The 72,089-nt window shown below is 44.2% G+C and overlaps 1 long non-coding RNA gene across 1 annotated transcript; it reads left to right on the forward strand.

Moving 5' to 3' along the window:
• The first annotated feature begins 22,893 nt into the window (after positions 1 to 22,893).
• On the forward strand, positions 22,894 to 51,566 carry LOC142786708 (uncharacterized). The gene is made up of 3 exons (XR_012889139.1): positions 22,894 to 23,088; positions 42,139 to 42,209; positions 50,961 to 51,566. It is a non-coding gene; the product is annotated as an uncharacterized LOC142786708 (long non-coding RNA).
• Positions 51,567 to 72,089: the final 20,523 nt, after the last annotated feature.

A 72,089-nucleotide genomic window follows, 5' to 3' on the forward strand; every position in this document is an offset into this window, starting at 1 on the left:
AACGCAATAACTCTACGCATTGCATTCGAACTTTTTCCGAATTGCCTTCGGTGAGGTGGGAGCATTTTAGGGGTGAAGCTCCTAATAGCGGCACTCGTTCATCCCTCGTAGTCGTAGTAGTAGTCGTAGTGTAACCTGTCTTACATTTTTACCTCAAAGGTGGTGCTGGTGAGAGATTTCTTCTGTGCATTGTTGAACAATAAAAAAAAATTCACAGCGTGCGCGTTAACTAAAAGCCGAATTATCCTGTCTCTCATTCCCCCTCAGTAGCCATGGGCATGTACATTAGGTACTATCTGACAAGAAAGGTTTGCTAAGTTATACTCGGTGGGCATAACCTCCTTGGTTTTAGAAAGGTTTAGCGAGCGTTAGACCGCAGTGCCATGAATACAGTGAACAAGTCTATACCATGAACTCGAGGTTGGTAAAGGTGGGAAGTAGACAAGAAGCGCAAGCCGCAAGAAAGTGTGCGTGTGCCACCTCTCGTTTAGTCCTTGAAATGTCCGCGGGATGGTGGTGCATATGCTAAATATATGTTGAAAAGATGCCAGATGGTGGTACTTGGAGTGTTGAATAGATGGACGAACGGACACACAGACAGATGCATGAACGGACTCACGAATGGCTGCACCGACGGATGGACGCATGGACGGACGCAGGGGTGGATGCATGGACGAACGCAGGGACGGACGCACAGATGGACGGGCGGTCGCACAAAGAGATGCACGCACGGACGGACGAATTGGACGCACGGACGGTCACACAGATGGACGCATGGACGGGCGGAAGCAAAAACGAATGAGTGTACGGATGCTTCGTCCCACTTTCCATCATTCACTCCGTGAATATGCTGCCATTCTTTTGAATGCGAAGCATTTTAACGAACTTCGGCGACTTTGGGCGTATGTGATGATTAGTGGTGTTTATTGGCGCAAGGGCCAGATGTGGCCAAAGAGCGCCAGAACGATGATCACGAACTGTGCGATATGCAGCATGGATAAAACAGATGTGACGTGTCTGTAAATGGGCTGAAAAACAGTTGCTGTAGGTGCATAATATATATTTATATATATATATATATATATATGAGATATAACAGACAGTAATGCCAAGGAATATACAGGGGAAGTTATTAAAACCAATGGAATGTAAATAAGAAGAAAGAAAAGTGGATGAAAAAAAGGTCGTAGGTTCGATTCCTGCTCACAGTTGGTAATTTTTTCATCCACTTTTCTGTCTTCTTATTTACATTCCATTGGTTTTAATAACTTCCCCTGTACATTCCTTGGCATTACTGTCTGTTATATCTCATTAATATTGTGTTAAGACACGGAAAAAACGAGCCCTTAGGTATACACTTCTTTCCCTTATATATATATATATATATATATATATATATATATATATATATATATATATATCGTAAAATTATGGCAATGTCAGATGATGTGTGCTGAGGAGACATAAAATGCTTTAAAAATGATACGTATATGAATGAAAACTTGGCGTAGAGCACCAGTGCCTCTGCAGAGCCCTTAAACAAGAGCATGGAGGCCTGGGCCTAATAAAAGGTGCTATCACCGTGGCATCCTCTGAACAGAGGATGCGCTATGAACTTGTTGGGCTAAAAACATTCAATACTACATATTTTATTAAGCCAAAGACTGATTTTGCGTCGAAACGTGGCTCTTCGCCGAGAAACATATTAGGATGTAGAGGAAGATGATAGCTGTATGCTAAAGCAAAATATTTATTTCTATCTCTTTCAGCTTCTAGACACTCCAGGAGGACGTGGAGGACTGTTAGCCTGTCACCACATCTGCCACAAGTTCGAGGTTCATCACGAGTCAGAAGAAATCTATGGGTACCATATGTGTGTCCTATTCTGAGGCGACAGAATAGGACATCAGTTCGCCGTGTTCTTAAAGCAGAGGGCCAGTAACCAAACAGCGGCTTAATCAAGTGAAGCTTATTATTTATTTCTGTGTCCCACAAGCATTTCCAGTGGTTTCGCAGTTTCTTACGTAGGAAAAGTTCTAGATCTGTTGCAGGGACAGTAGCGGTGGGGTTAATAGCGCGCAACATATTTACGTGGCCATTTGATCAGCTAACACATTGCCCTCAATGCTTATATAGCCAGGTACCCAGCAAATAGTATTATGCTGGTTGGACATATACGCTGTACACAGAACGGAATACAGCTCAATTATTACCGGATTTCTGAATCTGAAAAGGTATCCTTATGCATTTACGACGCTTAACGAGTCTGTGAATATAATTGATTTTTGTATGTTTGATTTTCGTATATGCTTCACAGCGGACAATAGTGCATAGCCCTCAGCCGTAAATATACCTGTTTCCGGGTGCAGCACACCGGATTCCGAGAAGGATGGTCCGACGGCTGCATAAGCCACCCCTTCTTGCGACTTAGAAGCATCAGTATAAAACTCTACGCATGAGTAGTTGGACTGGACTTGGCGGAAATGCATTTTAAGATGTGCTTCTGGTGCATGTTTAGTGATCTCGGCAAAGGAAGTGTCACAATGTATGAGCTGCCACTGCCACGGCGGTAAATGTTTTGTTGTGGGCATTGGACAAAGTTCTAGCAGCGGAACACCCATTTCCTCACTTAAGCTTCTCACATGCAAAGAGAACGGCTTTCTCGCTGCGGGTCGATTATGGTAGAGGGTGGCAGTGGTCATATCGTTTATAGCTGAATAAGCAAGATGCTTTATGTCTGCGCGTACTTTTATAAAATAAGTGAAACTGCTATAGGATCGCTGCAGATGAAGTGACCACTGATTCGACTCTACATAGAGACTCTGGATCGGACTTGTCCTGAAGGCACCGGTTGCCAGTCGGATACCCAGATGGTGAACGGGGTTTAGGAATTTCGAAGCACTTGGCGTTACGGAATGATAAATTATAGAGGCTTAATCAAGGCACGACCAGACAAGGCTTTTGTACAAGTTCAAGAGACACTTCCGATCACTGCCCCATGTTGTACGTGATAGGAGCTTTAGGAGGTTCATTGCTTTCAGACATTTCATTTTTTCATGTTTCATATGGGGAATAAACATGAGTTTATGATCTAAAGTGGCTCCCAGGAACTTATGCTCGCTGCTCACAGAGAGTTGGTCTCCCTTCCCTACTGAAACGTTCCGTATGAAATCTTACAGAAAATATATGGACTCCGTAACATTTCTTTATGCTACATACGGAAAAGTTTGGAGTTTTATGGAAATATACGGAAGTTGTATGGCATATACGGAAGGCTCCTTATGGAGTATATGGAAAGATAAGGAAATTGTATGGCGTATACGGAAAGGTTTTTATGGAGTATACGGAAAGATCAGGAAAATGTATGGCAGGTATGGAAGGCTTTTTATGGAGTATATGGAAGGATAAGGAACTTTTATGGCGTGGATGGAGTTAATTTTTTTGGAAAATATGGAAAAATAAGGAAATTTATGGAGCATACGGAGAGTTCATTATAAAAGATGTGGAAGGATAAGGAAAGTGTATGGAGTGTACAGAAGCTTTCATAGGGAAAATGCGGAACGTAAGGTCTTACGCAGTATACAGATTTTGTAAGGTGCTTACGAGAATGTGCAATAGTGTATGAAAGGCATGTGGATTGTTGCGAAATTGTGGAAAATCCACATTTGTTGTCACATTTTCAGCAGGAAATCTGAGCTCTATATAGTTATAAATGAATGCACAGTGACATATAGTAAAAAAGAATAACGCAGGATAGTCTGTGTTGTCAGTCACCACTGTTCGCCCCTTTCTAGAATGAATACAACTTCTGCAGATGACCAGGTGCTAAAGTCTGTCACACGGAAAATGTGTCATTCACAAGGAATGACAATAACTGTCATTTTACTTGCATGCTGTCACACGAAAACAAATTAAGCAAGCAAAGCATAACTTCAAGGGCTCGTTTTTGGTAGAAACAATAATAATGAGAACTAAATTCAATGTGAATGAACTTGTCAATATTAATGAAACTGTTCTCATTAACTTTGGCAAAGAGAAATGTCATTTTACAATATCGACCATGAGCTTAGCTCTCCTGAGCACCGACAAAAGAAATGAAAATCTATGAAAACTAATTGCATGTAGCCTAAAAATAATTTTTTATTGATAGTATATGTGCTCCTACAGTATAGATACAGCTATACACAACTTGCCACAGCTTCACGACAGAAACGAGGTAGGGGCAGAGGGAGTGGTCAGAAAAATAATTAAGTATGAGAGCACAACTGATATGTACAAACACATAATGGTGCTTATCATTGATGCTCGGATGGTCGTGTATAGAGCTGGGTCGTTTGAAGATTTTCAAAAGCATTGTTTCCCCTACTGAAACGTTCCGTAAGATGCGGAGACCTCAAGTACGGAATTATTGGAATGTGGAAGACGTATGATGCGGACTCCGCATAAGACATATGATGCGGACTCCGCATCATATGGAAAGCCGTATCATGCGGAAATTACTGAAATGTGTGCATGCTACGTCTGAATCTAGTGCAAAGCAATATAATGTGTAAATTGAATAGACGTCCACATCTTGAGTACATGCAATACTGTGTACAAATCACAATATTTCTTAAATGTGCATGATGAGGGATTGAATCATCAGCATCTTTCTAATTGTCGTGATTCGGAAGCAAAGTTACCTTTTAAATAAAATACATTACAAAACTACTAAATTAACATGTTAGCGATCATAAATGGTGGTTACATTGCAACACTTTATTGAAGTGTTCTATCAAGACCTAAAGAACCTATAAAGTTATTATTCACATAGAGAAGCATTAATATACACATCAGCCCTGCTACAATCAAAATATTTTTTTATTTGTCTGTATGCTCCAGCTGTGAATAGTGACATTGCAGTGTTGATCGTACACAAATGAGGTGACTGCACCGTAATTTCACGAGCTCCACCTAAGCCACAGGATGGTGGCACAATGTAACAGCAATTTTAGAACAAAATGTTTAAACATAAATAATAATCATAGCACTGTGAAAGTGTGGCGCTGTGTTTATCTCATGAATGCCTTGTGGAGATCGGTGAAATGCTGCTTGAGGCTCTGGCACCACTGTAAATTTCGAAGGTCACTGCCATAGAGCTTATGTGTCCTTCATAGGCACCTGGAAATGAAAATAATTGGCACAAATAATGTCAGAGACACATGTTAGCACAATAGTTTACATGCACAAGAAATATAACACACAGAATGAAACTGAAAATGTAAGGCACACAATCCTTCAAGTTATGCATATGTGAATAATAGAAGGAATGAGTGTATAAATTAGTTCTGCCACATCAAAAAAAACAGCATGCTTAACACAGTGAAAATAACTAGGTTGTCACGATTTTCAATGGTAGAGATAATCGATTAATATGTCCTTATAAAATTATGATTTAAATGCTTCCTGCACAGTAAAACTTTAGGAACTGCAAGTGAATGCTCTCAATGTACATTTAATAGTGTGTACATGTACATCTGCTGCCTTTATGCTATACAGTTTGTGCACAAAATAGGCATCTTGAACAATTTTGAGAGTTAAAGCTATGCAACTTATGAAGGTTAAAATCACCATGAAAGCAAGCAGGACCAGGCAGGTGTCATTAAAAATTTGTGCGAGCCATATAACTATAACCGAACTGCACACATATAGGGCAGCAAGAGTAACAGGAATTCGGCTGCTGACCCGCATGTCGCGGTATCAAACCCCGGCTCCATTTCCGATGGAGGCAGAAATGCTGTAGGCACGTGTGCTCAGATTTGGGTGTACGTTAAAGAACCCCAAGTGATCGAAGTTTCCAGTGCCCTTTACTATGGCGTCTCTCATAATCATATAGTGGTTTTTGGACGTGAAACCCTACATATAAATCACGAATAACAGAAAGATACTGCCAACAGAAAAGTTGGGTGCATGTGCTATCTGTAAGTGCTTACACCTTACTACATACAGCATCCTCATTCCATTTTAAATACCGATATTGAAAATAACTGCTCTATTCGTAATGTAAAAGGTAAGGTAGAACTGTACGACAATACAAAAAGTGACCCTATTATGACATCACGTTTTCTTATAACAAAATTGTCTAAGACTCTCAAATATCATTATGCAAGGAAAAAATATTCAAAAGTACAATCAAGTTTGAAGTAATAATTTTTAGTATGGCTACTATGACTATAACCAAGAAATCGACCTCAACATGGCTAATTTTTGTTTTTAAGGCCTATGTTCACTAGACAATGAACTATACCACAAAAAGCACAGCGTTCAGGCAAAGCACCACACAAAAAAGAAAGCTGTCCTTTTTGTTATTACCTACAATGCCTTTAAAGCGGTATTTTTACCTCTACTTTCTGCTTTTTATCTAAGTAACTGGTGTGAAACAAGTTAGCTGAAAATGCACTGTGCCACCAAAACCTGTTGGTTGAATCTGAATTTTTAAAAAATGGTGAAACTTGCACTAAATTAGGCTCCACAAGCCTTGGAACAGCGAGACTGCATGACTCTTAGGACTACTTTGAATCCTTGTGTTTTGTTTCTGGGCCTAAGCATAAAGACAAGGGCTTAACTGAATTGCTGCTAACAAACAAATGCTTTCGAAATTGCCCGAGCGTCAAAGGATGCTCAGACATTTGTTGTTTTTCGCACTGGGCTATTCTACACCAAACATACAAACCATACTGCCTGGCGACCATCACAGGGTAATTTTTCAAACAATGAACAATATTCATTTTCTGTCTCATGACTTCGTGCCCGCAATTCTTGGTTTGGTTCGATCATAATTGTGCAGCCCTTATTTTGGAGGAATCAAAAACATCAACCAAAATATATTCTGAAACTGCTTCTCGGTAATATTGCCTTCCCTACACTGCCACAACTTGAGATGAGTCATATAGCAAGTCTCGCGCATACCTAGAGCCTACCCTTGATGAAGCTGGTCCGGCTGTGAAATGCTCAGTTTTTTTGTCAAATAAATTTTTTGGTTTGAGTTTTCTCACTTCTCGAGTCCCTTCACAATCAAGCAGGCCCAATGTTCCCCTTAGTCCTTAATTTTGTTATATTATGAAATAAATAATAAAATGTAATAATGAAAATAAAAATACTAATAATTGTTGCGCAAAAAACACAGTCCCACATGCGTACTTGAACGCAATATTGCTTTCATTTTATTTTAGCACCTAACGCATTAGAAAAGATAGCAGTACATAAAAAACATTGAAAAAGAAACTAAAAAAAATTTAGACTTGACGGGATTTGTACCTGCACCACTTCGTTGTGCTCGAGTACGCCAACTGAGTGCGTTAACCTGCTAAGCTATTCGCGCTACACAGTGCGTGCGCGTTTAGGTTGTATATATAAATTTGCTGTTTACACGCTGTGTTGGCATATTTATGTACGATATGCGATTGTATCTATTGTTGTGTGCATATTTTTGTGATTGTATATACGTCACATGCTTTTCGCATGTCTTTCAACTATAGATTGCCGCCCCGTCGCGGATGGATACAAGTATTTTTACACCCACACACAAGCTTGAGCAGTTGAAGGTTGTTTCCCGGGGCTCTCTTGCGATTGAGTCGGCCACCACAGGAAATTAGAGTGATACGCCATTAATCCCTGCATCTAGCTGTATTCCACTTAGTAGCTCTATCGCTTGATGACAAATCGAGCGCGGGGCGCAAAGCTATTGCGCCCGACCATGCCTCGCGTTGCGGCGACATCAGCTGATTGCGCCGGCCGGCTTGCTTCAATTTGCTACAGAGCAAAGAAATGTCATACCTTGAAAGATTGCGTACTGCACTATGTCAAAATGTTACTGCTTTGTAGTCATCCTATGATTCATTGAGAATTGATAACTCTGATATGACTACTATAGAGCTTTGCGTCGGCGACACGCACCGAACGTAAAACCGCACTACGTCTGTCGTAGAAGCAGTAGGAGGCTGTCGTCTGCTAAAACAAAAACAAAACAAAGACCTGCGAAATATATTCATAAGTTGTAACTTGTTTTTTGAATAACCGTTTATCACTTTTAAAGTTATTTTGCCAGGTAGCATACATGTTTTTTTCAGTCTATAGCAGCAACAGATGTTTTTTTTATTTTCCTGACACAGAAATCCAAGTCAAATCCATTCACAGCTAAAGCCACATGTTGTTTGTCTCCTTAGTTTCTGTGAGCATGCCATGTGGGTGCGTCTCTCATGTGTTCGCGCTGCTACACACTAAAGCACGAAATGTTAAATTTACGCAAGGAAGCGCCGTTTCTCGTTCGTGTGATGTGCTAAGATTGCGCCCTTATTCCCGCGGTTGATCGAGTGTGGATCAAGTGCGAGCCGTCCAAGGAATCGGCGGGTTGTGCGGGTGCTCGAAGGACTCCGAGGTGACGGCTGACGCCTGTGGTCGCTTCCCTGAAAACAGTGTGAAATAAACTGAAGGTAATGGGGACACTTTTTTATGTAGACCAAGTATGCCACTCAGTGCAAGTGTGTGTTGCTGCACTCGAACGAGGCGTCGTGAAACGGCAAGCTTACGCGCCTTTGCGAGTGCGGTTGCCGATTCGCTTTGACAACGCTAACGCCAGCAGAGCCATGGCGCATCGGCGCGGCTTTACTGGAGCTAATTCGAGACAACTGCGGCAACATGCATGTGTATGGGGATCGATTTTTTCATAAGTGCAATGTAGTGAGGAGGACGCACACGGCGCTTGCTACGTTGTTGATTAAACGAAGCCTGCCGTGCCATTTGATGCAAAGCAGCCTTTTATTCACGTTCGCGGGCAATACAATTCGTAACTTGGCTCAATTCACCTAGCCAACCGCCTAAGTGGCTTGATAAGCACGCGTTCACAGTAGAGCGTTATTATACCCCTAAACAGTGGCGTACGCTGGTTAAAAGATATAATGTGTGTGCCTAGTGTAGAGAGAGAGGTGTTCGTGCAATCTGTATGTGTACCTGCAAGACGCGTTTGCTTGTAACTACTAATGTACCGGCCAGCACCTACATTGTACGCCTGACTTTGAAGAAAACTTGCATGCACAAAGTGAGATTTTGTAATATGCCAGATTTGCTTTTTATAAAATAATACATTGCCAGCATGTTCAAAATATGTTTCCCTGCTGTGTGGCAGAGATGCGATTATCACGCTGTTGTGTATTGCTGATGCAAGCACTTATAGTTTTGATGCGTTAATATTTCTCATCTAACTCACCAGGTGTTTGGCTGTTTCAGCACAAACAAGGCAAAGAGAGAAGGAAGACGGGTAATGACAGGACCAGTGCTGACTTTTGTTTGCAGGAGAATACACATGTTGGTGTATTCATTGTGACAGCCTTTCTGTGTTGCTTTTTGCCCAATTTATGCAACGACACAATTGTCAGCAATATGAGAGAGAACACTGAAATTAGCTTTTAAAGATCATGGTGACTAAATGTCTAGTAACAGCACAAAGTAAGAACAAAAGACATATGTATGATCAATGTGGGACGAGTACAGTCTTGCATCTAAAAATCTATTGTGCAAAATGTTGCCTAAGTAAAAAACCTTGCTATATTTGCAAATAGTGTGACGTCACTTCGAGCACCGTGCCAGCCGTTCCCTCCCTCTGTGCAAGGGCTGCTTGGCAAGGAAGTTGTTGGTGACGTTCCTGATAGACCACTGATATGTATGCGATTCTAAACCTGTAGCCTAATATATATACGTAATCTTTTGTGCAGTTACATCTCTGCATCTGACACCTACAACTTATTTGCATATTTACATTGCTCCCTTGGGGCCTAACACACAAACTTGTAGTGTGCATTGTCACTTCATGAATATCGAGCGGTAAAGGTACTGAGTATATGTGAAACAAGAACCTCTGCTTATTACATGAAGACATATGAGGCCTTCGATAAAACGAGTTATACCTTTATTGGGCTTGCGTAATCGTCGAGGCGATTCATACATGCAGCTTCAGCAAACGGTATCTTCCAGCTCGGTGACCATGCAATTTTTTTCTGCACACAGCGCGAACACTGAGCTGTACCCACTCGCAGATGGTCGCGTCAAGTGCATATTTACCTTGACCAAAATGTCCAATCAAGTTTTTTCAACGACCGGTCCCTGCCACGAGTGCTAACGTCTTCGCAAACAAGACACATTGTTATTGACGCTGCACACACCACACACAATATTCTCAGTTTACCCGATATTCTCAATACCTTTCAATGCACTCTACATGCCGCAATCAGCGGTGCACACTTTTGAAGACTGTGCGTCTGTTCCTCACACAGGTCACCACGCGTGTTCACTTCTTCAGGATAAACAGACAGCGTGGCAAATATTTTACCACACAGCTAGATGTTTGCTGACACATACTACAGCTAGTGTCGACATTGTAACGTGAAGTGTAAGCTTTTAAAAATTAAAACTTGCCCCAAACACCGCACGATTGTACCTGGCTGAGCCACCAGCGGGAGTGTTTTTCCAGCCACACCTTTTACGTGTGCCAGTGACATCATGCTGTGACGTACCTCTATAGGAGCCTATCACTGCATACTTCATGTGAATGAGGGTCTCCTTGGAGAAAGCAGGCATTGTTGATTTCGTAACTTGTTCATTTCCAACTGGACCTTCATTTATTTACACGAGTGTTCGAACTGATATTCAGGCGAACTTTTGTGCAATAATTTATACAGTTGGTAGTCTATGCTTGCCCCATAGTGTTGTTACTGGTGTTTCTCGTTACTTTGCACTGTTCATTACTGCTCACCTACAGAAACTAGCCTAGCTTGCCGCTGTTTTGGACAAGATGCAGCTGGCAAGTGCGATACTGGTCATAACTGGAAATGCTCAAGCAAAAATTATCGTTTTTTATTCAATTAGTTGCATTCATATCAGTACATTATAAGTAATCATTGATTAAACATGAATCCGTGTTCTTTCAAATAATGCTCACAACTTTTATATCAAATTGAATGGTGTTTATAAAAAACATGGGTTTTAGCTAAACTTCATGCTGTTTTCTTGAACAGCTGACAAAACGTTATTGCATGCTTAATTGCCATGAATTGGATTGTGTTTGAAATACATAGCAATGCTTCACCGGACTGCCAGTACACTTCACATTTAAAGAACATTTATTAACCATGGATTGATTAATTCTTAAGAACGGAAAGAAAGAAGCGGCTGGCCGGGATACTTACTTGATATTGGCATCCGTTTTGCTTCCCTTCGCATTATCATGCAAACTTCCTATAGAGTGGTTATGCGTCTCGCATGTGTGTCTGTAAACCAAGAACTTTGGGTAGAACTATATTTGTCTTACAAATGGTTGCAGGACTGTGGAGGCTGTAAGCTGCTTAGCCAATATGAATGGTGGAATCCCTGGACATGTGTTCAACCATGCTGCATTAGCTGCTTGGTATTCACGGCATCTTTACAGATGTGTTGGGTGAGTAAAGCAAGCAGGTTTCAACACAGGGAAAAATGTAATATGACAGCACCTCTTGTGCGTGCCTTACATCCCAAGTATATCAAATATTTATCTTGCACCTAGTGGCCAGTAATTTTTTATGAGACACTTCTTTTGCTTTATATTTGAGTCTTGATGCTTCAACAGCAATGTATTTGTATTTGACAGCAAGTGTTCTTGAACAAATAACTGATCTCAATAGTGACAAAACACCCTTCATACTTGGTCCTTAGCATAAGCTTGCACATATCTATAGCAGATTCAATTGTTCATTTTTTGCTGTGATGATAATGGGCAAGTAGCAAAGGCAAGTTCATATTGGAGTGGTCGGTGACGTCTGTTTAGGCTGTGCCATATTGCTTTGCAACCAGAGTTACTTGTGGCCACATATACAAAGAAGCCATATGACGTGCATTCTAAATGAGATTATCATATCACATTTCGCTGCATCTTAATATGTATCGGAGAAATGCAGATATCTTTAGCTTGCCACTATAAAGGGATCCTAAACCAAGACAGGGTTGAAATTTAGTCGTGGTGTTGCAGCTGTGTATGACTCTGCAATGGATGCATAGCCGTGATAATTTTTCTATATGTTGTAGCAAGTAATGTTACACACATTGGACAATACGAAAGAGGTCCTCGCTTATTTCGCTTTTTTTCGCTATGCTTCTTTCTTGTCTCTTCTTGCCATGTGGTCCTCCTCACTGTGCAAGGAGCAAGAACACTGGCCACACAAACACGTATTTAAAAAAATGTTGTAAGGTGAGCACTGAGGGGCTGAACACTTCTAAAAGGCTCAAAGAGGTAAAGATATTGTTTCTAGCTACTTTTTGGGCACCCATAGCTAGTTGTGCTGCTGCAGTGGTCATTGTTGATCAGGACACTATTCTGAAGTCGTTGCACACATTAGCTTGAAATGTTAAAAAAATGTTTGGAGGTGGTTTGGCACCCTTTATTGCAGTTACATACAGAACTAGGTTTCAATGCGTAAGCAAAGTCTGTTCACTGTAAATCAATCCTAATTATATGTGAAATTCAGGAAATATTCACAGAAAAGCTCTGGAAAAGGCTAAGTGGTTGTCCCTTGAACGTCAAGGAGATATCCTTCTTCTTAAAGGTCAATAGACAGTCTAGTAGTCTCGATATTACATGCACTATAAAATATTCTGGTGTGGTGCTCTTCACGCATGTTATAATAAGGGGGGTTTTAATAGAACTGTTGTCACTTTGCCCTGCATTGCTGAAATTGTTCACATAGTTATAATACATGAATCACTTTATGCCTTTTGATTTTATGCAAATGGTTTGCTTACCCAGTCGGTATAACTTGATTTGGATAAAATCATAAATGCTCTAAACTTTTTTACTATACAGCAGGTTTATTTTTAAAATACGCGACCTAGATGTGAACGCAGTTGGTGGTGTGCTTGATTAATGCTTTACTATCACCACTCTTACTACACCTGCTACAGTGCATAGTGTGACAAAAGTAAAGGTATTTAACAACACTGGCAGCAGGCACTTTTATGTCTCAAAATGTGTTAGAAAGCCTGGTTAAAATGTGTGTACTTTTTTTTTCGCTCCAACTAAATATTCTGGTCTACTCAAAGCAGCTTCTGCTCTTTTAAGGTCCTCAAACTATTAGGTGTTCAAAAGAAGTATCCATGCCATATATTTTCTTTGTCAGCCTACTCACCACTCTAATATTGAGAATTATCCGACCACATTACCCAGGAAAATATAGGGATGTTATGAAAAGTTATGTCAATTCAATTGTCAAAAAATGACAACCCATTAGTAACTTGCCGCCAAGTTACGTTTTCGTTCACTTTTCTTTTCACAATTTTGTTAAAGTTATTTTTGACAACATCACCTATAGTTTGTTTGGCATCATTGTCTGCTAGTTCTCATTATAATGTGTTCAACAAAGACAACCAACCCTTAAATTTATAGTTCTTTCCTTCACTCATGAATCTGAAACAGTGAATCTCGGTAATCTTAGCAGTGTGTGACACTTGTTTTTTTTGATCAGTTGTGCGTGTGTTCAAGTACATGCATTCAGGTGGGAGGGCGAATCATTGCCACCTCCTGTGACTAGCAGATTTTTTGAGAACTAACAGATGCATAATGCTGCCAAAGAATTATAGGGATATTGGAAGTAATCGTAATGCGATTGCCAGTAGGCAAAAAAAAGGTGTCCCACACTCACCATAATAGTAACAGGCAGCGCTGACTGACTCTTTCATCAAATAATGCACATATATACCGTACAAAATGGAAGGGGGATAGCCGCCATGGAAGCTCAATGATCGAGCATCGGACATGTTATTCGAAGTTCACAGGCTCGGTCCCTGTCCAGAGCAGGTTATCTTTTTTTCTTCTACCTTTCTTACTTCACAATTACAACACTCCTATTCTTCTTGCAGATTTTCTGGTGTAAAAAAGGTACCTTATAATCTGAAGAGGCAAACAGAATGTGCCAGTGTATGAGTTAGCTCTTATAGTGGTTAAAAGTAAGATATGTTTTGAAGAATAAATCATTCTGCCACTTGCCTAAAGAATGGCTACAGGACATGGTGCTGGATGAACTTTGTTATTTTTGAATCGAGCTATCTTGAGTTCTATTTTTATAAACTACATGGGCTACTCATGATGGTATCACACACTTTAATGCCACAAAGATTATGCAGCAAACAATGTTATGAATGCGAAATTGCATAAGGATAAGGTGAAAACGGCACCCTCAACGAGAATGTACAGGGAGCACAGGGTGCAGGCGTCATTCCTTCTGCGCGTGCTTTTCAAGGGCGAGCTGTTTTCACCTCGTTCTGATCAACTAACTAGATTGAGATGTGTTGTTATAGTGCATAAGGATGCTCCACGGGAAACTAGGTTTGTCTCAAACTCTGTGTGTCTTTCAACCTATATGGTGCCAGGTTCAAGAGTACATGCAGACCAGATTGTGTAAAGCAGGACACCCGTTTAACACAATAACATCGCTAAAAGCATAAAGCAGTTAATGGGACCGAATATCAATTTTTATAGTAGCTGTTTGTTTTCTGCAATAGAAAGCTTACTGGTCTGATCGTATAAACATGCAGTGAAAGAAGAGAATTTTCGGGGCTTGTTTCTTTTTGTTTGACATGGCTTTCATGAGTACATCTAGTGGTAACACAGAAAGTGCTGGAAACATTTTAAGAATTTTCGGGTCTCTGACTGCTATGAAGTGTCACACAACACAGGCAGCAAACAGTGGGAGGTCAGCATAACAGCTTTATATGTTTGTGCATTGCAGTTTGCTGCGAAAGCATGCATTTCCTGTGCCTGTTGGAAATGTTTGTCTGAAAAAAACGATAACGCAGAAGCTTGCAGCCCTTGCTTCCTTTCAAGTTAGGTTGCGATAATACAAAGTGTTCTCCTGTCGGAGATTGGGAGTAAAAGAAGCAAAAAAAGTAAAAGAAAGAAAAGAAGGAAAAAGAAGAAAGGAAAGGGGGATGCAAAGTAAAAGTAGTGTGGTACACTGCTCCTTCTTTGCATCCCCCCTTTTCTTCTTTTTTTCTTTTGTTTTCTTTTTTCATCTTTTTTGTTACATTTGCATTGTCCCATCTAGTGCATGAATCAATGACACATGGCTTTGCTGTAGCAAAGATGCCTATGTGGTGTTGGATTGAACAGTGCATTGTACTTCATTCAGTTAATGACAGGCTGATCAGTCTTGCAATAAGCGCTTCCTGTCTATCACCACACATGATCAAATGAAAAGTTTGCGCTTGGCTCTTATTATACTGGTATATAGCTTGTGTCTTGGACTACTCAAAATAAAAGTTATTTTGCTGCTGTTTATGGTAATAAATTTATCCAACATGAAAATATCTTGCCTTGCGAACCTTGTCAGACCTGTCTTTCTTTTTTTTCTATGAAGGCATTGTATGTAAGGAAGGCAGTAACAGAGAGGTGATAGCTTGAGCTTCGGAAGAATAAATGCTGGCAGTGAGGCGATTCCACATCAAACATCCCAGGCATTTTGCCAACATTCCTAAATGTGTTTTGAAAAAAAAATATTGTGCTTGTTTAATGTATTGTAAACAGCGAAATGCTAAAATCTATCGTATAGAACAAAATATTAGGCCACCTTGGTGCCTTCTGGACTTCCCAGAATGTCGTCTGGGTATTGTTTGTAAAAAGTAAAAAGAAATATTTCAAAAATACTGCCTCTTCCACACCAAATTTAGTCTAGGCATTAGGTAAAGGTGATTGTGTGTAGTGCATGAAGCTCAGTAATATTAGTGCAATTTTTTTGCCACATCAAAAGCAAGGAAGCAGTTCTCTTTATATGGCAAGTTATATGATTACACTTTGTTTTAAAAAATAAATTGTTTTTGAAATTTCCTAAAGATGGCTGTTTTCTGCATTTGATATACGACAGCTTCCGTTCCGAAGTTCCCCATGGCCCTCAATAGAAGAGTTCAAAAATCATTTTCCTCATTGAAACAAAAATTGTAATGATAAAACTTGCCATTTAACAAGAACTGTTTATTTGCTTTCAACTTACACAAAAAAAGTAATTTTCCATTAGACAGACACATAGTTCAAATTGCATCTCAATGTGGACGAAGACAATTATATAGTGATATTCGTAATCTGGACCTAACATTATTTTTTTCGTGAAATATCACTTCTGTGGAGTGAGTATTTGTGGCCTAAATATTCATACAAAGTGCAGTATTGCCATACAAGAAACACAAACAATAAATAGTTTGGCTCAATACTTCAAAGCTTATGTAGCGGATAAATTGCACTAATGTTACTCGGCTTCAAATACTTTAAAGAAGCACCTTTACTTAATATGTAGATCAAATTTGATATGGCAAGAAAAAGCGGTATTTTTAAATTTTTCTCACAAATAACACCCTCACGACATTCTGCGAAATTCTGAAGGTACCCACGTGACCACTACTTTTTTTTCTCTTCAAAATAATTCTGCAAATAACTATTTTCAAAAGAGTAAATTACCATTATTTTTAAAACTATATATCTGTGATGGTCGCCAGGCAGTATGGTTTGGATGTTTGGTGTAGAATAGCCCAGTGGGAAAAACAACAAATGTCTGAGCATCCTTTGACGCTCAGGCAATTTCGAAAGCATTTGTTTGTTAGCAGCAATTCAATTAAGCCCTTTTCTTCATGCTTAGGCCCAAAAACAAAACACAAGTAACCGAAGTAGTCCTAAGAGTCATGCAGTCTCGCTGTTCCAAGGCTTGTGGAGCCTAATTTAGTGCAAGCTTCACCATTTTTTAAAAATTCAGATTCAACCAACAGGTTTTGGAGGCACAGTGCATTTTCAGCTAAATTGTTTCACACCAGTTACTTAGATTAAAAGCGTGAAGTTAAGGTAAAAATACTATTTTAATAGCATTGTAGATAATAACGAAAAGGTCTGCTTTCTTTTTTTGTGTGGTGCTTTGCCTGAACGTTGTGCTTTTTGTGGTATAGTTCATTGTTTAGTGAACATAGGCCTTAAAAACTAACATTAGCCATGTTGAGGTCGTTTTCTTGGTTATAGTCATAGAAGCCATATTAAAAATTACGACTTCAAAATTGATTGTTTTTTTGAAGATTTTTTCTTGCATAATGATATTTCAGGGTCTTAGTCAATTTTGTTATAAGAAAACGTGATGTCATGATAGGGCCACTTTTTATAGAGTCATTCAGTTTTACCTTACCTTTCACATTCCTAATAGAGCAGTTATTTTCAGTATTGGTATTCAAAATGGAATGAGCATGCTGTATGTAGTAAGGTGTAAGCACTTACAGATGGCACATGCACCCAACTTTTCTGTTGGCAGGTTATTTCTCTTATTCTTGATTGATATGTGGGGTTTCACGTCCCAAAACCACTACATGATTATGAGACACCGTAATGGAGGGCTCTGGAAATTTCGACTACTTGGGGTTCTTTAACGTGCACCTGAATCTGAGCACGCGTGCCTACAGCATTTCTGCCTCCATCGGAAATGCAGCCGAGATTCGATACCGCGACCTGTGGGTCAGCAGCCTAATTTTTGTTACTCTTGCTCTCCTATTTCTGTGCAGTTCGGTTATAGTTGTCTGGCTTGCACAGATTTTTAATGGCACCTGCCTGATCCTGCTTGCTTTCATGATGATTTTAACCTTCATAATTTGCATAGGTTTACCTCACAAAAATTGTTCAAGATGCCAATTTTCTGCATAAACTGTATAGTATAAAGGCAGAAGATGTACATGCACACACTATTAAATGTACATGGAGAGCTTTCACTGGTAGTTCCTAAAGTTTTACTGTGCAGGAAGCATTTGAATCATAATTCTATAAGGACATATTTATAGATTATCTCTACCATTGAAAATCGTGACAACCTAGTTATTTTCACTGTGATAAGCATGCTGTTTTCTTTATTGTGGCAGAACTAATTTATACACTTATTTCTTCTATTATTCGCATATGCATAACATGAAGGATTGTGTGCCTTACATTTTCAGTTTCATTCTGTGTGTTATATTTCTTGTGCATGTGAACTATGGTGCTAACACGTGTCTCTGACATTATTTGTGCCAATTATTTTCATTTCCAGGTGCCTATGAAGGACACATAAGTTCTATGGCAGTGACTTTCGAAATTTGCAGTGGTGCCGGAGCCTCAAGCAGCATTTCGCCGATCTCCATAAGGCATTCATGAGATAAACACAGCGCCACACTTTCACAGTGCTATGATTAATATTTATGTTTAAAGATTTCATTCCAAAATTGCTGTTACATTGTGTTTTGTGCCACTATCTTGTGGCTTAGGTGGAGCTTGTGAAATTACGGTGTGGTCACCTCATTTGTGTACCATCAACACTGCAATGTCGCTATTCACAGCTGAAGCATAAAGACAAACAAAAAAAATTTATTGATTGTAGCAGGGCTGATGTGTATAATAATGCTTTTCTATTGCAAATAATAACTTCATAAGTTCTTTAAGTCTTGCATAGAATACTACATTAATGTGTTGCAATTTAACCACCATTTATGATCGCTAGGATGTTAATTTAGTAGCTTTGTAACGTATTTTAGTTAAAAGCTAAGTTTGCTTCCGCAACACAATTAGAAAGAAACCAATGATTCCATTCCTCATCATGCATATTTAAGAAATATTGTGATTAGTACACAGTATTGCATGTACTCAAGATGTAGACGTCTATTCAATTTACACATTGCTTTGCACTAGATTCGCTTTGCACCATATTGCTTTGCACTAGATTCGGACGTAACATGCACACATTTCAGTTTTTCTGCATATTAAGTATTTGCATAAAATACGGAGTCCGCATCATGCGTCTCTCTATAAAATGCGGAGTCCGCATCATACGTCGTTCCATAAAATGCGGAGTCCACATCATACGTCTTCCATATTCCAATAATTCCGTACTTGAGGTCTCCGCATCATACGGAATGTTTCAGTAGGGTTGATTGCAATATTTGGCAGTGGCATTACTCCTCGTTTGTTGGAGAAGATTACGCAAGCACTTTTCTGGGAGTTTATTTTAAAACCATTCTCATCCATCCATTTAGATAATTTATTCATTCCAAGCTGCACGTGTCGTTCGCAGATGAATAAATTGCATGATTTGAAACTCATCTGCACATCGTCAACATACACGAAATAAAACATCACGCTTGGAATTACAGACTGCAGGGAGCTCATTTTTACAAGGAAGAGTGTGCAACTAAGCACGCCCCCTTGCGGAACACCTGTCTCTTGGGTAAATGATCTAGAGAGAGCATTTCCCACTTTTAAGCGAAAGGTTCTATTAGACAGATAGCTTTCAAATGTGTTTAACATGTTCCCATGGTTGCCCATGGCGGCAAGATCGCGTAGAATCCCGAATCGCCATGTGGTACTGTACGCTTTCTCCAGGTCCAAGAATACCGAAAGTACAAACTGCTTATAAATAAAGGCATCTCTGATATATGCCTCGATGCGAACAAGGTGGTCTATTGTCGACCTCCTCTCTCTGAAACCACACTGAAGAGGGTCTAGTATACTGTTACTTTCTAAGAAGTGCGTTGAGCGTCAGTTTAACATTTTCTCATATAGTTTGCATAAACAGCTTGTTAATGCTATTGGCCTGTATATGGCGGCCAAGGACGGGTCTTTGCCTAGTTTAAGTACCGGGTTGACTATTGCTTCTTTCCATAACAATCGATTATATCCAGCTTCCCACATGGTATTGAAGAGGGTTAGGAGTGTTTTTAGTGCTTCTAGGTGAAGATACTTGATCATTTCGTACATTATACGATCGCCACCTGGCGCCGAGTTCTTGCAGTACGCAAGAGATGCCTTAAGTACAGCTAATGAAAATGGGCAGTTCTAAGCCTCTCTGGATGGACGTTTACATTTAGGGGGGGGCAGCTCTTCGCGTTCTTTGAATCTTAAAAACGTTTCTGTGTAGTGCGATGCACTTGAGTCGTATTCAAAGTGTTCGCCTAGGCAGTCCGCCTGCTCCTCCAGGCTCTCCCCTCAGCTAATTACCAAGGGTAGGGGGTGTGACTCCCGACCCATTAACTTGTTTACCCTAATCCAAACCTTCGTTTTATCTGTGTAAGAATTTATACCAGAGATGTACCTTTTCCAACTTTCTTTCTTTGCAACACGACGCGTTCTTCTGGCTTGGGACTTAACCTGTTTGAAATTGACGAGGTTTTAAGCCGTTGGGTAACTTCAGAGTAGTCTCCAAGCTTTATATTGTCTATTGCGTGCTTTCCGACAATCGTCGTTCCACCACGGGATGCGACGTTTATAGGTCATTCCGTTAGATCGCTTGATACAATTTACTGCAGCGTCAATAATATAACCTGTTAGGTATGCTACAGCATCGTCTATATTAAAATCAGCAATCTCATCTCCGTCAAAAGGTGCAATTTCTCAAAACAGTTCTTAGTTGGCTGACTTGGTGTTCGAGCGAGGAAAACAGGCAAGCATGTATCTTCTCTTGTTAACTTCAACATAATCGGGAAGTGGTCGCTCCTAAAGGGGTTTTTGAGAACGAACCACTCCAGATATGGAAGTAATGTACTCGAGACAATACACAAGTCTATAGAAGAGTATGTGTTGTGTGTAGTGCTGTAATACGTTGGTTCTTTTTTGTTTAGTAGACATGCACCCGACGAAAGCAAAAGCGTTTTATTAGGCGTCCTCGCGCACCTAAACCGAAGTCGCCCCATAGGGAAATATGTGCATTTAGATGACTAACGACTTTATATGGCAGAGGAAGTTCATCAATGAAGCTTTGAAATTGTGTTTTTGAAAGTTGACAGCACGGGGGAATGTAAATAGAAGTAATTGTTAGTAGCTTCCCGAACAGCACTGTTCGGACACCAACTGCCTCAAGAGAAGTTCGGAGGTTTAATTGCTTACAGGCAACACATTTATCAACTATTATAGCGACACCGCCCGACGAAGCGGCAGCGTCGTCATGGCCTTTGCGGAAGATGGCATATTGCTTTAGAAAGTTTGTTTGTGTGAACTTGAGATGTGTTTTCTGAACACACAGCACCTTTGCAGTATGTTTATTAAGAAGTTATCTAATATCATCAGGGTTATGGAGAAGTCCTCTCACATTCCATTGTAACACCTGTGTGTCCATTTTAGCTGTTTTTTGTGCTGTGTGCTCAAGGATGGAAAGTTAGCTCACGGACCCTTTCCAGGGGCCATGACACGAGATTTTTATTTTTTGGATTGGTCGACGGAGTTGCGCTGATGCTTAGGCACTGGCTGCGCCCTCACCCTCGGTGTTGTGTTCATTGCCTCTTGCGAGGCGCTGGACACGCGCTCATGCGAGCGCTGCGTTTGTTTTGGGGGCCCCACCTAAAAAGACGAGACCTTCGCGGCCCCCAGCCAGGAGGTTGGGGGGGGGTCTTTCTTGGATGGCGGAGCAGCACTGGCTGCAACCGCCGAGGGGGCGGATGGCGTCACCGCTGGCTCACTACGCGTGTGCCAGACAGGCGCCGGGGGCCGTCGTGGCGCTGCCCCCTGACACGCCACTTCGGCAAAGCTGCTTTCTGGTAGGCAGGACACCTGCCTTTGTGCCTCCCTAAATAAAATGTTTTGTTTTACTTTACATGTGACAATCCCCTTTTCCTTTTTCCAGCATGGGCATGACCGCGAGAATGCGGCATGCTCCCTATTACAGTTCGCACAGCGAAGAGAGTTTTCACAGGCATCTGATGTGTGTTCTTCAGCACTGCATTTCGCGCAAGTTAGGCGGCCTCGGCAGTTCTGTGAACTGTGGCTGAACCGCTGGCATTTGAAACATCGGAGGGGATTTGGTATATATGACCTCACTCGAAGCTTGATATACCATGCCTCAACGGAGTCGGGCAGTACACTTGAATTGAAGGTAAGTATCAGGTGCTTAGTCTGGACTTCTTGCCATCACGCCTCATCCTAATTCGTTTCACGTTGATGACATTCTGTTCGCTGAAACCCTCTAGGAGTTCAGCCTCCGTCAGCCCTAACAGGCCATAATCTGAAACAATGCCACGGGTGGTGTTCATGGTTTGGTGTGGGGTTACTATTATTTTGCTATCTCCAAATTTCACTAGATTAGGCAGTCTCTCATATTGTTTCTGGTCGCGGAGCTCCAAAGGGAGGTAACCACTTGCCATTCTCGATGCTTTATATCTTGGGCCAAAGATTTCCGTCAAAGACTGAAACTAGAAAAGGTGAAAGTGTTCGCACTGATTTGCCGGGTGTGTCAGCGTGGATAACGTGGAATCGGGGAAAACTTATTTTATGGTGACCAAAAAACTGGAAGACTTCATTGGTGCGCCCTCGTTTCTGAGGGCGCTCAGGGAGGGTTGGAGGAACTAGCGATATGTAAATGTTTTTTTCGGCAGTGGCGCCAGCCACCCACCATGGAGTCCTACAAGGAGCGCTGCAGGGTCTGCAGTGTCCCCTTGCAGACGCCAGCAAGGGGACGCTGGGGTCTAGCCTGCAGACGCCAGCTCTACGCCACCACTATAACCGAATATGGTGTATCCAAGGTAGGATAGCCACACAAAGTTAACCCTTGCCGCCAGGAACCACGGAAGTCAATAGAGGTGAGTAGAGGACAGGAAAGATTTAAAGTGCGAGAAAGACGGAGTGGGTCCGGCAGCACGCTAACGATGGCCCGTGGTAAAGTTCCTCGCTTCTTCCTGGTGCAGTTTCTCGGACTATGGAGTTTGCAGCTACTGGAGCCTTGCGGCCCCCGTACCCCGTTCCCACCATCTGCTGTTAAGCCATGGCCGGACGCGACGCCTCTGCTGCCCGAGGATCATGCGGTGGGACTGTTCTGGTCCTCAAATCAACCTGTCTTCGGAGCACCTCGGTCTGCGCACTTCGTGCCCGGCCGTCGACCGTATCAACAAGCATCGTGGCTTTCAGTCGGCCATTTGAACACCGGAACCTCCCCTGCACATTCCACATATGCGTGGGATTTGGTTAAAAAGCAAGCTCAGAGCAACACTCCTTTCAGTGGGTCCGGCTGCACGCTAACGATGGCCCGTGCTAACGTTCCTCGCTTCTTCCTGGTGCAGGTAATGAACTCTTATTGCCTTTACGCAAAACCAACTAGTCACCGAGCACTCCTGGTGCTGCCGTGCCCACGGCGTTTTTGTCCCATTGTGAGTGATTGTTCTCATATGTTACTAAGCCTTGTCTTGCCAGCTGGTGATGTTGAATCTAATCCCGGCCCCGACAAAGAAATTCTGAAAGTTTTGAATGAACTGTAATCCGGGCAGACGGTGATGCTGGCGAAGCTAAAGTCAATTGAAAAGAAATTGGCTGGTCTTGATCAAACTTTCAGTGAAATTAAAACACGGCTCGACAAAATCGAGAGATCTTGTGCTAGTATCGACGACATGCAGGCTGAATTAGTTAAAGTGAATGAAACATGCACCGAAAATACGGCACAGATAAATGCACTGTCTACCCGGATGAATGAGGCTGAAAATAGATCTAGAAAAAATAACCTTGTTTTCTATGGCGTAGAAGATAAACCTAAGGAAACATGGCTTGATTCCGAAAAATTTGTCATCGAGCATCGTAAACAAATCCTAGAAATACAGGTAGAACCACGCGATATCGAGCGTGCACACCGCATCGGGTCTTACCAAACTGGGAAACGCAGGCCTATAATCGTGAAATTCGCTCACTTTAAAGATAAAGAGCGCATCTTGTCTTCGGGGCGCAAATTCAAAGATACAGGCTATGCCGTCGCGCAAGACCTCTCCCCCAGCACGCGCCTTGCCCATAAACGCCTCTCCGAGTTTGGAAGGGCCCAGAACATGCGATACAGGTTACGTCATGAAAAGCTTATCACGAATGATGAAACCTACTATTACGACCACATTACTAAAAGGGTAGTTGAAGAACGCCAATAGCCATCATTGAGATCTCAAAATAAACCTTCTTCACGGAATCAGCCCCTCTCATTTTTACTGGCTAACATTCGTAGTGTAATCCCCAAACGCGATGCACTGTGCAGCTTAATAGGCTCATCTTCATGCGATGTCTTAATATTAACAGAAACGTGGCTTAACACATCCGTCGATAATTCCGAGATTCTCCCCTTTCTTTCACACTTTGACATATTCCGGAAAGATAGAGCCGATTACTCGCGCGGTGGTGGTGTATTAATCGCCACTAACCGGAATCTGCATTGTTCACTTGTAAACCTTCATTCACCATTGGAAATGGTTTGGCTTCGATGCACAGCCACACACACACCCGCACATCCTCATTGGTGTCTGCTATTGGCCCCCTAATTCCGACAGTTCAATTACGCCTTTATTTCATGAAGGTCTGAACACATTATTAAACAAGTACCCTAATAGCCCTGTCCTTTTGTTTGGCGATTCTAATTTTCCCACCATTGACTGGTCTGATCCCGCTTCTTCACTATCCAACAGCAGCTCGGCAAGCTATTTCCTAAACAAATGCATAACATTCGGCTTAACGCAGCTTTTCACTGAACCCACGCGCATCACTGATCAGTCGTCCAACGTTTTGGACCTTGTGTTAACAACGCATCCTGATAACTTCACGCCTATCACCCTTTTGCGCGGCTTGAGTGATCATCTAACAGTGCATGCCCCGTTTTATTGCAACGTACTAAAGAAACAAAAAAATCGAAAAACACTTACCCTCTACGATAAAGAAGACTACGTTAGCATAAACCGAGAATTAACAGAATACATTGACACTTTTTTCGCTAATTTTCCGCTAAATTCTCTCGTGTCCAATTGGTTGCTTTTCAAAGCAGAGATGCATCGTCTTATACGTATTTATATTCCTACCATCACATTAACAGAGAAAATAAAATTCCCCATGGTTCAATGTATCCCTCAAACGACTAAATAATAAGAAAAAACGCCTATATCGAGCTGCCAAACGAGCTAACTGTGCTTCCACGTGGCAGATTTATTACGCAGTGGAGAAAGAATATTATAAACTAACCATCGAAACTAAGCACAAGTTCTATTCTAACACCCTACCAGCTATGCTGCAAAATAACCCGAAGCGATTTTGGAAAACAATTAATCCCTCTCAATGTAGGGAGATTTCACTTAATAATAGCTTTGGCCTTCCTGTTCCTGAGAATGAAATTGCTGATTCTCTTAACACAGTATTTAGTTCTGTTTTTACTAATGAGCCACCCGACAGTTTACCCGATCTTCCATTTTCCGCATATTCGCTGATGCAAAACATCACATTTGATTCATGCGGCATAGTCAAAGTCATTGAATCAATGAATAACTCATCATCCACGGCAGTAGACGGCATCAATGCTAAAGTGCTAAAAAATACTAAACTTGTGTGTAGCCCGTTTTTGTCGCTCATATTTCAAGAATCACTCGACAGCGGTTCAGTTCCACATGACTGGCAGGTGGGCAAGGTCATCCCAGTCTTCAAGAAAGGAAGCCGAACATCGCCGAGTAACTACCGTCCGATTTCTATAACAAGCGTCTCTTGTAAAGTAATGAAGCATATCATATACTAGCATGCTGCTAACTTCTTAACATCTGTAAATTTCTTTCACCCAAGTCAGCATGGTTTCGGCAACCATTACTTCTTTGACACTCAACTTGCTCTTTTTCTGCATGATCTATACGTAAACCTAGACCGTAACATTCCGACTGACACAATATTCTTAGACTTCGAAAAGGCATTCGACAAGGTCCCCCATGGTCGTCTTTTATTAAAATTATCCCGTCTTAACATCCACCGCTGTGTTTTAAACTGGATACGAGGATTTTAACCAACCGTCAGCAATTTGTTTATGCTAACTCGCGCTCTTCATCTCTAACACCCGTTCTTTCAGGCGTACCGCAAGGTACCGTACTTGGTCCCCTCCTCTTCTTGATATACAATAATGATCTCCCCTGTAATATTTCTTTTCACATCCACCTATTCGCAGATGATTGTGTTGTTTACCGCGCAATTAATAACCCCTCTGATCATTCCATACTACAATGTGACCTCACCCGCATACAGAACTGGTGTAACACTTGGCTCATGTCCTTGAATGTAACTAAAACTGTGTTAATGTCTACTCACCGTAGCCAACATCGCGTTGTTTATAACTACAGCATCAATAACAACCAGATTACTACAGTCGATTCATTTAAATATCTTGGTGTGTACATCTCGCGTGACCTAACTTGGACCTGTCATATTACCCACATAATCAATTCTGCTAATCGTACTCTAGGGTACATACGCCGTAACCTTTCGCTCGCTCCTCCTTCTATTAAAAAAGTTGCCTTCGAAACCTTTGTCTGGCCAAAGCTAGAATATGCTAACGCGATTTTTGACCCTCACCACAATAACCTCACTTACGCTCTCGAATCTGTCCAGAACCGTGCGGCACGGTTTATACTGTCTAACTATTCATACACATCAAGAATCTCGGCACTAAAAGCAGAGATTAACTTATCCGATCTGGCTAAGCGCCGCAAAATCGCACGTCTTAACCTTTATCATAAATTCTTCCATTCTTTGCCTTTAGATAACCCATACATCAGAAGAGCCCACCGCATTTCCCGCATCAGTAACTGTAACGCAGTATATCCACCACAAGCCCATACTGTGACCTTTCATCAATCGTTTTTCCTGCGCACAGCCCAAGACTGGAATGACCTGCCCACCGAAGTCACCACCACTTTCGACACCCAAGCATTTAAACGGCTCATCGAAACTATCCCATCATAACTACCATTATTTTGTTAGCCTTTGTAATGGCCACTCCCTCATGTAATATCCCAACCGGTACCTTTGAGGTAATAAAATGAATGAATGAATGAATGAATGAAGATGTGAGGTGGAGAGGGAAAAGGCAACTGCCGATTCCCCCCGGGTGGGTCAATCCGGGGGTGCCCTCTACGTGAAGCCGGGGCCGAAGGGGTGTTGTCCGCCACTGGGGGGCCTTAAAGGTCCAATCACCCAGCATTGGCTCAACCCCCAGGATCCCCTTTTTCCCGGACACGGCAAAGCCACGCACGGCTAGGCGTAGGAGGGGGTACAAACCCGCCCGTTAGCTCAGGTCCGTAGTGTCGCAACACACCAAACGCCTACTTACGCAGGCGCCCCTGCGGGGGAATAAGAAGAGTGTAGTGCTTAACACGGAACCCTGCGGCACACCAATCTCTTGGGAAAAGAATACGCGATAGTGTGGAGCCCAACCGTACCTGGAATTTTCGGGTTCATACGCTGCCAGCTTTTTGACTGCGCACCATTTCTTAGCGAACTTCGGTGATTTTGGGCGTATCTATTTATCTATCTATCTATCTATCTATCTATCTATCTATCTATCTATCTGTCTATATATCTATCAACTGCCTACGACTTATAGCGCTCCTGGCCGTTTCGATAATGATCTCGATACCAAACTTGTTATGGCACAACATGGCTGTATTAGGAACATCTTTAATTAATCATAACATGGAAATCATGACATATATGTCATGAATGTCATGACTTATATTTCATGGCCTTGCTGCTCTTGCGGTAGTTTCGTTCACATGACATCATGCAAAACAGGTATGGTATAACATGATTGCATGGCCAGCACAAGCGAGAGACCCAAACATGAAAATAATGACATGAATGTGATGTAACAAGAATACATGCCATACTCATGATGCGCTCGTGGCCGTTTCGCAAGTGCCAGATATACCAAATTTAGCATTAGAGTACGTGAATGAATGACGAAGATATGATACTGGTGCAAAGATGATAAACATGACATGCGTGTCATGTAACGATGTGACTACATGCCACGTTCATGATGCTCTCGCGGCCGTTTCGCTAGCTTCACATGTGCCAAACTCGGTATTACGTGACGTTAATGGACGACATAAGCAAATGACACATCTGGACATAATAATCCTGACATGCGTACTACGTAACAACATGAATACATGCCACACTGATGATGCGCTCACGGCAGTTTCGCTAGCTTCACGTTTGCTAAATTTGGTAATACGGGACGTCAATGAATGGCGAAGTTATATGACTGGTGCAAACATGATAATCATGAGATGCCTGTCATGTGGAAATATGACTACAAGCCACAGTCAAGGCGCCAATTCATTTTGACGTGACGCGGTGCGCGTGCTCGCTGGCATTCAATTCGTCGCGTGACGCTGGCGTCGCGTGACGCTGGCACAGTGTTGTCTCGGTAACGCATCGGCTAAAAATCCAGCTTGTCGCATTTCGCGCCTGTTGCCGTCAGGTCCCGCACATGGACGCTTGTCGCGCCTGGCGTCAGACTATATAATGCTCGCGTTTTGCTAACGTAGCGTCGCTGTTCTCAGCGTGCGCGCGTGTGAACGCTACATTGGAGTATATTGGGTCCTTCATAATGCGCTGGCGGCCGTTTTTCAAACTTCACATAAACCAAACTTGGTGTTACGTGACGTAGATAGATGACAAAACATATGACAGGTGCAAACATGATAACCCTAACACGCGTGCAATGTAAGAACATGGCAACATACTACGCTCATAGAGTGCTCGCGGTCGTTTTGTTTGTTCGCCATATACTAAATTTGGTATCACATGACGTGAATAGATAAGGAAAGTAAACGACACATCCAAACATGATTATGATGACACGGAAGTCATGTACTGCATTATTTACATCCACCTCGTAACGTCGTGCTGATTTTAAAGTGTCATATCAACATTTCTCATCCGTGCTTCGCATATCATCGGTAACAACGGTACGTCGGATCAGCCAATTTTTTTTAGCGAGACGGTACGAAATGACGCTGCTGATATGAAGAAATGTTGCACGTATAATGCAAATACATGGTCAGGCGGTAGGGGTGTGAAGACAGCGTCGTTAGACATGACGGGTGGCAGCTTTCGGCTACGAAGTTCCGGGACTTGGGAGACCGCAGCACTCTCCACCAAACTATATTCTAAATGCAAGGTCAAAAGCGGTATCAGCGTTGGTACAGAAGCAGCAAGAGCTGGCCGGGTATACGGGCATCGTTGCAGCAGCAACCAGGCAGTCTTAGCTCGTGCCTCGCGCCAACATGTCGCTGCAGTAGTGGGCATTACTCTTCATGACACACGCAATGAGATATGCAGAACAGTCTATTATGTATTATACCACTAGTTGTTTACACTTCTGTAACAATGCAACAAAGACACGCCTGTTACCAAAACCCAATGCGGTAAGCATCATGTAGTGCTAATGTTTGCGAGGCTTATTGTTTCTCTATTCACCAAATTCAGTGGATGGCACTTAAGTCTACAATTGACGCAACGGGAAGTGACGCCTGAATCAAAGAGGTGCATAAGTAACGTTTGTGAAATAAATAGCCAGAATTGCTGCCACATTTGACGTTTCACTAACATTGCGATGGCAACTTCCAGTAAAACCTAGGAAGCAATCACTTTACCCTCTCAGTCACGCAGGCAATCTGGGCCGCTCCACCTAAAGAATTCAGGTTGGCGGATTGGGTCGAATGTAGAAAGCGCCGCAACGCTGATCAGGCAGAATATGACACATTCTGGGAACTCTTCACGAGATCAGTGGAAGATGCGCTTCTCTCAACCAAGACAGTACATTTTGATATATGTGTGTATGCATTGGATTCAAGTCTTGTGCGCATTGGAGGCTGAAAAAATTGCTGGCTAAAGGACGGTACACACAGCTCAACAGCTGCTTGCGTAAGCGCAAAACACTCCTTAAAAAGAAGCTGATGACTATAGACAGAAGCTGTTCACGCAGCAGAGGAATAAAGTTTGCTCGAAAGTAGATGGGCAGATGCGCACCAGAGGCAAATGGAAACTCGGCAAGACGATAATTACTAGAAAAGTTGTCAGATGTTGGCAATATACTGATTAGTCCAAGTGCAGAGGAACAGTGGGGAAGACTATGAAACTTCGCTTAAAGAATCTCCACAGCAATACCTTCCACTTGGCCCCTCCGAGAACTGGGATTAGCCAGACTTCCAGGGAGGGCACCTGGAAGGAATCGACTCGCCCTTCGCGAGCCTTAAGATAGAACAGGTGCTTTATACGTTATATACGCTTATACGCTCCTACCATTCATATACTCTGGGCCGGCCGCACCATGCCGCTGGCCTAGAGGAATGCCTCGGTGACTCATTCCAAGGCCGTTCAAGCCACACGCCAAAAAGGACCTCCGTCCTATCTCACTTGCACATTGCGTGGAGAAGGTGATGGAGCATGAAATACACAACTCGACTTCTTGGTATATTGAGGATAAAGAGCCTTTGTTTTCCGCACAGCAAGGTAGGCTTCCAGCCAGGCCGCTCTACCAAGGATGTCCCGCCCATGATTAAGGGGCAAATCGTTGGCCAAGGAATCCGAAATGTTCGAGGACTATTGGCCCTATATCTCGCCGAAGCATTTATTACAATTTCGATAAGTTCGTAACCTGCAGGAGGTCAAGACCATAAAGATGGGACCGAAGTTCTTCATCTATGTTCGGGTCGTCCTCTGGGACTTTAAAGCTACCATTAAGGTTGGGGAATGGACATCGGGAGCCTCCACCCTGGCTTCGAGGGGTGCACCTCAGTGAATGGTAATTTCATTTCTATTCTTCAACATAGCCATAAAAAGCCTCTTGGAGCGTCTTTCCTCTGCAGCCAATACCCACTACGTCCAATATACTGAAGACATTACAGTCTGGTGCATAGGGTGCACGAATGCTATGTGAACGAAGTGCTGCAGTTGGCAAAGGCTATCCCAGAAAGTTCTTTGTAGAGTTCAGCTCTGCCCCTCTAAAAAGAAGTCGCTTCTCCACAGACCGGTTCGACTGGGACGGATATGTCACTCACCGCTTAATCAGGTACAGATTATGCAAGCCACAGTGGTTGGGCAGTCAATTTTCAGTCAATTTCATTTGGCTGCTAGGCTCTCTTCTTGAATTCAATGGCAGAAACTCGCATGTTTTGCCGCAAATCACCTCTAAAAGTTGGAGAAAGCTTAAGATATCAAGGGTGTCTAAACGCAGAAAAGAGCTGAGGTGAAGCAAGATCCTTCGACGTTTCCTACTAGCCTCTATAGTTATGTAACGTCATCAATAAATTTGTTTACATGCGAGGAAGACAAACTCGACACTTTAATGCGGAATAATATAAAAGAGTTACCTTTTTTTCAATAAGTAGTGGCACGCACAGATTTATGAGCGTAGCATGCGCAACTATTCGCAAGTGAGTGAGGCACGGACCCTAGCTTTGCTCGCACGGCTCTTTTCCACGAAAGCTTGTCAGCGTCTTCTACAGTCGCCAGGGTGCCATTATACGGGCAATTCAGAACAGAATATCTTGTTACAAACACTGACAGGTACGTACGAGGTGACACAATTCCATCATAACGTTCGTGCGCAGGAAAATGTTGGTAGGGGAATGATGCGGGTGAAGTTTCTGCTTGATTTTGTAGCTAAATTGATAGTTTCCTCGTATGGACGCCACCCACACAGATCCTCCACTCGCGGGCAACGCGTCTGCCCCCGCCGCGGCTCGAGGCCTTGCACGCCGAGCTGTGGCATCTGCCGGCAGCTCCGATTTCTCGCAAACATAGAAAACAGTGCGGGAGTTGAAGTGGGGCAAACGCAAGACAACTTTCACAGACATTACCCGGCACTACAGACTGAACAGGCGCAAATATCCACCACCACACAGACGAAAAAAACATCACCGCAATGACGCAACATTCAATGCGACAGCCGGCCGTTTGCGTGCAGACGTGCTCAGCGGTGATGCTCTCTATGGCAGCGCCACTACTGTGCCGCTAAACTCTGCTGTGCTAAAAATCTGCTGCATGACGCACTAGCTTTTGTGAACGGATCGCAAAGGCCATATTGTTTCTCCACTTTAACAAGTGAGCGCTCCACGAAAACGCCACCGGCGTTCCCTTTCACCGTAGCCAAGGCACGGACCCTCGACGAACACGTTGTATAGCAGTGCCCGAGCTGCCCAGTATGCTGCTTAAGCGTCTGGCACATCCAGTGCGCCCGCGTGCTTTCGCATTCGTAGTTTCCTTGTGGGCCCTCTAGAGGCGCTGCTGTGGTCGTTGGGAGAAGATGTAGAGGCGATGGGGTGCTGTTGGCGCTAGTTTAGTTTTAAATGCGAAGCATTTCTTAGCGAACTTTTTGCCCCGCCGCGGTGGTCTAGTGGCTAAGGTACTCGGCTGCTGACCCGCAGGTCGCGGGTTCGATTCCCGGCTGCGGCGGCTGCATTTCCGATGGAGGTGGAAATGTTGTAGGCCCGTGTACTCAGATTTGGGTGCACGTTAAAGAACCCCAGGTGGTCAAAATTTCCGGAGCCCTCCACTACGGCGTCTCTCATAATCAAATGGTGGTTTTGGGACGTTAAACCCCACAAATCAATCAATCATTTCTTAGCGAACTTCGGCGACTTTGAGCGTATCTATCTATCTCTCTATCTACCTATCTATCTATCTATCTACGAGTTAAAATTCTCCTGGCCATTTCGATTATGGTATCAAATACCAAACTTGGCATGGCATAATATGACTTTATAAAGAACACATTTGACTAGTGATAAATTAAATTCATTACATTCATGTCAATAATGTCATGATTTACATTTTATGGTCCTCCAGCTCTTGTGGTAGCTTCGTTCTCATGGCATGTTTCAAAACTGGTATGGTATGGCATGATTGCACGGCGAACACAAACGACAGAACCTAACATGAAAATCATGATATACGTGTCATGTAACAACATGACTACATGCCTCGCTCATGATGCGGTCGCGGCCGTTTTGCTAGCGTCATATATACCAAATGTATTATTACACTAGGTGAATTGACGACGAAGGTATGTGACTGGTGCAAACATGATAATCAGAAGATGCGTGACATGCAACAGCATGACGACATGCCACGCTCATGACGTGCTGGCGGCCGTTTTGCTGGCTTCAATTATACCAAATTTGGTATTACGAGACATAAACGAATGACGAAGGTGTGATACTGGTGCAAACATGATAATCATGACAGGCGCGTCATGAAACAACTTGACAACATCGCACACTGATGAAGTCCTCGCGGCCATTTTGTTAGCTTCACATATGCCAAATTCGGTATTACGTGACGCCAATGAATGACGAACGTATGCGACCGGTGCAAACATTATAATCATGAGATGCCTGTCATCTGAGGACATGACCGCGAGGGTTCTTTATTCCGGGTTTTTGGTCCTCTTTTGTGCGTTATAGTGCCATGTTGACCTGGTCAGGAAGGTTCTTTGTAATTTTGAGTCGCGCTTAAAGGCTGTTCTTGTTACAAGCATTGCTGTCTCGTGTTCTGTGAATTCTGGCTCCCTCAACCCTCTGAGTGGAGGCGGGGCCTTCAAGCTTCGTAATTTAAAGCCAGTCACTCACTTGAAGTTGTAAAAGATTATCGGCTTATGACAGGTAAATACCGCGCATTCGAACTACGAGATGGAAGTAACTAGAAGAATAAGAATTGAGTGGAGCACATTTGGCAAACACTATTAAATCATGACAGTTATGTTGCTGCTATTCCTCAAGATGTAGGTATATAACAGCTGCATCTTGCCGGTACTTAGCTACAGAGCAGAAACCTGGAGACTTAAAAAGAGCGTTCAGCGTAAATTCAGGATGACGCAACGAGCAATGGAAAGGAAATCGTAGGTGTAACCTCAAGAGACAAGGGAGCAGAGTGGATTAGGGAACAAACCGGAGTTCAGGATATCATAGTTGAAATCAATATCTAATGGATATGGGCGGGCATGTAGTGCATAGACAGGATAACCGCTGGTCATGAAGGGTAACTGGATTTCTATGGAAGGCAAGAGGGTTAGGAGGAGACAGGTTAGTTGGGCAGATGAGTTTAAGAATTTAGTGGTATCAATTAGCAGCAGCAAGCACAGGGCCGACTTGACTGGAGGGACGAGAAACCTTTGTCCTGCAGTGCGCGTAGTCAGGCTGATGATCATGATCCACAACAAAATGCACACACGCGACTGCACCCTTAAGGCTATGTAGTGGGCGCACAAAAAGTTCAGAAGATTTCATACACTAAGTGTTTGTGATACGCACTAGGTACAGAACATTGCTGTCGCGTTCAACTCTTAACGGTGATGCTTAAGTGTTCCTCAATCTTTCGCGACTGTAGTCAGCTTCATTTTTATAGCAAGAGCCTTAAATGCCTCATCAAACAGGATCAGTGGTTGTATAGGTGTCAAAGCGCGTGTTTTAAAAAATGATATAACGATAATGCCTCATGACGTATCGCTAAAATGATTGATACCATCATGAAGTCACTGTGACGTCCGAATGTAGCGTCAAATGATCACATGACGCATGTTTTTAGGTGGGCTTATCCCGGACGCACGGGTCGTGCTTAAAAGTGGGACATGCTCATAAGTTTGCGATGCCTGCGATTGTGGAGGCAAACCTTGATAGGTGCAGAAATATTTCGAGTCTGCACTGGAGTCGACTCGGAAGAAACAGAAAACAAAAAGTGGCTTTCGCTTTCTAGCCGTGTGAGGTGAATGCATGACCACTATGCGATGTTTTTCGGTGACAGTCGATGGGTTGATAGGATAGCTTCCCTTTCTCTAAGGCTGTGGGCCAATATTCTGCCAAGCTTAATGTGTCGGTTGGTTCATAGTATTGTTCTGATGATCACAATGATGATGGGTGATTAATATGTCTCACACCCAATCTGTGGGATTGACCTTCTTTTTGTAATAATATTCTAACTAACAATAATAATATTATAATTTGTGACCTCGAATTGCTAAATTTGGCAGTGAGGCTACTGAATGAGTCTAGCAAAATTCATAAGTAATAACAACCATAGTTTTGCAAGACTTTGCTCTCGGTCTTGTTCCAATACTGCCAGATTATTATCATTGGCGTCATTTCATTATCGACGAAATCGCGCTGAACTTTTAATTCTTTAAAAGTTAGTTCACTGTAGGATAGTTTACTTTGCACTTTGCTTCGGATATGTATAAATTTTTGTATTGCGCGTAATTTAACCAGAGAGACTAAACCATGTTAAGCACCTGCCAACTTATTTCTGCACTGTGCTGTTCACACAATACAAAGTCTATAAAATGTTTACTTTCATGATCTTGATATTTTTCACAGTCCACTGCCATTGTTTTTATGTCAGCTTTGCGCTGTCCTATTGTAGTTTTCACTACCTACAGATTCCCATTTTTCAAGAAATCTTCCACATGTATATTTCCCTTTATTATTCACAGCCATTACATGATTCTCGTCATGTCTTTCATTTTTCTATTTTGAGCTGATTTCGATTTGTGCGTGTTCTCGCACTTTTTCTTTGATTTTTTAAAATCATATATTTTCTCTAGATCCTATTGTGTTGTCTATTTATATTGCTTTATTTTTGTGCGCCTGTACTCAAACCTCATGGTTGTTCCAGGGCACGTTGAAATGAACGATTGAATGATTAAGTCGCTGAATAATATTCATTACACTACTGCGTGATCTTTCCCAACTGAATTTCTGTGCTCTTCTTTCCCAAACAAAAAAATTTAATTTATGTGCCATTGTTCGCGTTTAGTTTTGATTATCCTCAAGTTTTCCGCTTCTTTCTTTCTTTTACCACGAAAGCATTCTATGTGGGGGTCCATGACAGCTCCGCTGACTTACTTCTGTCACGGAAGTTACGGTGATAATATATACAAAAAACTGCAAAGAAAAAAAACTATGGACCATCTCCCCGTAGTGAACCCTAATGGGATGCGAACACGGTGTAAGATATGTATCTTACACCATGGATGCAAAGCAGCAGTGCTGCACACGGCGTTGACGGGGTCGAAACGGGCTTCGATACCGGTGCTGGTGCGGAAGAACGTTTGAAATGAAACTCAGGGTAGCGTTTACTCGAGTAAACGTTTGTTTGAAATGCAGACACAGGAGGCGGGACGCGTGGAAGACGCTTGAGCTCGACTTAGTTGGGTCGTGCCTAGTCGGTGTTGACGTCGCCATTCGCGAACTCAATCGACTTCGCTATCCCTCGAAACACCAGTGACAGCCGGGAAAGATACGCGCATACTAGTTGGAAGCTTCCCACGACGGCGTCCCGCCCGTCAGTGCGATCGCACGGCAGGAAGCGGCACGCTGTACACATTCTAGACGCGCAGAGCGCGCACCCACCGGCTCGTGTGATCTCGCCGACAGATGAAAGAAGTGGCGCCGGCGAGATCATGCACACGTGAGGAGTGGGCTCGTGCGTTGGGAGCAGTGGCGAGGGTGAAGAGTGAAAGAGCAGACACGGGGCGAGCGCGCAGCAGGCGAAGTAGAGACGTCACCACGCGCTGGTAGGAGGGCGTGGCTACTTGGCACCGCTCCAACATTTGCAGCGAGTGAAGCGGTGCATACGGAGGGACAGCGCCACACACGGTGGTCATAGAGCTGCTTCGCATGTAAAAAATCTAGCAGGCTAGCATTTGTCACGGAGAATCGAAACAGAAACCTCTCCATGCTGCGCGCGCGGCTATAACCTATACGCCACAAACATATGTCTCGAGTGTTTACGGGAAGCCATACACCATACATCGTTTGGCAGTCCTCGAAGTTTCAAAATATTAGAGTGTTTTTGTTGTCAATGGTGAAATGGCGTGACGGACGCGCTGTAAAGGTCGTCGCCTCCACGAAGGTCGTCCTCCACTTAGCGTGGTCTCTCTGGCGCGCGCGCTTATCAGACTCGTAATTCGGGATAGGATGAAGGTCGCTTCTCACGCCACCGCGGCTGCGTTTACGAAAAGAGCACGCTGCTGACACACGACACAGGAAGAATTGCGAGTTGTTCGCGCTTGTCCTGTGTACTTGTGTGCTTGTTTTGTGCTTCTTACTGTTCGAAGAGCGCGCTTTAGTTGTCGATCTGTGGCAGTTCGTCAGTGCTCGTCCTGTGCATGCTGATCTCATGCGTACTTTCTGCTTGAGGCGTGCGCTGCAAGTTTTGAGCCGCTTGCCGTTTATAACGTGACTTTGCGATTTCTTGCTGTTTCTAAAACAATGATTAATGAACGCTCAACTACCTCTATAAAGACACGTTTCATTTTTGTGTTATACCGATATCTATATAAATGGAATCGGCAAGGTTTTTTTTTATTTCTTGCTCTCTGCCTACTTCTCAGACACGAATTCGGCAGTCATTCATTGCTTTTTTTTTATCGAAGACTTCTTTACTTTTCCAAAGTTGTCCCTGAAATTCAAGGCTTCATGTAGGCTACCGACCAGAGTGTATACTTATATATTCAACCAAAATATGCATAACTGTTTTTAAATTTGTTAGACTCTACACGCATGTACAGGAAAGGGGAAAGTCAATTCTTCTTCACCCATTTTCTATCTAAATCTCTGCCTTTAGGTACACCCAACCTTCCTCTTAACAGCTAAGCGCTTTTTCTTCAATGATCATAAAATATATTTTCGCTTTTTTGTACTTAACCTTACTGTAGTTACTCAGAAACAATTGTTTTCTACAGCTGCCATTCAGTTTAATATATGCTTCTATGACGATTCACTTAAAGGGCCCCAAGAGCACCTCCACTCATTTCTGACACTTCATGCAAACGTGCGCATCATGTTCAGAATTCCGCCACGATCAGCAATGCCAAACTGCAGCGCGACGAGCCATGGGTGTTCCAGAAGTTTCAATAAATAATCCCTCCTCCTCTCTGCTCCTTTCGCCACTTTTAATTCTCTCATATGTTAGCAGTGTCGTCAGCATGTCATCGGACAGTCCTCAGTTTGTCCGCTTACACGCACTATCAGCCTCAATTGAAACCAGAACCGCGGCAAGCGTACGCAGTACTACGGAGCGCACCGTCCACTTATCACCATGCGCATACACGCATATATACGCAGAGCTGCCGAAGAAGATGCGTGTGCCTTTCGACGGTGATAATTCGTTGATGCGCACAATGCCATTGCGAAAGCTTCCCGCTGTTCGGGTTTCATTTGACGCTCATTGTACGTGCGCCTGCTGCTCTTCCTCCTCGCACGGAGCAGTCGGTCAGGAGAAGAGACGAGCCGACGAATGAAGAAAAGGGCGAAACGAGCTAGAGTGTACTAGGTACGACCAAAAGCCGTGGTGCTACGCTTTATTGTAGACTCATGCTCAATGTCTGGGTTGTTTAGGGGCCCTTCAAGAAACCTTGTTACCATGTCGCTTACACTGCCAGACACATACTTTCTGATGAGTCACCCATCTTTTTTTTTTGCTCAAACTTCACTCAACGTTCTTGCCATACCAATACGGAAACACCTCTTCATCCCATCTGCTTCCTTACATGTTCTGTAATCTTTCATCGAAGCTAATTTTCAAACCAGTGAAGTCACTACGGACTCCACCATTATTATGCGTCTGCACGTCACGCAGTGAAGCCTAGACGCTATCGGTGGTACATGGTGCTATTTGGAGGTGTATGTAGATAAACGTACGGTAATAAAAAGATGTGTATAAAAGGTAAAGTGGTGTAATGTTCACTTTGGCGTACGGTATTTTTGAAAAATTCGATTCGCAAACGTGACTGATTACCACCCGCTGCAGTGAAGTTACAATATTGTTTACCACTCGATCTTTCTCGAGCAATTTAGGAAGGCATGTTACCTGATTCCAGATTTCTTGTATCTGGCGCATCACGAGGCGGTCTCTCTTCGTATGCCTGCAATGTGCTGGTGATTCACTACCTCCAAAATAGTGATCGGTAATACCAGTCCTCAGGCAGGTAAACTCTGTGCCTTTTCAGTTTCTGCAGCTGCACAATGGGGTTTTCGTGTTGCTTTGAACACAGGAAATAGTTGCGTAAGTAGCAGAAACTCAGGTGCACGAATGTTTTGGTGTCGTGAAGCCAGAAAAAGAGCAGGCAGAACAAGCTTTGCTTTTAACCAAAACTTAATAAAATAGGAATGGATGACCTTTCGCCCAAATTCATTTAATTTTTCATTGATATTTCTGCGTTTGAACTCGATGAGCACATAATATTTTTTTTGTCTGCTTAGTGTTTGCCTGTACTGGGTTTGTATTTTGTTGCTTTTGCAATGAATGGTCAGGTGTTCTTACTCATATGTGTATGTGAATTACTGTTGGCTTAGTGCTGTGGGCGAAATCTACAGCGTAGTGTATTTCTAGGCGTTATATTCTTGTGACAGTTACCGAGTGCCATTTCATGTCTGTCGACAATAATCAAGATAGGTTCTCGATGTGGATTGGGGTTGTTTTGTACTATAAGCTGACAGTCAAATGCAGCGGAGAAATTCGATCCTAATTACGGCTTGATGACCCAGAAGACCTGAAAAAAAAGAGCGATCATTTTCCTCGTGGTTTCACTATTTCGGTCATACATTTTTTTTGTCTCGTTTTCAAATACAGCCTTCACATTTTAGTAACAAGTTTATTGAATTATTGATGACAACTGGTATTACTTTTGAAATTTAACGGATCGAAACTTCCAGGTCACACGCTTAGATTCTCTTATGCCCATGGCGGTGGGCTATGCGCCACATAGTGCAATTGTGGTCACCATTAAGCCCAATCAACGTGACGTTTCCCAACAGTGATTAGCTTCCTGCCGGAACTTGTGGAAAGGTGCCAATCACGTTCAAGAAATTCCATTCGGATAAAGCCCGATCTAGGACTGAAGTGACCGCGTGACATCATTGTTACAGGTGTGCAAGCTTTAAATAATATTGTTTCTACTATAACAAAGATATTTGGTGGTCGGGTTGTTGATGCTACAAATTGTCTGACTTGCACTCACCGCTTGCTCTGTCTTGTCCCTTCTTTTGTGTTTTGCAACCAGACGGGTGCATCGTCAACGGGTGCAACTTGTTGACGGGTGCAACGTCTATTTTGTTTAACAACTTGATGAATCGGTAAGTGTCCTGACACTTGGTTATTGAGACTGCAGATAAACGAAGCAAAAAAGCTCTTCAATATGAATCACCAACTAGCCCAGTAAGCTAAAATATAAGTAGACCCGCAGGCCGCGGGATCAAATCCCGGCTGCGGCAGCTGCAATTCCGATGGAGCCGGAATTATTGTAGGCCCGTGTTCTCAGATTTCGAAGCACGTTAAAGAACCCAGGGAGTTCTTTAACTACAGTGTTTCACTACAGTGTTTCTCGTAATCACATGATGCTTTTGGGACGTTAAACCTTACATATCAATCAAATCAATCTGAATTATAAGTATGCGCCACTGCATTTGGAAAAGTCTCTCTACCCCCTCTGATGCACAAAACATGAAGAAGCTTCATTTACCTGGAATTTTGGGTGAAGCAAGGTAGGCATAGCCGTAGAGTTTCGGATTACCATCGAGGAGAAACTCGGGCTATATGTTCATTGGTGAGTAGATAGAACACTATAGAAAAACTGTACGTTGCACGTGTTGCAAAAATTCTTTCTTGACTTAGGAAAATAAGACCGAACATTTGTGTAGGCAGGCTGTGGCATAACTGTCATACAGTAAAGTCAATAAAATAAATAACAACATGGTGCCACCAGCTTCACTGTATAGCCAGTGCTCGTGACGTCAAGCAAACGCAACTGCTTGAAATCATTTTCCCGTTGCAGGAATCAGTCTGGGGTGGGCAGAGACAAAACCATCAGTCAGTCGGGGAAATGTGGGTTGGCCTCCTACGTTATTATGCAAGTTTGACGTAAAAAAGTATATTGTGAGTATCAGAGCGAAGACACCTGTGACGAGACTGCAGAAGTGGTGGGAATCAGAGTTCTTGCCTATCGAAGGTAGGCTCTCACTGAGTGAGAGTGCAAAGAAGTATTCAGTCAGCATGTCGTTTTTAGTTTCAAATAGGGGCTCAGTGATTATTACCACTTAAAGCCACACAGGTGCTCGCAGCTATACCTTGGAGCGACCTACAGCGTGCGAGATAACGGAGAACGTGGCATCGCCACTTCCACGTCATATTTAATATACAGGGCGTCCCACTACTTTTAGCCAGTGTTTAAAACTACGCCGGATTACGTCATTACGACGCCACCAAATGCATGTTACTCAGAGTGGCCTGGAGTTATTTTTGTATTCATATAATGCATATTTACATCTGTTTAATTAACTAACTTCTGAAAGAACGAAGAACGATAAAGAATTTCAAAGAGAATGTTGCAGATCGGTTTGCAAAACGCCCAAATAGATTGTTCTGAACATCATATCTGTTAGGTATTAGTGTTTTTCTGCTAATTGCGAATGCCCGCGAAATACAAAATATACCACGTGAAACATCCGCTCATGCGCCAGTGCGCACAATGATTCTAAATATCCCTAACGTTCCGCGTACGAACGACCATAGCATTTGCCGCATTGGGCTGTCTCGTCAGGGCCGCCACTGTGGTGGCGGCTTGGCGATGAACACGTTGTTTCGCGCCACAAAAACATTAACCGCTGTGACAGCTTATCGCTGTCTTGAACCGGTGCAAGAGAAACGTGTCGTGATGCATAGGCCTGCATACGGAAGGGAGTTAGGCCGACCAGGCGAAGCTGCCTCAATCCCTCCCCTCTCTTTCCTCTTCAAAGTGAACGGCAGCGCCAACTCTGTCTGAATCCGTCACTCGACTGGATCTTGGGTGGCATATTTAAGGCACAAAGTAATGGCTACCCACTGTTTTTCAAAGTAATGGCCACTACAAACCTGAATTTAGAAAAGTGGGCGCCTCCTATATTCACACCTGGAAATACCGTTACGCGAAACATCTAATTGTTTTAGTTTTGCATTCATCACATAGCTTCTTTTTCTTCGAACTCGACTGCAGGCAAAGGCATTGGCGTGTCCTGCAGGGAAGTTTCGGAGAACAATGCGCTAATAAACGACAAACTGTGCTCCGTCGAAATTTCGTGAAGGCGATGACACATTACGGGCCCCTTGCATTTTGATGGTAGGCTTTTGACAACGCCGTAATAGCTATTGCGGTTTCGTATCCCATAACGATGCTCAAACCAGTATTGGACTGGTCACCGGTAGAGGAGATGCACGTTAGATCTCGTTTGAGAGTGCGACTGATTGCATGGCTGGTTGTTGCTGAAATGTAATCTTGTCGCTTACTTTGTTTGCAGATTCTTTCGACATACAAAGGGATCTTGGACAACACGTGACAAAGAACAGTAACAGTTTCAGTAATGTGAAGGTATAGTCCTTTCATAAATAGGAAACCTAAAGCGGTGCGTTTTAGTGCCCTCGTCGTAGCGAAGATTACGGCGATGTGCGACGTTGGATACAAAAAATAAAACTCTTGTTTTGCAATGAAATCAAACACAGGCTTTCATTCTGTGAGAGTTAAAAAATGTTCTATGACAGAACCAATTCGGTGCTTGAAAGTGCTTTTGAAAGAGATACTATACAGTGACGACAGATAAGGAGTCACAAGAACTGTTCAAGTAATAGCTAAAACTGTTGATTGGGCAAGTGTGTGTTCATTTGCGTTACGTTTTAGCGCCAAAAGACTGAACGCCTAGGAATCGACATGCACACACATTGCGCGGCAGAAACGTATAATTAAACCAGGAGTCGACCGTGTGAATTGCCAATAATGAGCACTAACAGGCAATGATTTCAAGGAAAGTATAGGGGATGTTATTCAGTGATTGTAGTGTAAATGTGAAGAAACTTTGCAGGGGTGGAACAGTTGCGCAATGGCACCGATGTCAGTCATTGTGCGCCTACGCTGAACCACCTCTGCAGCTTCAAACTTATTTATGAGCGCAAAACAGCACCGCAGCCACCAAGCCCCGGGCCGGAAAACGTGGCTGAAATATCGTGTTTGTGGTTTCATCGAGACGATAATAGTTTTGGTTTCATCAAGAACGTGATTTTCCGAACAATGTTTCTGAGGGCATGGTCGTGACCGTTCGCGCGCGAGCAATCTAGGAAGGTATTAGTGATAATGACTCGTAAACCCGTATTCTTGCTACGCTCTCAACGTGAGGAAACAGTGCGAAAAGAGCAGTGCACAATAGCGCATCGAAGAGCTAAGCAATATCGTACCCAAAAGAGTTAACTGCCAGCCTTCGTGTATTCAATTTTGCCACTGTCGCATTCATTGCTTCTCCCTTGCCGGGAAACTGCCTTTTCTTTGTAACTGGATGGCAGCGTTTTCCTTTACTTCATATAACATAATATTTGGCATCACTTAGTACGGCTTAAGTCATATAAGAATGGATCAGCTTCGCTGTGCCTTGAGCTTAGTTCAAGCTACGCTTGTTTTTTGTTTCTTTGTTGTAGTTCGGAATTTCGTGAAATCAGTTCCTTTTCATTCGTCGCTAAGAAAGCCCTTCAAATGCTTCAAAATATCTATTTTCATTATTCTTTATTTTAGTGTAAATGAAATAAAAGTAGAAATAAAAAAAGATTGGGTAGACGTTACTTCAACATAGTGATTTACCTAATAAGCTAAACAAAAAACAAGAGAGAATAAATGCCTTGGTTATGCTACAACATTACTGCGAGTCTCATGACAAAGAGAATTGGTGTGGTTAAGGATAATTGGTCAGAAGGTTTATAAGTAATATTTCAAGTGCGACATCAAGCTCAGTTTACCGAGTTACGGCACTCTCGTCTAACAGCTAATTCCGTTTTTTTACACAAAGACATTGCATATAAATACAAGGCATTATGGCCGTTACGGGTTATTTATAGCAAAATTTTGGTTTTCTGATCCAGAATCAAGTGCTGACGTAGGCTGCATGTCAATCTAGATGCTTCAAGAGCTGCGCGTGATGTCTTTCTGTTTATGGTTGGCACTCGTTTCCATCAATGATAGACTTTTTATCATGCACCTTGCTTGTAGTGGGCGAGTTCATCATCAGCTTGTTGAAAAAGGAATGATGCGTTGCGAGAAACCCATTCCACAACCGGCTGGCCATTATGTGACGCTAGTTGTAAGTATTGCAGACTTTGATACTGCTCGAAAGCTTTACCATGGTTTTATTGGCGAAAAAGTGTGGCTCTAGGCACGAGTGTTTTTACGATAACAGGGACTACAGTAAGACGCGGCTGTGATGAGCTATGATAAAACCCTTCTCAATTTTTCAGGATCGATGTTTTTCTTTCTCGGTACTAAATCCATTAAAAACCGTACTTCCTTTGCTAAGTAGTTCAAGAAACTTATTGCAGCAGTTTTAAATTATTGTTGCGGTATTGCATGCCTGCAGTTCTGTATAGCCTTTTATGAAACCACGTCATTCGGCCTTTCCCGATTTTGGTGCACCAGCTGGTCCCGTCCTACATTCTGGTAAGCATCTGGTACAGAAATATTGTATAAGGGGCTGAATACACTGGTCAGATGACGTGATTATAGCCTGGTCTAAGTGAAGAGAGTGTGAAAGAGTACGGGATATTGAAGCACGTTTTTCGTGATATGAGTATAATATTTATCTTTCAATCGCATGCATGCAAGTCCCGAAAACCCTGTATGTCACATAGCCTTGCAGGAGTGCCTTGAAGCTATATTACGGAGTCGTCAACATTGCTATATGTAGTCTGTTTTCGTGGACACCGTCATTAGGATGCAAATTTTTTGTTTTACTACATTATAACGCAAATGTTTTATTTTGGGGTTTACCGAAAATACGTCCGCAAAATAAACGCAATCATATATGAAGGAATAATATTAAACAGGACCCGAACTCACCATCAATGAGCCCACGACGATAGCTGGCGAAATTATAACTAACTGCGCTACCATCAAAAGCGCGAAGGAGACTACAAGAACCTGTTTTTTTTTTCACACTGCTATCAGACTACTCTTGGCTCATGGGGAGGTGTCTCGGGCTGGAAGCAGTAGAGTAAGCAACTTTCGGCTTCCGTGATTAGCTCAGGCAACGCGCCATTGCTGTGTCCGTCCAGTTGGACGTGTTTCTAATAGAATAGTCGTTTTTTTTTTCAGCTCTATAATATACTCAAAGTAGTGATGGTGTAGAGCTTTTATTCGCACAAGAAAAAGGAATACCAGCGAGATAGAGGGAGAGGTTAGCCTCACACTGGGTGTGCTCATGCTGTGTGGGGTCTCTACTTCGAGACTTTATTAATTGAAATTGCCAGTCTGGCTCTCCTGATCGAGGCTTTTTGGCCTGTATGATCTAAGCACCTTGTCAGAGCCGCCTCCCTGTCCTCTTGGAATAGGGATAGGAAGAGTGCTAAGGGCTGAATTGCACTGACGGCACCAGATTATCCGGAAGGCATCGGCTACCTACCCCCTGTACCAGCACGTGACATTGACTGTCGGGTCGAAACGTTTCACGATAGCAGGGCAGAGGATCGTATTAGTAAAACGTCCCCAAAAGACGCGTTTGCTCACCCTTCCGAAACCTTTAGCGGAAATTATAAAATCTGCAATCTCTGATGTAAGAGGGACTCTTCCGGCCTCTTCGTCTAGAAGGTTGGCGGAAGGTGTGTTCGAAATGATTGCGTCAGCAGACGCATCAGGGGCACCGTTACCGCTAAAGATTTGTGTGGACAAACACGCATAATGTACGAAATAATAACAGATAATTTAACCTAGAACACATTTGTTATCAATTCGAAAATGCACGTCTTAACATCACACGTGAGACGCGCCTTTGATTTTAATGTAAACAACCAACCGCCACATAAAGGTAGTGTTCTTATTTTCTTATAAACGTTGAGGGCACACACACAGTTATATATATATATATATATAGGCAGGCATAATGGTTGAGTGGCAGTAGCGTTGCATATAGTCCAGTAGATCCTCCGTGAGCGGTCACAACGTGGTTTATTTCGACGTTTCGGCCTAGAGTCTGGCCTTCATCAGGATTAAAGGTACAGTTTGTTGGTGCTCACCTTTATACAATCTCAAATCAGAGGGAAATGAAAGAAGAAAAAAGACAGAATAAAAGAAAAAAAGAAAGAAAGAAAAAAGAGAAAAAGAATATAAGGTGGACTCCCCTCGGGCGCCCCCTTCCAGTCTTCCTTCCACTTCCCCCTTCATCTCTCTCCCCTTTCTCCCTTTCACCTTTTTGATGTCAGCGGTCTGTGTATGCTTTCTTTCACTAACGCATTCTTCTCGACCAGACGGCACCTCCTGGCACTGGTGGTTCAGTGTGGGGCAAAAAGGAGCTTTTCAGGGAAATCTAAGCCTTTGACTGCTCAGAGCCCCATCAACGTTTCGTCGTAGAAAGAGGGGTGCCGAGTGTTGCGGCAGAGGCTGGTAAGCGGGCATTTTAGGAAATTTGAAGCCTTTAACTACTCGGCGCCTGGTCAACATTTCATCGTAGAAAGAGGGGTGCCGCATATTGCGGCAGAGGCTGGTAAGCGGGCGCAATGCGAATTCCTTGCCCGCTTCTGGATCACGCGTGCAGTGGGGGCCTCCCGGCTGTGCACAGGGTTGCTGTTGGGCATGTCATGGATGGCACAATTGATTGGGTGGTAAAATGAAACAGAAAACAGACGACAGCTGCACTTAGGAAGAGTAGTTACATTTGGAATTGTTTTGAGTTGGTCCAGTGCCCTTCGCAGCTGCAGTGCCGTGAATTCAGTTACAGCTTTCATTGTTGCCGTTATTGTTTTCTAAAGCTTTAATTGCTGCAAGTGTACCAGGATTCTCATTTATTCCTCTATCAAGGGTGCTAAATCGGTGGATAAGGTATGGCTCTCGTTGTTCACGTTCTCGATTTGATTTAATTACCGTCTCTAAGAGCGTCACTGATAGTTTATCGAATGCATGGTCGGGAAGATTGAGATGTTTTGATAGAGGTAGACTTAGGGCTGACTTCGCATGGGCTCTGTGATTATTCAAGCGAATCCTAAATGGTGTTTCTGTTTGTCTGATCTACAGCATACTACACACGTTGCATTCGAGTAGGTATACCACATTAGAGGAATCGCATGTTACGTTTTCTCGTGTGTTAATCGAAAACTTGGATTGTGTGCTGGTTGCTTTGTGTGTTTCTCGCATCGCCTTACATACAAGACGTCGTGGCTTTAAACAAGGTTGGCATGAATTATTGGGGGGTAATGTATTAACTTTAGAGTGGACAAGTGCGTCTTTGATGTTACGTGGTCGTCAGTAAACGACGCCTGGAGCGGATGAGAATGCACGTTTCAGACGTTCACGTTGTTCCAGAATGTTGTAATGTCATTTAAGGATTTTGTTTACATTGGGGAAATTCGTGCTGCAAGTCAAGCAGAGGTTTGTTCGTTGTAGGTCTTCTTGCGGTGGTCGCTTCATAAGTAAGTCTTCACGATTTAGTTTTCTCGCTTTTTGAACAGCGTCATTAATTACATGTGGGCGGTATTTTTGTTTCTCGAGCATAAGTTTTAGCCTCTGTGAGCTCGTGTCAAAGTGAGCGTCTCTAGAGCAGATTCGCTTAAACCGGTGAGCATGGCTGTATGCAATACTGTTTTTACAGTGACGTGGGGGATCGCTTTGGTAATGGAGGTGTTGTTGTCGACCCGTTGGTTTGCGATACAGGGTTGTAGAGAGCTTCTCTTCTTCTATCGTTATGGTAACATCAATAAGTGTATGTTCGGATGTATGGCATTGTAAGTGTCGATGAAGCTGAGAAGTTCGTCCTCGCTGTGGGTCCAAATAAGAAAGATGTCGTCTATGTATCTTCTGTATAACATTTGTTTCACGGAACTTTGTGCAAGAAATTCAGATTCTAGCTTTCCCACAAATATGTTGGCATAATTAGGTGTCATTTTGGTGCGCATAGCGGTCCCGCTGAATTGTCGAAAATACTCTTGGTTAAACTCGAATGAATTTAATTCGAGGACCATCCTCGTCAAAGTTGCGATGGCAGAGAAATCTGGGGTGTTAGATTGTCTATGGTTTGTGTACCTGTTTCTACTGCAGCTATGCCATCATTGTGAGGAATATTTGTATACAATGAAGAGACATCAAGAGTAACCAAGTACCAGTTTTTCGGCACACACAGACCTGCAATGTCTCGAAGAAAATGTGTGGTGTCTTTTATGTACGAGGCGAGGATGCATGGAATGTGGCTTGTTAGTTTATCGACGTACCCTCATATGGGTTCAGTTATTGTACCGATGCCTGATATGATTGATCGAACTGTGTTACCGGGTTTATGAGTTTTCGGGAGGATGTAGATGCGACCTGCAGGAGGGTATGCTGCTCGCATCAGTTTGTGGTCAGTGTTGGTTATCTTTTCTGCATCCAACAGTTTCTTTAGTTGTGTTGATACGATATGTTTGTATTCGTCTGTCGGATCACCTGGGAGGCGTTAGTAAAATCTTGAGTCGTCTAGTTGGCGGTATCCTTCCTCTAAGTAGTTGGTTGTATTAAGGACTACATTTGCTTCTCCTTTGTCAGTGGGTTTTATTGTTATGTCTGCCCTAGATGCCAGATTTTTCATACTTACTTTTTCAGGCTTTGTCAAGTTTTTTTGGTTTCCTTTCTGTCTGTGGTATTCGTGTACTATAGCTTTGCGTACTGCGGTGATATAAAGATCCAGGCACTTGTCTCGATCACTGTTCGGTGCCAATCATTTGTTTTATGACGGTGAATTGCTTCGTGGTTAGAAGGCCTGTCCAAGAAATATTCGCGCAACCTTAAGCTTCGAGCGAAGTTGTCGAGGTCTCGGAGCAAAGTGGAATTCTTCGAAAAATTTTGTGGTCGGGCAGAAGCTTAGTCCTTTAGATAGCAGTTTTTCTTCGTCAGGTGAAGACCTCGTGTCCAATAGGTTTACAACCAGAGTATCACAGGGTGTGTTTCTAGATGGGTGCTCGTTTGTACCGTTAGTGGTTTCCTGGGTGGTGGAGTTGTAGTGCTAAGGAACTATATCAGGGAACGCGGGGTTGGCCACATGGTCTCTTTTGAGTTTATAATTTTTTGTGGTCATGAAGGCTTGGTATTTATTCTGTTCAAATTCAGTTATTCGGGTGATTTCTTCGTTCGATAAAGTCTTGTGGTGGAGGATGGTGTTGGTCATTGTGACCAGTTTTTTTACCTGCCTATCACTGTGATTAAGAGCGATTTCTGTTAATTTAAGAGACGCTCAAGGAGGTCATTTTTTTACATTATTTGGTCGTGTTCATCTAGGTTTGCAGTGGCTGGTGTGAGGGAGAGTGTCATACTCTTGAGGCTATTCTAGCACGAAGGTACACTTGCAATGGTGATTTATGTATTTCATGTCTAATTCGTTTGTCAGGAAGTATTCGTACTTTAAAGGAAAGTGGCACTGCAACTGGGAAACGATGAGCTGGACTTACATATCAGGGGTCAATCTTCTTTTTTTTTTGGTGTGGGGTGGTCCTGATGAGGTCGGCAGGTTGTAGTTATGTCCGGCAGGCCTTCGTCGTTGTAGCGAGGATTTCAGCGTTGGGCTCCCGGCGAACATGTTCATGGGCAGTTACGGGGTCCCTCATAGGGGTTACGGGGTCCCTTTTTATCTTGTTCTAGTTCGTTCATGCGATTTCTGATTCCTGTCTCCTGTGTAAACTTATTTGCTTTTGTTCATTTAATTATTTATTTACTTATCCTGTTGAACATTGTACCCTATCTTGTTTTTTGTACCCCCTTATGTAATGCCTTCAGGCCTTTAAGGGCGAAATAAATGAAATGAAATGAAATGAAAAAAATAGGGGGACGTGGTTCCGTAGTTCAGCGGGCTTCCCTTTGAGGAGTGGTCTAGTGTTGCTGTCGTGTAGAGTGCTTTTGGTCTCGACATCCGCAATGAAGGGACGCGTGTTGGCTGTTCAGCAGACTTCCCCCCTAGTAGTGGTGCGCTGTTGATGATGGTGAGAGGGTGCTTGTGGCTCGCGGGCCACAAGCACCCCCTGTTCTTGGGAGGGCTGATTGGTCAGCTGTCATCTAATAATATCACGTGCTACGTGACGCCAAACAGGCAAGAACAGGGCTCCACAGTAGCCGCCATGGCAACGGGTGGCACTTACCGACAATCCCACCTTCATTTTACATATATATCTACTCAATAAAGTGAATTCGGACATAGCCGTCATGGTAGCTAACTTGAAGAGCGTATGAGGCAGTAAACGAAGGTCGAAGGTTCGGTCCTTGCTCAGGGCAAGTTATCTTTCCGTTCACTTTTCCTTGTTCAAATTTGCATTACGATTGCTTCTAATAACATCCTCTACACTTTCCTTGGCATTATTGTCTGTTAGATCTTATTATATTGTGTCTAACAAAGAAAACCAGCCATTCATAGTAGCTTTTTTTCTTAGCAAGATAATGTTTTTCAGCCATCATTTCTAGTGTTTTACCTGTTTTAAATTAATAGTAAGTATTTCGAGCCTTAGTCCCCCCGAAATAGGTGAATTGGGTTTTTGACCGACAATAGGGTGCTTGGAGTATAATAGTCATAGCCTTGAATGTCCTTGAAAAATTCAAACATTTTTTTCACGTAAACGAGCATGCACCCTGTTAAACCTCATGCTGAGAAATGGCTGTAGACAGCAGTGTAAAGCTGTTACTGCAGCTCTTTACGTGGCATGCCACCTGATCTACACGGTGATGGTGCTATGGAGTCTTGCTAAAATCCTTTATTTACAACGAAAGCACAAAAGGGCATTGCTGTCTTGTAAAAAGAATGTGAGCACATTTTCCGCTCCATTAGATTCCCAAAAAACAGGGCCGAAAGAAAGAAATCTTTTGGGAATAAGAAAAATGCTACTTTTTTGTTGAGAAGCTGACAACCCGTTATTGTGTTGCAGTGGCTGCTCGTTTTGGACTGCTGACTTGTTGCTTTGAAACTGGATGAAGTTTTGACTCCCAACTATTGTAAATGCTTTTTGATGAAGTTAAAAATGCACAAGCTATTAGAGGTATCATTTAGGCTTCGTGCAGTGTGATTTCACTCTGTTCAATATTAACGTCTGCCTAAGCAGCCGCTGTAGCAATGTTTGTACTACATTCAATGATCCGCTATTGCTGCAGGCGTAATTCTTCGATGCCAAGAACTTCGATGAAGGGTCATCACCACAAGGTCGCCGCCGCTTCGGATCATGCCACATGTGTGGAATGATGGGGCATTACATCAAGAATCACCCGCCCAAGGACAACATCGTATTTCAGACACTTAGTGCATGAAACCTTATGAATTTGCATTGCACCCACTCTACTTGACCTTATTAAAATAGGTGCAGTAGCGTGTGTGCCTTTTGAAGTGCTGTATTGGATTTGAACTGCAGAGCCAGTACAATAATCGGATATTCTGACACCCATTGGCAATGAATGCTTGTACCACGCTTTACTACTGCAATAATTCATGCTGCAGTTTGAAGCATGTTTACAGGATGCGTGGGTTTGTGAAAAATAAAAGCTACTTGCACTGCATTTCCAAGCAGAATAGGTTCTTTTCGCTGTTTCGAAAAGCAGAGGTATGGCCGTTTAGTAGAACATCCGCTTTCCATGCAAATGACTCTAAAATTCCGTCTCCACTTTTTCTCCACAATTTTTATCACCCATTTATTTTATTTGCATCGTTCTCAATTTTTTGGTCATGCAAAAAACGATGTTTCGCTCACAACCAATGACGCTGACACCGACACAAGAATTTCTGTGAAGCTAGCTCTTTCACGCTATCGGTTTAAAGAGGATGATGATGATGATATATGGTGTTTTTAGGCGCAAGGGCTATTTTATGGCCAAAGAGCGCCAATTCATTGGACAAACAATGTGGACAATGATTGGATTAGCGGCTGTATAAGGGCCATAAAATTCCTCGCAGTAAGGTGGGTAAAAACATACAAGTAATAAAATCATGACCATGCCATGAAAGGTGTGTGTAGTTTGAATGGGTGACAAAAGTTGGTGATAATGAAAAACGATGGTGGACATGTATGGCCTGAGCACAAGTACTTCACTCGTTCATACCCTCGCGTCCAAGGGCCGTGAGGCAAGTGCTTTCCTGTGTAGCCACCGCAGCAAAAACCTCTCTGTAGAGGTCCGGCTATGGAATGCCCGGGTATATGATATGAAAATTATGAATTTTGTTTAAAACGCTAACAATGATTTATGACTATAAAGCGGTTCCCTACCAATGAACATTGCAGGGTGTCAAGGTATATGTTGTCGGTAAGGTAATGAAAAATGCTGTTTTCTTAGAGTTTCTAAGTGTTTGCACTGGATTAACATGTGAAGGACTGTTATTGCTTTACTACATCTGTCACATAATGGTGAATCACCACCAGACAAAAGATATCTGTGTGACGTGTATGTGTGTCCTATCCTGAGTCTTGTTAGTGTTACCTCTGTATGACGCGATTTTGACACTGGCAGCCAATGACCAAGGTGTGGCTTAATAATGTGTAGTTTGTTTTGTGTGTGTGTATCCCACTTGCTCTGCCAGTAGTCCCTGAGGTTTCGTTTGAGAGACGGCTTCAGATCAAGGGCCAGGATCAATACGGGTGTAGGAGCAGTGCTTTTGTGGACGGATGCAGCGAGCTGATCCGCCCTCACGTTGCCTTGGATCTCACGGTGCCCTGGCACCCAGCACACTACAACATGTTGTTTGAGTGTGTGGAGTGTGCACAGAATGGAGTAAAGTGAGACAAGGACCGGGTTTTTTGTTTTTAAGACTGTGCGGAGCCGTTACCACACTGAGGGAGTCTGTATAAATTACTGCTTTTTGTATTTGTGATTGTTCAATGTGTTTAGCTGCCACCAGTATCGCGTAAGCTTCCGCTGTGAAAATACTTGTGCCTAGATGTAGAGGGCCAGCATCCGAAAAGAAAGGGCCAACAGCAGCGTAGGACACAGAGGAGTTGGACTTATAGGCATCTGTAAAGAACTCAGGAATTGTGTATTTGTGTTGAAGTTCAAGGAAGTATGTTCGGATATGGGCAATAGGTGCATGTTTTGTAACTTCTAGGAAAGACACATCGCAGTCTATAGTCGGCCACTGCCACGGTGGCGGGTATGCTACAGGAGCCATTAAACTGTGTTCAAGTGACACTCCAGTTTCTTCAGCTAGACCCTTCGGGCGAACTGATAAGGGCTGCCTCATCGAAGGCCTGTTTTGAAACAGAATGGAGCTCGACAGATCATTATTAGTAGAGTATGAGGGGTGCTTCTTGTCTGCTTTCACCTTAAGAAAATATACAAAGGACATGTAAGTTCTCTGTAGATGAAGCGATCACTCATTTGACTCAACGTAAATGCTTTCTACGGGGCTGGAGCGAAAAGCACGCGTAGAAAGGCGGATGCCTAATTGGTGCACGGGGTCCAGCCTCTTCAAAGCACTTTGAGCCGCAGACTGATTAAAAATGGCGCCATAATCTAAGCGGGTGCGAATGAGGCTTCTATACAGATTCATGAGACATTGCCTGTCACTACCCGAAGTAGTATGTGACAATACTTTCAAAACACTCATGACTTTTAAACATTTTATCCTTAAATACTTGATGTGTGGTATGAAGGACAACTTGTTGTCCAAGATTAAGTCTAAGAATTTATGCTCCGCATCAACAGACAGACGTTGACCGTTCAGTTCAATGTCGGGTTCTGAGTGCATGCCTCTCTTTCGGGAAAACAAGGCAAACGTGCTTTTTTTGGGTTCAGTCGAAATCTATTTTCCTCTGTCCAATTGGAGACCTTGTTTAAGCCTAACTGAACCTGCCGCTCACACATTGCCAGGTTGCATGACTTAAAGCCAAGCTGGACGTCATCGACATATGTACAATAGAACATGTTGCGGGGAATGGACAGGTGCAAGGATATAATTTTGATAATAAAAAGTATACAACTAAGCACACCACCTTGCGGTACTCCCGTTTCTTGAACAAATTTTTGGAAGAGAATACTGCCCACACGGACACGGAATGTCTGATTGGACAAGAAATTCTCGATTATGGAAAGCATTTTAGCGCGCACACCCAGATGAAACAAGCCTCCTAATATGTCAAAACGCCATGTTGAGTTGTATGCCTTCTCAATATCCAGAAACACAGAGAGGAAGTATTGTGTGAGGACCAAAGCATCTCGGATCTCTGCCTCAGTGCGAACCAGATGGTCGGTGGTAGATCTACCCTCTGAAAACCCGCACTGGAATCTGTCGAGCAGATTGTGTGTTTCCAGAAAAAGTAAAAGTCGGCGGTTTATCATCGTTTCAGAATGTTTACAAAGGCAGCTTGTGTGTGCAATGGGCCTATAACTCGAAACTGAGGAAGGGTCGTTCACACGTTTCAAACGAGGGATAATAATAGCATCTTTCCAGGAAGCAGAGATGGGGCCGGAAAGCCAAATAGCTTTGTGTATGTACAGTAAAGTTTTTCAAGTTTGGAGCGGCAGGTTTTTCAACATTTCATACGTGACACGGGCGTTGCCTGGGGCAGAAATACTGCAGGAGTTTAGTGATGTTTGTAGCTCAGCTAAGTTGAAAGGTTGGTTATATGCCTCGTAAATTGTGCACTTGTATTCTAGTTTCTGCTTTTCTATCCTTGCTTTGTATCTTTGGAAAGCTTCAGTGTAGTGTGTCCAGCTAGACACCTCTCCTCGGTGCTCGTAGTGTGCAACGAGGAAGTTCGCCTGATCTTCCAGGCTGTCACCCTGTGTGTTTACGAGTGGGATTGTGTGTACTTGTCTTCCTGCTACCCTACCAACCATGTTCCAGACTTTAGCCTCTTGTATATATGAACTTATCCCTGATAGAAACTTGTGCCAATTTTCTCTTCTGGCCTGCTAACGCTCTCTCCTGCCTTGAGACTTTATTTTCCTAAAGCTTTTAAAATTTTCGGCTGTCGGAGAATTCCGAAGCAACCTCCATGCCCTGTTCTGCTCCTTTCGGGCATTCCGACACTCAGTGTTCCACCATGGGACGCGTCGCTTGCCCGGCATACCAGATGCTTGCGGTATGCACTTGGCTGCTGCATCAGTAAGAAAAGCTGTGAAGTACTGCACAGCTTCATCTATCTTTAACCTACATGTGTCAGTCCAACAAAAACGAGTAGTGTTATGAAAGTGTTCCTGATCCGCTTTGTCTATATTCCATCTGGGAACACGTGGAGGACCTTTTTCTAGTGATGCATTTAGAATAATCGGAAAGGATTCACTTCCAAAAGGATTGTTTATCACTTTCCATTGAAGTAGAGGTACAAGCGATGGGGACACAATGCTGAGGTCTATGAATAAGTAGGTTTTGTTGGTGTGGTTAAAGTACGGTGGCTCTTTCCTATTCAACAGACATGCACCCGAAGAAAAGAAAAACTGTTCGATTAGGCGACCTCGTGCATCGCAGCGAGAGTCACCCCATAGTCCATTATGTGTATTCAAGTCTCCAAGGACCACATAAGGTTCCGGTATTTCGTGTATCAGTGACTGGAATTCATGTTTTTCAAGACGGTACTGCGGCGGTATGTAGAGAGGGCAGATGGTGACAAGTTTGTTCAAAAGAACTGCTTGTACAGCCACTGCCTCAAGGGATGTTTGTAGCGGTAGATGTGTACATGCTACGCCCTGATCAACTATAATGGCCACACGGCCAGATGACACTACATCGTCATTGCGGTCCTTTCTGAACATTACATAACGACGTAGAAAATTGGTGTTTCTGGAATTTAAGTGTGTCTCTTGTACACGCAGCACGTTTAGGAAGTGTTCGTGTAAGAGTTCCTGGATATTGTCGAGAATTCTAAGCAATCCTCTGACATTCAATTGTATTATTTGTGTATCCATTATGAGTGTAAATGAGTGTTGTGTGCTAAAGAAGTATTGCATCAAAATAAGAAGCCTTTTCAGGCCCTGTAATGATGGTTTTTGATTTTCTGACGCGCTCCAATGCGCCGCGCCTGTCCTTCGGCCCCGAAGACACCGTTGGACTCGCTGTTGTATCCATCAACTCGGACGAGGTGCTGGATGCCCGCTCGTGGTTCTCGCGTGCAGGCACGGAAGACTTTGGACTATCTGTCGAGACAGAAGGCCCTGGGGCCTCAAGTCTGGAGGCCTGCAAGCCTTTGGTGGCGGAAGAGCATGTGCTACTTCCACTGAGGGGGTGATTGGCGCTGCCGCTCGTCCACTTTGTGTGGTACGTGCGGTGGTACGAGATGTTTTATTTACTTTCAGGGTGAGTACTTCTTTCTCATGTTTCCATGTAGGGCATATGCGAGAATAAGCGGGGTGTCCACCATATTAGTTCACGCAGTGTGTAGTGGCTTCTTCACATTTGTCTGTAGCATGTTCCTGCGAACTACACTTTGCACATGTTTGACGGCCGCAGCAGCTCTGAGAACCGTGGCCGAATCGCTTGCAGTTAGGACAACGTCGAGGGTTGGGGATATAGGGTCGGACCTTTAATTTCAAGTAGCCTGTTTCAATATATTCTGGAAGTGTGCTTGTGCGAAATGTAAGAATGAGGTGCTTTGTCGGGGTTTCTTTATTATCACGCATAATCCTAATTCTCTGTACATGCGTTACATGCTGTTCTTTCCACCCCTCGAGGAGCTCACTCTGTGTCAGGTTACTTAGGTCTTCATGAAACACTACGCCTCGGGAACTGTTCACGGAGTGGTATGGTGTGATAAATACAGGTGTTGTTCCAAAAGAGGCGAGTTTTTTCCAGGTTTTTACACTGGGTCTTGGTTTGGACTTCAAGAAGAAGGTTCCACTAGCTATACGTGTAGCCTGATATTTTGGACCAAGGGTATTGGTGAGGCATTTGGAAACGACAAAGGGAGAAATGGTTCTTGCGTTCTTTTCTTGCGTTTCACAGTGGATCACATGTAAGCGCGGGAAAATTTCTTTCGGCTTTATAGATACATTCAGTGTTGCTTCGGTGCACCCCCTCTTAGGAGGAGGTTGATCAGACAGTTTAGGAAATGAAAAGGAGCCCATAAAGTATATATAAATTCGGCAGCCATGCCAGCCGCCCACCATTAAGCCCAACATGGGGACGCGGCAACACAATTATAGGGGCATGCCAGCGCCAGCTGTACAAAGCCACTATAACCCAATAATATGTGACCAAGAAAGGGCGCATACACAAGGTTAACCCTTGGCACCTGGAAGATAGAAGTAAACAGAAGTGAGGACATGACAGGAAAGTTTGAAAGAGATAAAAAGACGAAGATCTGGAGACAGAGAAAGACAGGAAAAGGCTACTACCGAATTTCCCTAGGTGGGTCAGCCCAGGGGTGCCATCTACGTGAAGCCGGGGCCAAAGAGGTGTGTTGCCTCTGCCGGGGGACCTTGAAGGTCCAATCACCCAGCGTCAGCTCAACCCCCAGGATCACCTTTTCCCCCGACACGGCAAAGCCACGCATGGCTAGGAGTGGGAGTGAGTCAAAACTCCCCCGTTAGCTCGGGTCCGTGGTGTCGCTACACACCAAACGCCTACTTGCACAGGCGCCCCTGCGGGGCAGAGCCAAGTATAGGTCCTTGAATTTGAGTATCAGGCGCTTATTCGTTTGAACCATGCGTTCTACTTTCCCATTAGCCAGAGGGTACCCAGGGCTTGCAGTGACGGGACCAAAGCCGTAATCATGGGCAAACTTCTCAAACACGGTACGAAAAAACTGAATGATTGATATGCAGAGTTTAACGTCCCAAAATCACCATATGATTATGAGAGACGCCGTAGTGGGGGGCTCTGGATATTTCGACCACCTGGGGTTCTTTATCGTGCACCCAAATCTGTGCACACGGGCCTACAACATTTCTGGCTTCATCGGAAATGCAGCCACCGCAGCCGGGATTGGATCCCGCGTCCTGTGGGTCAGCAGCCGAGTATATGGGAAAACTGTGGTCCATTATCTGTCCCCACGATCTCCAGACTGCCATGACGTGCAAAAATGCTTTTTATCATTGCTATCGCCACACTAGTTTTCGTTGAGGGAAGAAGGGCTACTTCCGAATACCACGACGGGTAGTGGACCACGACAAGGTAGTGACAGGGTTTGACAAAACACAAGTCGACCCCAACTCTTTCCCACGCAAAACTTGGCGTTAACGTTGAGACCAACGGCTCACAGTTCTGGGTGACAAACCGTGGACAATTAACACGTTTTTTTACTTGCCGTGCGAGTTGTTTGCCGATGCCTGGCCACCAGACTAGTTCTTTCGCCAAAGCTCTTGTTTTTGAGATGCCCAGATGCTCATCATGAAGCTTGGTTCGTACTTCTTTTCTTAGGCATTGAAGTGCCACAAATCTAGTCCCCTTTAGCGACATGCCATTGCATTCAGCAATTATGGCACGTTCCTGCCAATACGGATCTAGGTAGCAAGGCAGTTTTGGTTTTCCGGCCAGCCTTGGCGACAGAACTTAAGCAAGGCCTGACAAACAACGTCCGTCTTTGAAGCTTCACATACTCTGTTAAAAAATTGTCGCCCCTGTGAAGCCCTTGAATACAAGATTTAACAAATGAGGAGACTTCCGAGATGGTCGGTTCACCGGCGAGTTTATCTGCTTTCATCGGCACTCGTGAAAGAGCGTCCGCCGTAATCAAGCTTTTGCCGGGAACGTACACAATTTCAAATTAATACCGCATACTGTATTCTGAAGCGCTGCACTCTTGACGTCAACAAATTGATAGGGATTTTACCGAGCAACGAAACAACAGGTTTATGGTCTGTTTCAAACGTACATTGATACCTCGTATATATTTGTCAAATCTTTCGGCAGCCTATGTTAATGCTACTGCCTCCTTTTCGACTTGCGCATTGCGCTGCTCGGTTTTTGCCAACGACCTTGAAGCGAACAGTATCGGGAGGCGCTCACCATTACGTTGTTTTTGGAAAAGGATAGCCCCGAGACCAAACGAGGAAGCATCAACTGAAAGAATTGTGGGAAGTCATGGATCGTACATGGTCATACACTTTGCCGAGCAGATAAGAGCTTTTAAGCTATCGAAAGCTGTGTTCTGAGATGGACCCCAAACCCATTCAGTCTTTTTCTGCAAAAGCACCCGTAAAGGGGCAGTTTGCTTTAAGTTCAGGAAAAAGCGGCCTAGGTGGTTGGCCATGCCGAGAACACTCCGCCATTGTGAAATATTTGAGGGCGGATTCAGCTCTTTAATTGCTCTGAGTTTAGCCGGATCAGGCTGTACGCCATCTTATTTTTGAAAGTGACCCAAAAAACTCATGCTTCATGCTCCAAATACACACTTTGCTTGGTTAGGCGTAACGTTAGACTGGACCAACCTAGCTAAGACATTCTATAGCCTAGAATCATGTTGCTCTTTGCTTTCGCCAAATATGAGAATATCGTCCATCAGGTCAACGACATCAGGAAGGCCTGCCAGGATTTCAGACATTCTCCTTTCAAAGTACTCTTGGGCTGAAGTAATACCAAACGGCGACCGAGTGAAATAGTACTGCCCAAACGGCGTATTGGACGTGGTAAGTAGTTTTCAAGCCTTGCTGAGTCGCACCTGGTGGAATCCGAAATTTGCGTCTAGTTTGGAAAACCATTTCGCGCCGGCAAGTGAGCCTAGTGCTTGGTCTACAGTAGGCAACGTATACCTTTCTCCTAGGACAAACTTGTTCAACTGCGTAAGGTCGACACAGATCCTCACACATTTCGAGGGCTTTTGCAACAATGTCGGAACACCATTTGGTTGGCTCATCGACTGCCCCAATCAGGCCTCTTTGTTCCATGTTATCCAGTTCCCGCTTCACAGGTTCCTGAAGTGGTATAGGATTCTTGCGTGGTGCGCTTCATGCAAATGGAAATGCCTCTGGTTTCAGCCTGATTGTATACTCCCCGGACATACAGCCTAAGTATTCAAAAACATGAGTACACAAAACCTCGTAGTCAGACTTTTTCTCAGCGACAGAGTCAGCGAACGTAATAACTCTTAATGCTTCCAGAGTTGGCAATCCTACCAGTACATGGCGCAAATGACTGACAACATAATATGCTCGGCGAGAAATTTGAAACTTGCCCATAACATTTAGTCGGGCACCGCTAGCGCCTGTCAAGATGTCGTCAGCCTTTTCTAAGCTCGCGGGAAGTCCTCAAAAAAATACTGGAATTACGGACACTTCTGCCCTCGAGTCAACCTTGTGCTAAACAGGCACTGCGTAACCAATACCTGAACGTAACGTGCCTTGGCTCCAGGCGCCTCCACTGCGGCTAGAAGAATTTCCGCAGTGTCACTTTGTACGGACGACACTCGAACCTTTCGCTTCTTGCTTGGAGAAGTCCCTTTGAGGAACACACTTCGAAAATGTCCCATTACGCCACGGTTAAAGCACTTCTGCGCTCTAGCTGCACAGTCTGTCCTAGGGTGGGAGCGGCCGCCGCAGAAGATGCACTGTCTTTCGTAACGAACTTCTGGTGGCCGGGTGTCCTCACTGCGGCGCGGTTTCGTGCGGTGACCCACTGCTTCGACGTTGATTTCTTCAAATAGACTGGACTGAGTGCTATCGCGAACCTCGTTGGAGATGCGAAGCTCTGCTTGTTGCTGCTGAGCTGTCTCTTTCTGGCGGGCCTTCGCTAGAGCTTTCGCGAAAGATAGCTTCGGGCCCATTTGGAGCTACTCGTAAAGTTTTTCTTCGTGCAGGCCAACGACGAACCGGTCTCAGATAAAGCGCTGCTTCAATTCTCCGAAGTCGCATTTTTCCGCCAGGATGTGTAGAGCCGTCATGAACTGGTCAATAGACTCGCCCGGCATCTGGTGCCGCTTGTGAAAGCAAGTGCTCTCGTACACAACGTTGGTCTCCTTGATGAAGTACTCGTCGAACTTCTTTTTGACCTGCTCAAACTTCTTCGAATCTTCTGCAGAGAGATTGAAGGTAACGAAGATGTTTCTTGCTTGCTGTCCCATGGTGTACAGCAGAGTGTGCACTTGCGCCTTCTCCGAGCACTAATTCAGGCTTGACGCATACCGATAGTCGTCGAAGTGTTGTATCCATGCCGGGCACTCCAAAGTAGTGTCAAAGTCCAGCGGTGGTGGTTGCTGAAGGCCCGGTGGAGGTGGCGGGGGTGCAGTGGCCATTGCTGCCTCTGTTTATGCCAATGTCTTGACGGCTCTTTTTTCCGATGGCGCTAAAGGTAGGCGCACCACAAAACTTCTGACACCATGTTGTAGCGGTGCCCGCCGCTATCAGTCAGTGATCGGTGAAAGAAAGGAGGCGACGCTAGTCCAGGCGATAGGCAAGCAAGGAATAACCCCGCCGTTTATTTCGCAGCGGTTTAAGTAGCAACTGTGACGTCTGTACCACGTGTTTCCATACATGGACCAGGCACGGTGAATCGGCGCGTCATGTAGGAGTGCGCTTTCAGCACACGAGAAACACGTTCCGGCATAATATGTTGAAGAGTTGCAGATGTTTATATAGGTAGTTGTTTGCACTTGCGCAACGATGCCAACTGGAACAAGTGTATTATCAACACCAGAATAAGACATGAAGCACTGATGCTCGCGAAGGTGCTTGCCCTGAACACTGCTACATGAATCAACTTCAGCGCATGGCAACCAACCACATCTGACGCTAACCCGACGTGACGGCTGTATAGTACATATGTTGTGTTCATAAAATGCGGTAGGCAACACTGAAACCACCATTAACGTTTCACGAAGATTAGCGTCTATTTGAAAAGTAGTTCCGTGACCTGGCGTATAGCTCTGTATTAAAAAAAAAACTGGGGTATAGCACTGTGGTAAAATGCTTCATTGGCATCCAGAATGCTTGGGTTCGATTCCAGCTGGGACTCATCGGATCGACGCTTCCCACGTTGGGTATTTTTTAACACTCGTGCGTTTAAATTGCCCATGTGTGTTCGCGTCATTCCGGAGCCGATACCAAGTGTCAATCACCTGTGGCACATACCCTCCCGTGGATATGTGCCACTGTCTGCGGGAACTGTTTGATGACGTTCATTTTTCTTTCATCACATTTACATTACAATTACCTGGCGTAACATATCTTATACTTCACTTGGCGAAATTGTCTATTTGATTTAATTAACATTGTGTCTAACGAAGAAAACGTGCCCTTAATTGAAGTCTTCCTTCATTCATAGCGAGAGTCTCGTTTTGGCAGACTTGAAGCCTCAAGATGCTGTGGGTGTTATTATTGGTCAGCTGTCATCTAATAATATCACGTGCTACGTGACGCCAAACAGGCAAGAAGAGGGCTCCACAGTTGCCGCCATAGCAACGGGTGGCACTGACAGACAATCCCACGTTCATTTCACATATATATTATCACGGGTTATAAATTGCAGGGGGTTTATTTAAAAATACGGACAGTGTAACTCGTAGAGACGCTCTCAGAGAAGTCCGCTAAGATTGTCGTCTTTTTCACTCGCCTGCGCTGCGCCTCTCGAGCAAATCCGCGTTCTTCGTTGTCGTCGCTACCTCGCCGCTAAATGCAGCTATGCACACGGCGTTACCCTCCCGCCAGTGTGAGCGTCGTCCCGATGCTCAACAGGTAGAGATGCGGCCAACGAGTGTTTACATTCCTGAGAGTGGTAAAGTTTCATGCGGACCACGTGCACTGTCTCAGGCAGATGCTGGCGACGTTTCAAACAGGAGGAGGCGTCGGGCACGACTTCGTACGTCACGTCGCTAAAACGGCGCAAAACCTTGTAGGGTCTGAAGTATCGGCTAAGGCGTTTCTCTGAGAGGCCTCGTCGTCGTCCAGGAAACCAAACCCAAACTCCATCTCCTGGTTGATAAATAACGAATCGAAGGTGAAGGTTTTACCGTTGGGCGTCAAGTTGCTGCTTGTTTATTATTTTGGCTCTGGCAAGCTGCCTTGTTTCCTCGGTGCGCTCAGGGAAGTCTGCGGCATCTGTCTCTGGATTATTGCAATCGTGAGGCAGCATGGCATCCAGCATTGTAGCAACTTTTCTGCCACGAATTAGTGCAACCGGCGTCGTTTTTGTTGTTTCCTGGCGCGCCGTATTATACGCAAATGTGATGTACGACAACAATCGTTCCCAATTCTTGTGTTCCACGTCGACGTACATGCAAAGCATGTCAGCGATTGTCTAGATATGTCGTTCTGTAAGCCCATTCGTTTGTGGGTGGTAAGCTGTCGTTTTCCAATGGGCTGTGCCACTGAGCTTAAGCACAGTGCACAAAAGTGCGGCTGTAAACGCAGTACTTTTTTCTGTTATGACGACAGCTGGAGCACCATGTCTCAGGACAATGTTCTCAATGAAGAACTGGGCCGCTTCAGCTGCAGTGCGACTCGCGATTGCCTTGGTCTCCACGTATCGGGTGAGGTAGTCCATCACCACTATAAGCCATTTGTTGCCGCTGTCTGATGTTGGGAATGGGCAGAGCAGATCCATTTCGATTTGAGAAAACGGAGTTTCTGGCACGGGCACAAGATGTAATAGCCCAGCGGGTTTGACAGGTGGTACCTTGCGAGGCTGACAGTCAATGCATGTTCGGACGTAATGTTTCACCTGTGCTGCGATTCTTGGCCAGTAATATTTTTCTTTGATGCATGTAAGTGTTCTTGTGAAACCGAGGTGGCCCGCAGTGGCTTCGTCATGGCAGGCTTGTAAAATTTCGCTGCGGAGAGCTTCAGGGACTACCAGTAGATAGCTTCTATCTGTTGATGAAAAATTCTTTCTGTACAGAATTCCGCCCGTAAACAGCATGACGATAAGTTCTTCGAAAACACTCCTGTTGCATTGGCGGCTTGTCCGTTCAAAAATTCTATAGGCGAATAGAGCTCCCGATCATGTTGTTTTTGCCGAGAAATGATAGTTACATCAACAACTCCTAAAAAACCTCTGAATTCATCATTTTCCATAGCCGGTATTTTGATCGGTGACCTTCCCGAACCATCGGCGTCTAAGTGTTGCCTTCCGAAATTGAAAACTACGGCCATGTCGCACTCTTGGAGCCGTAAGCTCCATCGTGCTAAACGTCCAGATGGGTCGTTCATGTTGGTCAACCAACAAAGAGAGTGATGGTCGCTTACGACTTGGAAAGCACGGCCATATAAGTACGGGCGGAGCTTCGCAGTTGCCCATATGACAGCCAGGTACTCCTTCTCCGTTGTTGAGTAGTTGGACTCGCCGAGTGTCAACGTTCTGCTAGCGTAGGCAACCACTCTCTCCACAACATCTTGGCGTTGGACAAGAACAGCACCTAGGCGCACATTGCTGTCGTCTGTATGGATGGCTGTTGGTGCATTCTCGTCAAAGTGAGCGAGGACAGGTGGAGTTTGTAGACGCTGTCGCAGCTCGTTAAACGAAGCGTCTTGCTCTTCACCCTATACAAACGCAACGTCTTCCCTTGTAAGGTGGGTGAGTGGAGAGGCGATGTATGCAAAGCTTGCTAGAAATCGCCTGTAGTAGGCGCTGCGACCCAGAAAACGCCTGACCGCTTTGTTATCAACAGACCTTGTGAACTTTGCGACGGCTGCAGTTTTATCTAGGTCAGGCTGCACACCTTCGCGACTGACCACGTGTCCCAGGAACTGGAGTTATGAGAAGCCGAAGCGGCATTTTTCCGGTTTGAGTTTGAGTCCAGCGGACCGTATGGCTTGAAGGACTGGCAGTAGCCGGTTTAGTCGCTCATTAAACGTGGCCGAAAAAACGATCACGTCGCCGAGATACACAAGGCATGTTTTTCATTTCAGGCCGGACAGAATAATATCCATTAGTCTCTGAAACGTGGCTGGAGCTGAGCATAAACAGAAAGGGCGGACTTTGAATTCATAAAGCCCATCTCCGAAAGCGGTCTTTTTGTGGTCACGCTCATCTACTTCTATCTGCCAGTATCCACTTTTAAAGTACATTGACGAGAAGTAGCGCGCATGCCGTAGCCTGTTTAAAGAGTCATCGATTCGTGGTAATGGATAAACTTATTTTTTTGTAATGTGGTTCACTTTACGATTTTCGATGCAGAAACGCAAGCTGCCATTTTTTCTTCAGGAGTACCATTGGCGATGCGCGCTGACTCTTTGTTGGTTGGATTACATCATCCTCTAGCATCTTCTCGACTTGCTGCTGGATTACCTCACAATCTTTCTGAGCGACGCGATATGGGTTCTGTCGGATCGCGCTTGCTGTGTCTTCCGCAATGATTCGATGCTTAGTCAGAGGCGTTGGACATTCTTGTGATGTTGATGAGAAGCAGTACTTGAACTGGTCGAGCAGCTCCATAAGACGGCATCTCTCAGTCGGTCTTAGACTCGGACCGATATCGACTGATGGTGTATGTGGAGGTGATTGAGCTGTGGCTTCCCCTCGCATTAGAAGACAGTCGTAAGAGTAGTCGAGCTTTTCGAGGTACACCACAGCTATGCCTTTACCGATGTGCCGGTGCACATTCGTGAAGTTGGTCAGAAGCATCTCTGCGCACCCATCCACTAAGCTGACGATGCCGCGAGCGATGGCAATGCCTTGGCAAAAAAGAAGGGTAGTGATGCGTTCGGCTATGGCGTCTTCATTGCAGCGCACGCCGCAACACACGGAAACAAGACTACATGACAGTGGTGGCACGCAGACGTCGTCGTCGGCCACACGTAAAATCCTGGGTTCTTGGTCTGGATCATAGGTCACAGGCTTGTCAGCGGCGAATGTGATCACACCATTGCGTATGTTGACCACTGCACCGTACTCTCTTAAGAAGTCCATTTCCAGTATCACAGGTTTGCAGCCCTCCAGTAGGATCAGAAATGTGGCTACAAAAGCCACATTCTCAATTGTGATTCTTGCTGTACATTTTCCCGTGGGTGCCGTTATCTGGCTTCCAGCATTTTGGATATAAGGGACCGTCCATTTCATCCTGACTTTCTTGAGTTCGTCTGCCAATCGTTCACTACTTATGGAAAAGTCTGCACACGTATGGACTAAGGCCGTCACTTAAACGCCCTCAACCGTCACAGCGAGGTCGGCAGTCACAGTTTTCTCGGCGGTGTCTTCATCGCCGTCTTTCACGGGGTTCAGCCGCAGTGGGGGATTTTCGGCAATTTGACGGCTTGCAACCTTCCCCCCAGAGGTCGCTGCTTTCAGTTTCCCCGTCATGGGCTGGGAGACTGACCTCTGACGGCGTCAGCAAAACTGCGGCAGCTTGGTGAACCAAAGCGAGCCGGGGATGGTGAGTGCGTCCGGAAGGTAGCAGAGCCTTGCCGCCTGCCAGCCTGGTCGTCATCAATGGGGGCACGGCTTTCGTCGAACAGTCAGTGCGTAGCTGTAGGTGCACTACCACGGTATTCAGCTCGGCGATGTGGGCAAAAACGGTAAATGTGCCCTGGCTCTCGACAGTTGTAGCAGAGAGGTCGGCGATCCGCAGTGCGCCATATGTCTGTCTTCCGCATATGTGGTCGCCTGACAGAATCCTGCTGAGGCCAGGCTGCCACAGGATATGGTTCTAGGTATTGCGGCACTGGCATAGACGTGGGTCGACGAACAGCGTTTGAAAAGCTGTATCCGCTCGGCTGGTAGGATACTTCTGAAGCCAATGGACGACGCACAGCGTCTGCGTAGGTACACGGGTTTGGATGGTGCGGTGGAGCAGTATATTACTGAGGAGAGGCGAACGCTTGTCGAAGTTCATGGCGAACGACTTCAGCGACAGAGGCTAGCGTGGACTCCTGCTGCGGGGGCGCCTGTGACTGGAATGTGTACTTTGCGTTCTCCTTCGCGATCACCTTACGCACGATCTGTCTAATCAGGTGGCATAGAGAAAACTCGTCGTTTGCGGTAAGTGCGGCGGCGCCTGCAGCTGCGCCGGTGGCCGGGCGATCAGACAGTCAGTACCGTTGCTGCAGCGCACGCTCTATTGCGGTGGCCTCCCTGGAGAACTCGTCTACTGTTGTTGGCAGATTGCGCACAAGACCAACAAATAGCTGCTCTTTGAGGCCCCTCCTCAGATGGCTTAGCTTTTAAGCCTCGGGAATGTTGGGGTGCGCGCGGTGGCACAGACGCATCATATCCTCAGCAAACATGGCGACGATTTCATGCAGCTGTTGGGTGCGTCCCTCAAGAAGGCGTTGTGCGTTTTCGCGTCGGTCCGCGTTACCGGAGGTGTCAAGAAATCGACGACAAAACTCCTCCCATGTCGTCAATGTCGCCACGTCTTCGCGCCGTCTTGAAGGGCGAAGTATACGCGGAAGAGCTTTCCATCGAGATTCCAGTTGTTCGATTTAGCTACCCGTTCAAACTGCTCACGCTAGTTTTGCGCATCTTCGTTCGGCCGGCCAAGATATGGTTCAGGAATGCGCATATTCTGGACGGTCACCTGTAGAGGACTCTGTCTTTTCTCGAGTAGGGGTGCCTGTCGGAAGTGTTTCTCCCCCTAAAAGGCCAAATTCTGGTTCAAGACCTTGAAGGTAATGGCGTGAGCGGTGCACAGGCGTCTCCACGCGTGGCTGTCTTGTAGGGCTGGATTCAGGGCTTCTCACAGGGGTGCTGATCATGAGATGGGAGTACCCAGCACCACCACCAGTGTCGCGGGATATAAATCACAGGGGGTTTATTTAAAAACACCGACAGTGGAACTTGTAGAGACTCTCAGAAAAGGCCGCTAAGATTGTATTCTTTTTCACTCGCCTGCGCTGCGCCTCTCGAGCAAATCTGCGTTTTTCGTAGTCGTCGCTACCTCGCCGCTAAATGCAGCTATGCACGCGGCAATATCGACCCAATAAAGTGGATAGGAAGATAGCTATCGTGGTAGCTATGTTGGAGAGCATATGACGCGTTATTCGAAGGTGGAAGGTTCGGTCCTTGCTCAGGGCAAGTTATCTTTCCGGCCACTTTTCTTTCTTCACATTTACAGTACGATTGCTTCTATTGCAATCCTCTACACTTTCTATATACTTTCTTTGGCATTATTGTCAGTTATATCTCATTAATATTGTGTCTAACAAAGAAAACGAGCCATTCACGGTACGCTTTTTTTCTAGCGAGAAAATGTATTACAGTCATATTTTCCAAGTCTGTTCTAGTGTTTTACCTGTTTTTAATGAATAGTAAGTATTTAGAGCCTTCATCCTCCCCTGAAATATCTTAAATGGGTTTTCGACCGACAATAGGGTCCTTGGAATATAATAGGCATAGCCTTGATAGTCCTTGAAAAATCCAAATTTTTGTCACGTAAACGAGCATGAACCCTGTTAAATCTGATGCTGAGAAATGACTGTATACAGCAGTGTAAAGCTATGACTGCAGCTCTTTACGTGACAAGCTACCTGATCTACACGGTGATGGCGCTATGAAGTCTCGGTGATGATGATGATGTTTGAAGTTTTGTGGCGCAAGGGCCGCTTCACGGCCAAAGAGCGCCAGTTCATGTTACTAAGAATATGGACAATGATTGTGATAAGCGGCTGTATAAAGGCCATAAAATTCCTCGCGGTAAGGCGGGTAAAAACATACAAGTAATAAAATCAAGACCATGCCGTGAAAGGTGTGTGTGTTGAGGATAGATGACGAGAGTTGGGGATTATAAAAAACGATGGTGGATATGAATGGCATTAGCACAAGTGCCTCACTCGTTCATACCCTTGCGTCCAAGGGCCGTGAGGCAAGTGCTTTCTTGTGTAACCGCCGCAGCAAAAACCTCTCTAGAGAGGTCGTGCTACAGAATGCCCGGGTGTATGGTATGAAAATTATTAATTTCTTTTAAAAACGCTAACAATGATTGATGACTAAAAGCGGTTCCCTACCGACGAACATTGCAGGGTGTAAAGGTATATGCTGTCGGTAGGGTAATGGAAAATGTCGTTTTCTTAGAGTTTGTAAGTGTTTGCACTGGATAATTATGTGAAGGACTGTCAATGCCTCTCCACATCTGTCACACAATGGTGGATCACCACCGGACAAAAGATGCGTGTGTGTCGTGTATATGTGTCCTATCCTGAGTCTTGTTAGTGTTACCTCTGTAAGACGTGATTTTGATACTGGTGGCCAATGGCCAAGGTGTGGCTTTATAACGTGTAGTTTGTTTTGTGTGTGTGTATCCCATTTGCTCTGCCAGTAGTCCCTGAGTTTTCGTTTGAGAGACGGCTTAAGATCAAGGGCTGGGATTGATGTCGGTGAAATGGCGGTGCTTTCGTGGGCGGATGCAGCAAGCTGATCCGCCATCACGTTGCCTTGAATCTCACGGTGCCCTGGCACCCAGCACACAACAACATGTCTGTTGAGTGTGTGGAGGGTGCATAAAATGGAGTAAAGTGAAACTAGGACAGGGTTTTTTTTGTTTTTTAAGACTGTGCAGAGCCGTTACCACACTGAGGGAGTCTGTATAAATTACTGCTTTTTGTATTTGTGATTTTTTGATGTGTTTAGCTGCCACAAGTGTCGCGTAAGCTTCCGCTGTGAAGATACTTGTGCCTGGATGCAGAAGGCCAGCATCCGAAAAGGAAGGGCCAACAGCAGCGTAGGACACAGAGGAGTTAGACTTAGAGGCATCTGTAGAAAACTCAGGACGTGTGTATTTGTGTTGAAGTTCCAAGAAGTATGTTCGAATATGGGCAATAGGCGCATGTTTAGTAACTTCTAAAAAAGACACATCGCAATCTATAGTCTGCCACTGCCACCGTGGCGGGTATGCTACAGGAGCCATTAAACTGTGTTCGAGTGACACTCCAGTGTCCTCAGCTAGACCCTTCAGGCGAACTGAGAAGGGCTGCCTCATTGAAGGCCTGTTTTGAAAAAGGATGGAGCTCGACAAGTCATTAATAGTAGAGTATGAGGGGTGCCTCTTGTCTGCTTTCACCTTAAGGAAATATACAAAGGACATGTAGGTTCTTTGCAGATGAAGCGACCACTCATTTGACTCAACGAAAAGGCTTTCTACGGGGCTGGTGCGAAAAGCACCCGTAGAAAGGCGGATGCCCGAATGGTGCACGGGATCCAGCATCTTCAAATCACTTTGAGTCGCTGACTGATAAATAATGGCCCCATAAACTAAGCGGGTGCGAATAAGGCTTCTATACTGGTTCATGAGGCATTTCCTGTCACTACCCCACGTAGTACGTGACAACACTTTTATAACATTCATGGCTTTTAAACATTTTGTTTTTAAATATTTTATGTGGGGTACGAAGGTCAACTTGTTGTCCAAGATTAAGCCTAAGAATTTATGCTCAGCTTTGACGGACCGTTGTTGCCCGTTCAGTTGAATGTCGGGCTCCGAGTGCATGCCTCTCTTTCGAGAGAACAAGACACACGTGCTTTTTTGTGGGTTAAGTCGAAATCCGTTTTCATCTGCCCATTTGGAGACCTTATTTAAACCCAGCTGCACCTGCCGCTCACACATGGCCAAGTTGCATGACTTGAAGCCAAGCTGGACGTCGTCGACATATGTACAAGAGAACATATTGCAGGGAATGGACAAGTGCAAAGAATTCATTTTAATAATAAAAAGTGTGCAACTAAGCACACCACCTTGTGGCACGCCTGTTTCCTGGACAAATGTTTGAGCACACTGCCCAGACGGACACGGCATGTCCTGTTTGACAGGTAACTTTCGATTATATGAAACATTCTTCCGCGCACACCAAGGTGGGACAGGTCTCTTAGGATTCCAAAACGCCATGTTGTATCATACGCCTTTTCGATATCGAGGAACACAGAGAGAAAATATTGTTTATGAACGAAGGCGTCTCTGATCTGTGCCTCGATACGAACAAGGTGGTCTGTGGTGGATCTGCTTTCTCGAAACCCGCACTGAAATGAGTCGAGCAAATTGTTTGTTTCAAGGATATGTACAAGTCGGAAGTTTATCATTTTTTCAAATACTATGCACAAGCAGCTTGTAAGTGCAATAGGCCTATGACTTGAAGCTAAAGAAGGGTCCTTGCCCTCGTTCAAAATGGGAATAATAATAGCCTCTTTCCAGGAGGTAGGGATAGTGCCAGAAAACCAGATAGCATTGTACAAACAAAGTAGGGTTTTTCGTGTTTCGGCTGGTAGGTTTTTTAGCATTTCATACACCACACGGTCAGAACCTGGGGCAGAAGTTCTGCAGGAGTTTAGAGATATTTTGAGCTCCGCTAGACTGAAAGCTTGGTTATATGCCTCGTATCTAGTGGATTTGTGTTCGAGTTTTTGCTTTTCTATTCTTGTTCTGTATTTTTGGAAAGTGTCAGTATAGTGGGACGAGCTGGATACCCGTTCAAAGTGTGCCCCGAGGAAGTTTGCCTGATCTTCCAAGGTATCACCTTGAGTGTTTACGAGTGGAAGTGTGTGTATTTGTTTCCCTGCTATCCTACCGACCATGTTCCAGACTTTTGCCTCCTGGGTGTATGAATTGTTCCCTGGCAAAAACTTCTGCCAGCTTTCTCTTCTGGCCTGCCGACGCGTTCTCCTTCCTTGAGACTTTATTTTCTTGAACGTGTCAAGATTTTCCGCTGTTGGCGAGTTGCGCAGCAATCTCCATGCCCTGTTCTGTTCCTTTCGCACATTGCGACACACCGTGTTCCACCATGGGACGTGTCGTTTGCCGGGCATTCCAGATGTTTGCGGTATGCACCTGGCTGCTGCGTCAGTTAGAAAAGCTGTGAAGTACTTCACAGCTTCATCTATGTTTAACTTACATATGTCTGTCCAACTCAAACGTGTAGTGTTGTGGAACTGTTCCCAGTCTGCTTTATTTATCAGCCATTTGGGAACATGTAGAGGACATTCATATGTTGTTTGTGAACTCAACACTACAGGAAAATGGTCACTTCCATATAGATTATTTATGATTTTCCATTTCAGTAGGGGTAGGAGTGAAGGTGATACGATGCTGAGGTCTATAGACGAGTAAGTTTTGTTGGCAACGTTATAGTATGTTGGCTCTTTCCTATTCAACAAACAGGCACCGGAAGAGAAGAGAAATTGTTCAATGAGACGACCTCGTGCATCACAGCGAGAATCGCCCCAGAGTCCACTATGTGCATTTAGGTCGCCAAGAAGCAAATAGGGTTCAGGCAGTTCGTCTAATAAAGACTGAAATTCACGTCTTTCAAGACGGTGGTGGGGAGGTACATACAAAGAGCAAATGGTGACGAGTTTGTTTAAAAGTACCGCTCGAACAGCCACCGCCTCAAGGGGTGTTTGAATGGTAAATGTGTACACGCTACTCCTTGGTTGATAATAATGGCTACGCCACCGGATGACGCAACAGCATCATCTCGGTCCTTTCGGTATATGACGTAAGCACGTAAAAA

Source organism: Rhipicephalus microplus, chromosome 1, assembly GCF_043290135.1.
Source record: "Rhipicephalus microplus isolate Deutch F79 chromosome 1, USDA_Rmic, whole genome shotgun sequence".
Classification (NCBI taxonomy): domain Eukaryota; kingdom Metazoa; phylum Arthropoda; class Arachnida; order Ixodida; family Ixodidae; genus Rhipicephalus; species Rhipicephalus microplus.